Raw genomic sequence first — 72,089 nt, 5'->3', positions numbered from 1 at the left:
GCTCTCCTCTCAAGCTGAGGGAGCATCCACTTCTCAAAATCAAGGTTGTTGAGTCCTAACTCTGTGAAAACCTCTATCATTAGGAGCCTATGTTTTGCGTTTTTTTTTTTTGTTTTGTTTTCTATTTTTAGTTTCATCTTATATTTATTTTCTGAGTCTTGTTCTTAATTCATAATTAATAAAATTTAAAGTTTATGCCTTAAAGCTATGAATGTCCTATGAATCCATCACCTCTCTTAAATGAAAAATGCTTTAATCACAAAAGAACAAGAAGTACAGGATTTCGAATTTATCTCTGAAACTAGTGAATTAGTTTGATGTGGTGACAATACTTTTTGTTTTCTGAATGAATGCTTGAACAGTGCATATGTCTTTTGAATTTGTTGTTTTGAGAATGTTAAAATTGTTGGCTCTTGAAAGAATGAGGAGAAAGAGAACTGTTATTGAGGATCTGAAAAATCATCAAATTGATTCTTGAAGCAAGAAAAAGCAGTGAAAAAAAAAATTTTCGAAAAAAAAAGAGAGAGAAAAGAAAAAGAAAAAAAAAAGAAGAAGAAAGAAATAAAGTTGTGAACCAAGGCAAAAAGAGTGTGCTTAAGAACCTTGGACACCTCTAATTGGGGACTCTAGCAAAGCTGAGTCACAATCTAAAAAGGTTCACCCAATTATGTGTCTGTGGCATGTATGTATCCGGTGGTAATACTGGAAGACAGAGTGCTTTAGGCCACAGCCAAGACTCATACACTAGCTATGTTCAAGAATCATTATACTTAACTAGGAGAATCAATAACACTATCTGAGTTCTGAGTTCTCATAGATGCCAATCATTCTGAACTTCAAAGGATAGAGTGAGATGCCAAAACTGTTCGGAGGCAAAAAGCTACTAGTCCCGCTCATCTAATTGGAACTATGTTTCTTTGATATTTTGGAGTCTATAGTATATTCTCTTCTTTTTATCTTATTTTGATTTTCAGTTGCTTGGGGACAAGCAACAATTTAAGTTTGGTGTTGTGATGAGCGGATAATTTGTACGCTTTTTGGCATTGTTTTTAGTATGTTTTTAGTATCTTTTAGTTAGTTTTTAGTATATTTTTATTAGTTTTTAGCTAAAATTCACTTTTCTGGACTTTACTATGAGTTTGTGTGTTTTTCTGTGATTTCAGGTATTTTCTAACTGAAATTGAAGGTTCTGAGCAAAAATCTGATTCAGAGATTGAAAAGGACTGTAGATGCTGTTGGATTCTGACCTCCCTGCACTCGAAGTGGATTTTCTGGAGCTACAGAAGCCCAATTGGCGCGATCTTAACGGCGTTGGAAAGTAGACATCCTGGGCTTTCCAGCAATATATGATAGTCCATACTTTGCCCAAGATTTGATGGCCCAAACCGGCGTAGCAATTCGGCCTCAGAAATTCCAGCGTTAAACGCCGGAACTGGCATAAAACTTGGAGTTAAACGCCCAAACTGGCATGAAAGCTGGCGTTTAACTCCAGAAAAGGTCTCTACACGAAAATGCTTCATTGCTCAGCCCAAGCACACACCAAGTGGGCCCGGAAGTGGATTTTTATGTCATTTACTCATTTCTGTACACCCTAGGCTACTAGTTTGCTATTAATAGGATCTTTTGACATTGTATCTGTACCTCATGACATTTTTACACGTTTCATTGTATACTTTCCATGGCATGAGTCTCTAAACCCCATGGTTGGGGGTGAGGAGCTCTGCTGTGTCTTGATGGATTAATGCAATTACTACTGTTTCTTATTCAATCATGCTTGCTTCCATTCTAAGATATCACTTGCTCTTAACCCGGATGAATGTGATGATCCGTGACACTCATCATCATTCTCAACTATGAACGTGTGCCTGACAACCACCTCCGTTCTATTTTAGATTAAGTAGATATCTCTTGGATTCCTTAACCAGAATCTTCGTGGTATAAGCTAGAACTGATGGCGGCATTCAAGAGAATCCGGAAGGTCTAAACCTTGTCTGTGGTATTCTGAGTAGGATTCAATGATTGAATGACTGTGACGTGCTTCAAACTCCTAGCAGGCAGAGCGTTAGTGACAGACGCAAAAGGATCGATGGATTCTATTCCGGCCTGACCGAGAACCGACAGCTGATTAGCCATGCTGTGACAGAGCATAGGAACATTTTCACTGAGAGGATGGGAGGTAGTCACTGACAACGGTGAAACCCTACATACAGCTTGCCATGGAAGGAGCCTTGCGTGTTTGATGAAGAAGACAGTAGGAAAGCAGAGATTCAGAAGATGGAGTATCTCCAAAACCTTAACCTATTCTCCATTACTGCTGAACAAGTACTAATTTCATGTTCTTTTGCTTTTCACAATCAATCCTGATAATTTCTGATATCCTGACTAAGACTTACAAGATAACCATAGCTTGCTGCAAGCCGACAATCTCCGTGGGATCGACCCTTGCTCACGCAAGGTATTACTTGGACGACCCAGTGCACTTGCTGGTTAGTTGTGCGGGATTGCAAAAGTGTTATTGCAATTTCGTGCACCAATGGCCAGCCCCCAAAACATGATCAATAGTCTCCTAAGATGAATAATGGAATAAAACCGAGACCAAAGATGTCTAATACACTAGTAAAAAGTTCTATTTATACTAAACTAGCTACTAGGGTTTACAGAAGTAAGTAATTGATGCATAAATCCACTTCCGGGGCCCGCTTGGTGTATGTTTGGGCTGAGCTTGATCTTTACACGAGCTGAGGCTTCTTTTGGAGTTGAACGCCAAGTTGTAATGTATTTTTGGCGTTCAACTCTAGTTCGTGACGTGTTTCTGGCGTTTGACTCCAGAATGCAGCATGGAACTGGCGTTGAGTGCCAGTTTACATCATCTAATCTCAAATAAAGTATAGACTATTATATATTGTTGGAAAGCTCTGGATGTCAATTTTCCAACGCCATTGAGATTGCATAGTTTGGATTTCTGTAGTTCCAGAAAATCCATTTTGAGTTTAGGGAGGTCAGAATCCAACAGCATCAGCGGTCCTTTGTCAGCCTTCTTATCAGAGTTTTGCTCAGGTCCCTTAATTTCAGCCAAAAATTACCTGAAATCATAGAAAAACACACAAACTCATAGTAAAGTCCAGAAATGTGAATTTAGCATAAAAACAAATGAAAACATCCCTAAAAGTAGCTAGATCCTACTAAAAACTACCTAAAAACAATGCCAAAAAGTGTATAAATTATCCGCTCGTCAATCTTCCTCATTGGGATTTGCGTCCTCTCCTTCCTCTCTAGGTTCGGCCATGTTGACTATGTCAATAGCCTTGCACTCTCTTTTTGGATTCTCTTCAGTATTGCTTGGGAGAGTACTAGGAGGAGTTTCAGTGACTTTCTTACTCAACTGGCCCACTTGTGCCTCCAAAATTCTAATGGAGGACCTTGTTTCACTCATGAAACTTAAAGTGGCCTTAGACAGATCAAAGACTATGTTTGCTAAGTTAGAGGTGTGATGAGCGGATAATTTATATGCTTTTTGGCATTGTTTTTAGTATGTTTTTAGTATGTTCTAGTTAGTTTTTATTATATTTTTATTAGTTTTTAGTTAAAATTTACTTTTCTGGACTTTACTATGAGTTTGTGTGTTTTTCTGTGATTTCAGATATTTTCTGGCTGAAATTGAGGGACCTGAGCAAAAATCTTATTCAGAGGCTGAAAAGGACTACAGATGCTGTTGGATTCTGACCTGCCTGCACTCGAAGTGGATTTTCTGGAGCTACAGAATCCCAAATGGCACTCTCTCAATTGTGTTGGAAAGTAGACATCCTGGACTTTCCAGCAATGTATAATAGTCCATACTTTGTCCGAGATTTCATGGCCCAAATAGGCGTTCCATGTCAGCTCAAGAATTCTGGCGTTTAACGCCGGAACTGGCACAAGAATGGGAGTTAAACGCCCAAACTGGCACAAAAGCTGGTGTTTAACTCCAAGAAAAGTCTCTACACATGAAAGCTTCAATGCTTAGCCCAAGCACACACCATGTGGGCCCGGAAGTGGATTTTTATGTCATTTACTCAACTTTGTAAACCCTAAGCTACTAATTCTCTACAAATAGGACCTTTAGCTATTGTATTCTCATCTTGGTTCTTCTGGTTCCCTCTCTGGGGCCGAAGCCAATGATCACCATTATCACTTATGTATTTTCAACGGTGGAGTTTCTACACACCATAGATTAAGGTGTGGAGCTCTGCTGTACCTCGAGTATTAATGCAATTACTATTGTTCTTCTATTCAATTCAGCTTATTCATGTTCTAAGATATTCATTCGCACCCAAGAACATGATGAATGTGATGATTATGTGACGCTCATCATTATTCTCACTTATGAATGCGTGCTTGACAACCACTTCCGTTCTACAAGCAAACAAGGCTTGAATGTTTATCTCTTGGATTCCTTAATCAGAATCTTCATGGTATAAGCTAGAATTGATGGTGGCATTCAAGAGAATCCGGAAGGTCTAAACCTTGTCTGTGGTATTCTGAGTAGGATTCAAGGATTGAGTGACTATGATGAGCTTCAAACTCCTGAAGGCTGGGCGTTAGTGACAGACGCAAAAGAATCACTGGATTCTATTCCAACCTGATTGAGAACCGACAGATGATTAGCCGTGCTGTGACAGAGCGCGTTGAACATTTTCACTGAGAGGACGGGACTGTAGCCATTGACAACGGTGATGCCCAACATACAGCTTGCCATGGAAAGGAGTAAGAAGGATTGGGTGAAGACAGTAGAAAAGCAGAGAGACGGAAGGGACAGAGCATCTCCATACGCTTATCTGAAATTCTCACCAATGAATTACATAAGTATCTCTATCCTTATTTTATGCTTTATTCATAAATCATCCATAACCATTTGAATCTGCCTGACTGAGATTTACAAGATGACCATAGCTTGCTTCATACCAACAATCTCCGTGGGATCGACCCTTACTCACGTAAGGTTTATTACTTGGACGACCCAGTGCACTTGCTGGTTAGTTGTGCGAAGTTGTGATAAAAAGTTGAGATTGCAATTGAGTGTACCATGTTGATGGCGCCATTGATGATCACAATTTCGTGCACCAAGGTGCTCTGCTCAGAATTCTCTGTCTGTTGCTGTGTAGATGATGGAAAAGGTTTGCTATTGCTGAACCTGTTTCTTCCACCATTATTAAGGCCTTGTTGAGGCTTTTGTTGATACTTCCATGAGAAATTTGGATGATTTCTCCATGAGGGGTTATAGGTGTTACCAAAGGCTTCCCCCATGTAATTTACCTCTGCCATTGCAGGGTTTTCAGGATCATAAGCTTCTTCTTCAGAAGATGCCTCTTTAGTGCTGTTGGATGCATTTTGCCATCCATTCAGACTTTGAGAAATCATGTTGACTTGCTGAGTCAACACTTTGTTCTGAGCCAATATGGCATTCAGAGCATCAATTTCAAGAACTCTCTTCCTTTGAGGCGTCCCATTATTAACGGAATTCCTCTCAGAAGTGTACATGAGTTGGTTATTTGTAACTATTTCAATAAGTTCCTGAGCTTCTGCAGGCATTTTCTTTAGGTGAATGGATTCACCTGCAGAATGGTCCAGTGACATCTTAGAGAACTCAGATAGACCATAATAGAATATATCTATCATGGTCCACTCTGAAAACATGTCAGAAGGACACTTTTTGGTCATCTGCTTGTATCTTTCCCAAGCTTCATAGAGGGATTCACCATCTTTTTGCTTGAAGGTCTGAACATCCACTCTAACCTTGCTCAGCTTTTGAGGAGGAAAGAACTTAACCAAGAAGGCCGTGACCAGCTTATCCCAAGAGTCCAGGCTATCTTTAGGTTGTGAGTCCAACCATGTTCTAGCTTTGTCTCTTACAGCAAAAGGGAAAAGCATGAGCCTGTAGACTTCAGGATCTACTCCATTAGTCTTAACAGTCTCACAGATCTGCAAGAACTCAGTTAAAAACTGGTAGGGATCTTCTGATGGAAGTCCATGAAACTTGTAGTTCTGTTGCATTAGAGCAACTAGTTGAGGTTTCAGCTCAAAATTTTTTGCTCCAATGGCAGGAATTGAGATTCTTCTTCCATCAAACTTGGAAGTAGGTGTAGTATAATCACCAAGCATCCTCCTTGCATTATTATTGTTAGGTTCGGCTGCCATATCCTTTTCTTGTTCTGAAATTTCAGTAAGTTTGTCTCTGGATTGTTATAATTTAGCTTCTCTTAGTTTCCTCTTCAGAGTCCTTTCAGGTTCAGGATCAGCTTCAACAAGAATGCCTTTTTCCTTGTTCCTGCTCATATGAGAAAGAAGAGAACAAAAACGGAAGAGAAATCCTCTATGTCACAGTATAGAGATTCCTTTATATTAGTAGAAGAAGAAGGGAATAGAGGAAGGAAAAAGTAAGAATCCAAACACAAGGGTGAGGATAGGTTCAGATTCTTGAGAAGAAGAAAAGTGTTAGTAAATAAATAAATAAATAAATAGAAGAAGATGAGGGGGAGAGAATTTTTCGAAAATTAATTTTTAAAAAAAGTTAGTGATTTTTGAAAATTAAAAGAAGAATTAAAATTAAAATTAAAATTTGAAACAATTAGTTAATTAAAAAGAATTTTTGAAAAAGAGTGAGAAATTTTCAAAAATTAGAGAGGAAAAAGTAGTTAGGTGGTTTTGAAAAAGATAAGAAACAAACAAAAAGTCAATTAGTTAGTTGAGAAAGATTTGAAAATCAATTTTGAAAAGATAAGAAGTTAGAAAAGATATTTTAAAATCAAATTTTTGAAAAAAAAAAGATATAATTTTAAAAGATATGGTAAAAAGATATGATTTTTAAGAAAAAGATATTTTGAAAAAGATTTAATCTTTTAAAATTAAAATTGATTACTTGACTAACAAGAAACTAAAGGATATGATTCTAGAATTTAAAGATTGAACCTTTCTTAACAAGAAAGTAACAAACTTCAAATTTTTGAATCAATCACATGAATTGTTAGTAAAGTTTCAATTTTTTGAAATAAAGATAAGAAAAAAATTTTAAATTTCAAATTAAGAATTTTCGAAAAATGGTAAGAAAAATGAAAAAGATTTGATTTTTGAAAAAGTTTTGAAAAGATAAGATTTTTAAAATTGAAAATTTGACTTGACTTATGAGAAATAGCTAAGTTTTAAAAATTTTTTACTAAGTCAACTCAAATTTTCGAAATTTTGAGAGAAATAAGGAAAAGATATTTTTTATTTTTGAATTTTTAATGAGGAGAGAGAAAAACACAAATATGACCCAAAACCTGAAAATTTTGGATCAAAACACTTAATGCATGCAAGAACACTATGAATGTCAAGATGAACACCAAGAACACTTTGAAGATCATGATGAACATCAAGAATACATTTTTGAAAAAAATTTTATGCAAAGAAAACATGCAAGACACCAGACTTAGAAATCTTTAATGCCTAGACACTATGAATGCAAAAATGCACATGAAAAACAATAAAAGACACAAAACAAGAAAACATCAAGATCAAACAAGAAGACTTACCAAGAACAACTTGAAGATCATGAAGAACAATATGAATGCATGAATTTTCGAAAAATGCATAAAATTTTAGAAATATGCAATTGACACCAAACTTAAAAATTGACTCAAAGCTCAAGCAAGAAACACAAAATATTTTTGATTTTATGATTTTCTAAATTTTTTTGGATTTTTTTTTTCGAAATATATTATTAGAGAAACGAAAAAGAAAGGAAAAAAAAAATTTTTCTTAGAATTTTTGAAAACTTTTTGAAAAGAAAATTACCTAATCTGAGCAACAAGATGAACCGTCAGTTGTCCATACTCGAACAATCCCCGGCAACGGCGCAAAAAACTTGGTACACGAAATTGTGATCTCTAACAATGGCACTCAACTTGGCATGCGCATTTATAACTCCGCACTTTCTTCACAATTTCGCATCACTAACCAGCAAGTGTACTAGGTCGTCCAAGTAATAAACCTTACGTGAGTAAGGGTCGATCCCACAGAGATTTTTGGTATGAAGCAAGCTATGGTCATCTTGTAAATCTCAGTCAGGCGGATAATAAATGGTGATAGAGTTTTCGAATAATAATAATAAATAAACAAAAAATAAAGATAGAAAAACTTATGTAGCTCATTGGTGAGAATTTCAGATAAGTGCATAGAGATGCTTGTTCCTGTTGAATATCTGCTTTCCTGCTGCTTTTTTCAATCCTTCTTATTCCTTTCCATGGAAAGCTGTATGTAGGGCATCACCATTGTCAATGGCTACATCCCATCCTCTCAGTGAAAAAGGTCCAAATGCTCTGTCACGGCACGGCTAATCATCTGTCGGTTCTCGATCATGTCGGAATAGAATCCATTGATTCTTTTGCGTTTGTCATCACGCCCAACAATCGCGAGTTTGAAGCTCGTCACAGTCATTCAATCTCAGAATCCTACTCGGAATACCACAGACAAGGTTTAGACTTTCTGGATTCTCATGAATGCCGCCATCAATTCTAGCTTATACCACGAAGACTCTGATCTCACGGAATGGAAGGCTCGGTTGTCAGGCGAGGGCAACCATGCGTCGTGCATCAGGAATCCAAGAGATACACACTCTAGCTCTCGCTTGTAGAACGGAAGTGATTGTCAGGCACGCGTTCATAAGGATGGATGATGATGAGTGTCACGGATCATCACATCCATCAAGTTGAAGTACGAATGGTATCTTAGAACAGGAATAAATCGAACTGAATAGAAAATAGTAGTAATTGCATTAAAACTTGAGGTACAGCAGAGCTCCACACCCTTAATATATGGTGTGTAGAAACTCCACTGTTGAAAATACATAAGTGATCAAGGTTCAGGCATGGCCGAATTGCCAGCCCCCAAAACGAAAACCAAGACTTAAAAAATCCAGATATGGAACCAAGATGTCTAAAACAATAGTAAAAAGTTCTGTTTATACTAAACTAGCTACTAGGATTTACAAAAATAAGTCTAAGTGCAGAAATCCACTTCCGGGGCCCACTTTGGTGTGTGCTTGGGCTGAGCTTGAGCTTTACACGAGCTGCGGCTTCTTTTGGAGTTGAACGCCAAGTTGTAACGTGTTTTTGGTGTTCAACTCTGGTTTGTGACGTGTTTCTGGCGTTTGACTCCAGATTGTAGCATGGAACTGGCGTTGAGCGCCAGTTTACATCGTCTAATCTCAAATAAAGTATAAACTATTATATATTGCTAGAAAGCTCTGGATGTCTACTTTCCAACACCATTAAGAGCGCGCCATTTGAAGTCTTGTAGCTCCAAAAAATCCATTTCGAGTGCAGAGAGGTCAGAATCTAACAGTATCAGCAGTCCTTTGTCAGCCTTCTTATCAGAGTTTTGCTCAGGTCCCTCAATTTCAGCCAGAAAATACCTGAAATTACAGAAAAACACACAAACTCATAGTAAAGTCCAGAAATGTGAATTTAGCATAAAAACTAATGAAAACATCCCTAAAAGTAGCTAGATCCTACTAAAAACTACCTAAAAACAATGCCGAAAAGCGTATAAATTATCCGCTCATCAACCGCGTGGAAGAGCAATACTCCAGATGACGCGACTGCGTGACCCACGCAGACGCATGACGTGCGCGATCTGCAGAATTTGTAGAAGTTGGCCCCAACAACTTCTGGACCCATTTTGGTCCAGATCTAAGCCCAGAGAACATAGATTAAAGGGTTATAAATGGAGGAATCCATCCATTCATGAGGGGATATGATATCCAACATACATTCATACATAGTTTTAGGATTTAGATGTAGTTTTAGAGAGAGAGGTTCTCTCTTCTCTCTTAGGATTAGGATTTAGGATTTAGAGTTTCTCTTAACTTTATGATTATCTCATCTTCATATCAGGTTCAATATTCCCTTATTCTGACTTCTCTTATTTGTTAATTATATACGTTGCCAAATTGGCTTATGGACCATTCATGTTATGATTTTCTTAATTAATATAATTTGAGGTATTTCAGACTCATGATTGTTTTTCTTTATTTATATAAATAATTTAGACTTTCCCCTTCTTGGCTTTGGTTGATTAATTGGTAACTCTTGAGTTATCAAACTCATCGTGATTGATAATTGTTATTCTTGCTGATTAATTTAGATTCCTATAACTCTAGTCTTTCCCTAAGGAGTTGACTAGGACTTTAGGTGTTAAATTAATTTGTCCACTTAACTGATCTTCATAGTTAGAGGTTGACTTAGTGTGAGCAAAAATATAATTCTCAGCACCATTGATAAGGATAACTAGGATAGAACTTCCAGTTTTCATACCTTACCAAGAGTTTTATTAGTTGTTAATTTATTAATTTCCTGCAATCTATTTCTCCTGTTCAAAACCCTTTCAAAGCCCAAAATACTGTTTTCTATAATCAATAATAAATCGTACTTCCCTGCAATTCCTTGAGAAGACGTCCTGATGTTTGAATACTTCGGTTTATAAATTTTATTGGGTTTGTTACTTGTGACAACCAAATGTTTGTAAGAAAGGATTTTCTGTTGGTTTAGAAGCTATACTTACAACGCGATTATACTTGTGAAATTCTTTACTGACAGGAACTCCGTTCTTCACATGCATAAGCGCCTAGTGCGCACGCGTGCGTCCATGGGCGTGTTCAAATCTTTGGCTTTTCATGATTTCTTCACTTTGTATGCTTTTCTCTTCACTCCTTTGATCCATTCCTAGCCCTTTTCAACCTGAGATCACTAACAAACACATCAAGGCATCTTATGGAATTAAGGGGAGATTAAAATTATCAAATTAAAGGCCTAAAAAGCATGTTTTCACACTTAAGCACAAATAAAGGAGAGATCACAAAATCATGCTAATTCGTTGGATAAATGTGAGAAAAGGTTAACAAAATACTCTAAATTCAACACAAGATAAATCCTAAAAACGGGGTTTATCATTACCTCTTCTCCACTTTACAATCCTGGCCACAGTTAGATAATTCCTCCATGGGTTAATTACTAGACAAAAATTTTGCCCTTTGGAGACCCTTCACTCCCAGATACTCTACCACATCTTGTTATGGCTTTGAGTCTGGTTCATGAGAATCCTGTAAGTATGTTTTATTGTAAAGACCCCTTTTGATTTGGCCTCCAAATCAACATATCATTGCCTTCATCTTTTGATGGGGAAGGAGTGTTCAAAATTTTTGAAAGATGATGATTTGAAAGAAGATGATCCAATTCAGAGATTTTCTAACTTCCATCTCTATTCACATATGCACACATCCTTTTGTTCACCTCCTCACACGACAAAACCGAAGAGGATACATTCACAAGGATAATCCCTTCATCCATCCACTGGCCCTTCCAAAAAAAAGATACTCTCCCCATCACCTATGAAGTGACCTATGTTTGTTGTTACCACATTCTAGATCTCAGCCAGACTTCTCCAAAGGATAGAGTCTCCACCCTTAGCAACAATGGTCTGTTGCAAATTCTGATGCCTGCCGTATTTTCCTATTAAAACTTGTGTCAGAGTTGATTTTGTTGATTGATCAATTGCCACCCTCTTTTGACCAGGAAAGCTTCATTAACTTTGTCTAGCTTCTTTATTCCCAACCCCCCTTCTCTTTTAGTTTTGGTAAGAATCTCCCATCTAATGAGATGGGCTTTTCTGGAGTGCTGTCATGCCTCCAAATGAACGCAGGTTGTGACTTCTCAATAGCCAGACAAGTACTCTTAGGGAGGCGATCGTGTTGCATAGGATAAATAGCTATTGCACCAATGACTGATTGAGCCAAGGTAATCCTCCCAACCATAGATAAACAATTAGTTTTCCAGCCTTGGAGCTTAGCTTTAATCCAATCAATAATGTAACCAAATCTATTCTTTTCTCTTCCAGAGTTGTGGATAAAAGCACCAAGATATCTACCAATCTTTCTGACCTCTGAGTAACCACTTATGTAAGTAATGTTCTGTCTAGTCTCAGAAGGCACATTTCTTGAGGAAAAAATATTGGTTTTTGCTTGGTTAATAAGATGGCCAGATTCTTCACAGAAATCTTTCAAGATACTCATAATGCTTCTCATTTGATCCGATGTAGCCTCTAAGAAAAGGATTAAATCGTCAACAAATATAAGGTGAGACACATTTGAGCTATTTCTACCTACCTTCATCAGCCTCCAGATTTTCTTTTCAATAGCTTCAGAGATGAGGTGCGAAAATTTATCCATACAAATGACGAATATATAAGGGGACAAGGGATCCCCTTGTCTAATACCTCTAGAGTGAACAATCTCATCCGTTTTTTTACCATTCCACAAAGTTGAGAAGATGGTAGAAGTTACATAGTTCATGATGATGGTACACAACTCTGGAGGAATACCGAACTGGGTCAGAAAGGACTTTATGAAACTCCAAGCTAGTCTATCATAAGCCATAGTTAAATCGATTCTAATTGTCATAAAGCCCTTGCTACCTCTCATCTTTCTCATCATATGAACCATTTCTTGAACAATAATGATATTGTCATGAATATTTCTTCCAGGAACAAAGCTGGATTAATGGGGAAAAATTCTATTTTTGAGGAATGATTTAATTTTTCCACTAAGATTTTCGAAAAGCCTTTGTACAAAACATTGCACAACGATATGGGTTGAAATTGGGAAAGGAATTCTGGTTTCTCTACCTTTGGAATGAGCACAAGCAGGGTCTTGTTAATAAGCTTCACTTCCTCTGGTTCCTCCAAAAATTCAACATCACCTCTTTTATATCCCTATAAATGTCATTCCAATTTTTATGATAGAAAGCACCAGAAATGTCATCCTCTCCTGGGGATTTAAAAGTACCAATATTAAAAAAGGCCATTTTAATACTTTCTTCCGAGGAGAGTTCTACTGTGGGGAAAGAATATTAAGGTCCTTAGAGGACCAGTATCTTTGTGCATTTTTTTTATTTTTATTTTAGGACTCATTTGATATTAAATCAATTTATAATTAAAGTATATTTTTTATTCATTTGTACATGTGACACAACCACATTTCACTCCTTTAACTGTCGAAATGACTATTCCACCCTCCACACAAATAAATTTTTATTATATTTAATTTATTTTTCAATTTTTTTGACAAATCCAATTATAAATTAAAATTACATTACATAAGTGAATTATAATTAATAAAATAATCTTTCATGTATTAGTGACATACAATTTTATAATTTAAATAGTATCTTTCATATAATAATGACACATAATTTATATTTAAACACTTGTAGAAAAAATCATATTGATATTTTATAAATTGAATAATCTATTACACTAGTTTTTATTCTTATTTATCCTATTTATATTTAAAATTAATTTTATTCTTATAATTATACCTAAACCAAGTATATTCATTGGATTTTTATATTAAAAATGATAAAATATCATTTTACTTTATTTTAAACAACTAAAAAATCATATTAGATGTAACATTGTTTGATTATGTTAGACATTATAATTTTAATTTGATTATTTTTATTTTTTAGTATTTTTTTGTGTTTGTCTATTTTAATCTGATTATGAGAATGTTAAAATTTTAATTTTATTACAAAAATAATAAAATATCTTTTAAACATTAAAGTAAAAAAAAAACTAAATTATTCAATTTAATAGTCATATTTCTATATACACTATTTATATATGATTTAATAATTAAAATTATCCAATTGTATTTATACAACTTAAACTTTTAGAGGAGATTATTAATGGCACGTTATTGGTAAAAAAAATTAATGACTCCAGATAACTTGAGGTAAATATTTTATTTGATTCTTTATTATTTACATCTACTTTAAATAAGAATTAACTCTGACATATAACTGAAAAATTAAAATACAATCAATTAAGAATTTTATCTATAAAAAGAATTATTCATGAGATCTAATCCAGATGTAAATTATCATAGAAAATAAATCATGTGAATATAGATTTTGGAAGGACTAAAATTATATGAATAAAATTATAAAAAAGAATTATTCATGAGATCTAATTGAGATGTAAATTATCATGGAAAATAAATCATGTGAATATAAATTTTGACTAATAAGTAAGATTGCAATATAGATTTTGAAAGGACTAAAATTATGTGAATAAAATTAAATTATGATCGACATATATAACCTAGTAATTACTATATTAATTTAAAATAAAAAATGTTAAAAAATTTTCATTTTAAATATATTAAAAACAATTAAAGACTTGATTAAATTTACTTAACTAATAGTATTATACAAATAATAATTAGAATAATTAAATAATATTACTGTATTTTTAATATTTATATTACTCATGATATATATAATTACTAAAGTTTATCTAATAATCTGTGTGAATATATATAAATTACATAGTTTGTAAATAAGGGTTTTAAATTGAATATTTACTTTCCTCAATAATTTTGTTGAAAGATTCAAATTAATTATATATTTTTTGGTACCAATAAAATAAAGCAAAGCAAATAAAATTAATATCAATTTTATTTTATTTTTATTAATATAAAAATTAAAGGAGTAACTGATTATTTTGATATTTACTTATATATATATAAATATATTGTTTTTACTAAATTAATTTTACTAAATATATGTTTATTTCAAAAAGTCCATATTTTTCTTTCACTAAATTTATGCCTTAAAATTTTTAGTATAATTGGACCATCTTTTAATTTATTTATTATAATTTTACTAGTTTAGAAGTCATATATGTAATATAAAAAATAGTGTGAAAAATTCTCAAAGCCACAATAAAAATAGCATATTCTCTATAATCCTTAAAGAACCACTTTATACTTTCCTCACCATAGACAAATCCTTCTTCCGATGGGGTATGTAACGTTGATTCCACTATGTCCTTATCAATCGGAGGGAAAGATATAGTGCAAGGAGTATATCTCCTATCAAAATTCTCTTCATGAAACAACTTACTAAAATAGTTAGCTGTCATTCTTTCTAGCTCTTCTTGGTCCTCCACCCATCTACTTTCATCATCTCTCAGACAAATAATTTTATTTTTCCTTCTACTTATCACTGTTTTAACGTGATAATAGCGAATATTACGGTCGCCACTTTGATCTAATTAGCCCTGGACTTTTGCAACCAAAGCCTTTCTTCCTGGTCAAGAGTGGTATTAAGCTGGCTCTGAAGATCTTTTTCTAACACCTCCAATCGTCTACTTCTACCATACAACTCACACTTCTGAATGCCATCAATCATAGCCATGAGTCTGCGCATCCTTTGGAATATATTGCCAAAAACATGTTTCTTCCACACCTATATGTTTTGTTTCAGCTGGAATTCCTCCCTTCTTCTCGTTTGGGTCAGCAATGGAAATAAAATCACCAATCATTAACCAAGGTTTTGTTATCGTTCTCGCAAATTCATTTATTTCCCTCCACGCCTCCTTTCTTTCATTTTCTCTAGGGCTTTCGTAGATAATAGAGAGAAACCAAGGAGTTCTCTGAGTTTCCTTTACCAAAGCATGGATATATTAGTTATTAGAAAGAATGAGCTGAATCACAATATCATCCGTATTCCAAATGATCCAGATGCCCCCACTATACCGCCTGGCTTCCACCATAATAAAATTCTTAAAACCCAAATCTTTAATAACTTTATTAGCATTTTCTCCACCACACTTTGTCTCTTGCAAAGCCATAATATCAGGTTTATTCATCTTAAGATATTCCTTGCACCTACTGAAACCCTTTCCGACAGCACATGTAGCATTCCATGATAATATTATCATTATAAACTTATAAAAGAAAGGCCCAAAAAAGACTTAGACATGCATGTCGTTCTTCAAAATAGGAGAATCCACTATCATTTCTTCTTCTATTCGCATGTATTGAGCTGGGTTGTTTGGATGTTGGCCATTATCAATTGGGCCCTCTGAAACTAGTCTCGTTTCTTGCATGTTGATTTCTGTTGGTTTGGGCTCCTGCTCGCTATTTCCATTATTATTAGCACTCGCTTCCTCATTATCATCATTGTAATTTGGCTTAGTGGGACCCTTTCCCATGATTGGGAGAACCTGCTATTTTTCATTTTTCGCACTCCCACGGTTATCATTAAGAATGTTCCTCCTCATACTTCTGTACACATCAGGTGATGTCTCGGGCACCCTGCTAACCGAATCTTGTGAATCGTGGTTGTCATTGCTACCCACTACCATTTTTCCTTTTTCCTTTCTCCATTGACTTCCCGTGAGAAAATTTCTTTTCTCTCTTTCCACGCGCTTTTCACTCATCCCCATTCTCACCACACAATCCTCTTCCTCAACCCCCTCAACAGGCGTGTTAGATTCACTCCCAGCCAATGCATTGAACCTAGATAGAACGGCATTTTGTGCTTTATTAGTCGTCCTTTCCTTGTTGGAAATTCCTTTTTTGCCCCTCCTTGATTTCTGGACAGTCATCCATTCGCCAAATTGCTCCAGGCTTCTTCTCAGATTCTTCTCCTGACCGTCGTCTCTCTAAACCTCCTTCTCCAAGTTATCTTTTGTCCCAGCTTTATTTTCCATCATATGGGGGAATTGCTCCTTACTCTGTCCATTTATACCACATTGAAAACATATGGTGTGTAGTCCTTCGTATTCCACAAAGGCTACTTTTCCCTTTATCTTTATATTTGGCCTTGATGGTTTTGTGAGGTCGAGTTCAACACAAATGCGGGCGAATTTACCACGCGTCTGCTCCGCTGTGTTGTAGTCGACCTTCAACGTCATCCTAATGGTGTTTCCTATGGTTCTCAGCACATACTTATCATAATATTCTATTGGAAGATCGGAAATCCTAACCCAAGCCACAGTTTTGTTGAGATGTTCAACATTTGGGTTAAAATTCGGTCTCCATCTCTGCACCGCTAAATAGTGATCAAAGATCATCCATGGTCCTCCCTTAAAAGCTCCATCATAGTCTCCAAACGATGTGAACTAACCGAACTAAGAAGAAATCATTTCCAACATCTATCAGACTTATCATCCCTTCTTTGCTCCACATACTCTCAAGTTTCTTCTTAAGAACATTGAAACCGATATGTCTCCCCAGCAATTTCACGATAAGTGTATGCTCCCAATACTTGTTCAGCCTTGCTTGTTTCGCTCAGTTGATAATGAGGTTAGGAGATCCATCTGACTCCCAGACTATTTTCCTTCTTGGCAGCTCTCTACCTGCTCTCCAGTTTTCCGTCCCTGGAACCTCATATTCTCTCTCCGAGTATTCAAACTCTGACTCTTCTTCAGACTCACTCGTTTCCTCCATGGACTCCTCTTCGTCCTTCGAGTCGGTCTCATAGACAAAGTCTGGGCCTTTGACCATGCTCACGTAGGATCTTTTCACTTAGGGTTTCTTAGGGTTCTTCCATTGCTCTGCTCCACGAGAAGCTTTTGGTGTCCTCCTGGGTTGCAAGAAAGTTTCATTGCCATCTTCATTGCGCAGTTTTCTCTTACTCCTTGTCAAGATATTTGCATCTTTGGCAGATGGTGGTTCTTCGACTCTCTCAGTAGCCATAACCATGCTTTGGTGTATTAGTTATATAAAATGTGTTTATATGCATTGAAGTAGCAAAGGGACAATACATTAGTATTCTTAAGTCCATTAACAAAAACATAAGTTATAAGGAAAACAAAGTTTTATTTGACTATTAGATATTTTTGTTAAATATTTAATAGTCCACTTAAGCAAGTGTCTCGAATCCCGTCTTGTGGATGCAGCAACTCATTGGGCAGCGACAAATCTTTAAATGAAGCTCAATAGATTAGTCCTTGGCTTACCGGATTGAAAAATACCATAGAAAACAAAAAAAGAAAAAGACATTTTTGTTAAATATTTATTTTTTAAAAAATTATTTTATTCTTTTAACATCATTTTTCTTAGCACAATAATTTTCTAGGTACTAAAACGTAATTATTTTTTTGAATAATTTGAAAGGAGAAATACAAAAAAGACTATTAGAATTTATTATTTTTAACCATCAATTAACCATCAATGTTCAAAAATATAGAATAAAGTATGTCTGATTACTGAATTAAAAAAATTAAATTGATGACTAAATAAAGACCAAATACAATAAATTCCACCAGCATTTTTCATTTAAAAATATTAAAATTATTTATGTTTTGAATGTTACTATCTCTTTTAGTCTTTTACAAAATCTTGACAAACCAAAAAGATAGAAACTAAAAATAAAACCACAAAGAACTGTATTTCACAACACTTCAGGTAGCTGGTACATAACAATGGGAATGCAGTCAATGAACATTACTGCAGCCTCTTATTATCATCATTTCCCATGTGTGAAGCATGATACCAAACTGGGGGTAATCAGCTCGGATAGAAGGTACAGAATGTTTGAATTCGCTTTGAACTCCAAAACTATATAATTCGGAGAAAATCTGGAAGCGAGAAGTCTTTCTTTTTTTTCGTTTACGTGAAAACAATTCGTGACTCTATCATCTGAACGAGATATTGAAAAATGTGTAATAATATGTTGGTTTCATGTTTTGAAGTCCTAAAATCAATAGAGGAAAAGGGTCACTAGCTCAGAGTTTTAAAGCAAGCAAACAAAACAAAACATCTAGACTAGAAGGAAGGATGAAAAAGGCCATTGGAAATAATTGATTTTCATATTGTGGCCTATGATTCATCCATGGGTGGTTCTAAATATATGGTATTCAAACCAAAAACGGCTTTCCAGATATCATGATCAGTAAATACAACTTTGCTTGCTAACTTCCATCCCATACAGTGGGAACTTAAAAAAACAACTATTCAGGCTATGCCATAAATAAAATCAGTTCTCTCACTAACATCTGAATCCATTCGACAAATTCCAACATCATTTTGATCTAACTAGGTAAATACTGACCACTGACAGAATGTCATGCTCTAACCCCCTATCAATTTTCCGATTGCAAGATGTCCTAATCTGCGATGATTAATGCCTCTTCTTGCTTCCTTTTGTGCTGGACTTTGATGGTGTAGCTACCAGATACACAAACAGAACAATGATGGATATCACCGAGATAAGAGATCCATACTTAGCCAGCAACCTCTGCGGACAGTAAAATTAATGACATTAGATAATGAAGTCAAACTGTAATGCACCAAAAGAGTGGTTGAAAAAGAACAATTCATCAGAATATAAAGAAATATGCATCTGAGAAAGAAAAGTGTAAAAGCATGCATAAACTGATAAACACATCAACTTTGTAGCAGCGCACACAACTTATTAAACTATATGATTCTCAACAAAGTTGCATCAGACAAATATAATCATGGTTGACATATGACATGCATAAAACCAACCAAAATAGGTAGCACTCATGCTAATTCAATGTCATTCGCGTCATAAAACAATGTCTAAGACTTGCTATTAGATAGAGCACAAATAATGTACATACCTTAGCCTGAGAAATCCAGTCCAACCAGATGAGATTACATGCAACCAAAGAGCAAGATGAAAGTCAATAAAAACAACATTTGAGATCGGTGCATGTATCAATCAGGTATACAAGAGACATACCCATTCAAACTTCTGCTCAGGAGGTCTATCAGCAAGAACATCCAAGAGCAATATGGGAGTTGATAATGCCTCCAAATAGCAAGAAATTATTATTCTTGTTATTATCAATTCATCACTATTACAAGAAAAATCTCAACACATGAAAATAGGCATCACTCTAACATATATTAAACCTGTAAAGCAGCCTTTGTGGGAACACGGAATTTTATGTCAGCTGGTTCGCCAGCAAATACTCCCTTTGTATTTGTCTCAAGCTCAAAAGTGTGGAAGAGGATGCCACCACTGAAAAGTGCAAAAAATTTATTTGCTAAACAAAATATAATGAACCAAAATGCAACAAAGCAAACTGCAAGAGATAACCCAGAGTAGCAAAAAAGTTACAGCAAAAAATTCGACACTCACACATCAAGCTTCTCCCATGACTTTGTGGTGCTACCACTGTTTACTGATTACACTAAATTTATCACTTGGCCAGCCATCATCTGTTAGACTTACATCATATGCAGTCCTTTCAAAGAAAAAAGAAAAGTAATTTAAGGGGCAATAATAAGAAAAAGAAAAGTAATGGCAAAAGAGGGATACTAAATAAAATTAGAGACCACAAGATAACTGTAGCTGTCATATATAAAATGAAATCTTCATCAACCTGTCATTCAAACTCATCCCATGATTGTGACACATCTCATTAATTATGCTTTACATGAATGGCTTCATGTACCTAAAAGTTCATTTTATATCACTCCTAATGAAATTTAGAAAGCAATCCTGTAAAGATTAAAATACATTCACGGGTATCATTTTGCGAAAATATATCAGAAAAGTATTGTGTTTGCGTAGAGCTCACACACAGTTTGACTACCGAAATTCCTCATGTTAATGCAATTCCATTATCCAGTAACAGAAAATCCTTTATTACAAGTTTATAACAACTTAAAAAGTCAGTATAAAGTTGCAAGCCTATTACGTTATGTGATAAGCAAAGAGTAAACAGCACTGAAGGTCCTATCTTATTGATTTGGAACCATTGCTACCATAGTCCATTTCGGTAAATGAAACCCCAGACCCATTAAAACAAGGAAGTTTCCTTCGCGTGTTGGTCCTATCTTGCACAAAAAATGCAACAGTTGAAAGCAACAAACCAAGCTCGCACTGTATCTCTCCATATCTTGAATTACAAACATCAACACATCAAATCAAATTTAGGGGTACAATCAGTATATATGCAATTGAAACCCGTATGAAACCACCAAAAGGTTCAAATTTTCTGTTTTCACAATATTAACTTCAACTTCGCTTATTGCCCCCTATCGATCTTTTCCGCAATTAGATGAAAAAATCGAAAGCCGATCATTTTTCTTCCGCTTAATTACAAAAAATTGCCATTTTATATTTAATTTTCCACAGCATCAAAGAAAAGCGAGATCTCGCATAAATCTCTTATCTAATTACACAAGATACATGTACAAAAATCTGACAAATCTCAATAACCTAATTGCACCAATCGATCAGAGCATGGGAATTGAGATCTCAGACACATAAAACAAAATTCAACAAAATGAATAATAGTAAAGGAATAGGAAAATGTTAGGGTTGTAGATCCGAGCATACGAGGTTCCTTGGTTATAGACATCGATGGCGATGGAAACCATCTCAGCACATGAATTGATCCTGTCGAGTGTGGCCTTCTTGTGCCCGACGATAAGAGGGACGTCGGAGGAAGCAAGTGAGGAACACACCAACAGCGATGCTATCAGAGCTACGGCGGTGAGCCGGTGAGTGCCTTCATCATTGGATCTGCCATTAGAGAGAGGATGAGACAGAGATAGAGAAAGAGAGATGGTCAACGATGGAGAAGATGGATCTTTTAGATGCGAAGACTGGTTTATGTGGTTTATATGCAAGGGTCTGTTTGGTGGCCGACTTGGAAATCAGAGATTTTTTTTAAATGAAATAAAAAAATAATTATTTTTTAAAATTTTATTTTTTAATTTTCATTTCTCAAATACGATTATTTTATTTAGGGCAGCGCACTCTATATTTTTTCTATAGAGTTCGCCTATTCATGGCGAATTTTAACCCGGCGAACTTCATTCCATTTTTTTCTAAAACCAACGAAACGCAAATTTTTAAATCATTATCATCGTCTCCAAAAATACATATAGTTGCGTTTGTTTTCGAAGATAGGACACAGAGACATAAACAACGAAAGTTTAAAAAGTATTTGGAGACAGAGACATGGACACTAAACTCTCGGGACTGTTTTTTATATTTTTGTATCCACTCTTTTACAAAGGACAATGATAGACACAGAGTTTAGAAAAGTCAACACATATTTTTTATTATTCCACTATTATTCCTTACACAGGTTTTTTATTATTCCACTATTATCCCTTCTTCTCTATATCGGTCATAGTTTTTTATTCCAGATGGTGACTCATGGCGGTGAGCCAAAAATCCGCCATAAAGTTATAGCAGATGGCGTTGCGGAAAATGGCAGAAATGGCGGATTACCTAAAAAATACACATATATGTACAAAAAAACATGCAGAAAAATTGTAAATATAATAAATTATAAAATCTATCTATATAAGCAACTTTCTAGTCATAAAATATCCAATTAATATAGCAAATAGAGCAGCAAATTTAGCAAATAAACATTAGCAGCACCAACAATAGGACCAGCAGAGGCAGGGGTAGGGGCATTAGAATTAAGGGCTTGTCTAAAAGTGGACATTGTATACTGAATGAAAAAAAATGGAAGAAGAGAAGTTTAACACTGATTATTGATAAAGAAGGGGCAGCAAGGAAGAGAGAAAAGAAAAAAACAGGAGCAGAGAAGATGAAACACGTACGAACCAGCAGTGATGAACAGGTGATGAGCAGCAGTGATGAAAGAACAGAGACGAGCGGCGTGACGGGCAGAGCGACGGGCGGCGCGACGGGCGGCGCGACGGGCGGCTAGATGGGCGGTGGCGATGGATGGCAGCGTGGTGAAGAAATCTGGGTCGCAGGAATGAGAGAACAGAGACGAAGAGAGGGATTTTTTTTGAAGAAGAGGCAAAGGAGGTAGTTTTTGAATGAGGGGCTAAAAATTAGGGTTAGTGGTTAGTGGGATCTGACTTAGATTTATTAAATTACCCAAACCACCCTAAAATTTTTTGAAAAACCTGAGAAACCCCCGCTATTTCCGCCATGCAGATTGCGTCCCGCCATGGCGCCACCGCAATTGCAGCCGCCATAGCGCCCCCCGTTATAACCCATCGCGGCGCCGAGTAAATGGCGCCGAGAAAATTGAGTCTGTGTTACTCTGTTTCAGGGATTTGAGGTTGAATTTGTGATTTGTGATTTCTTGGGTCTTTTGTAATGCTGCTGATTTGAGTTTGGAATTTGTGATTATTGATTAGTGACTTGTTAAGTTGCTTTTGTTGTTATGCACTTATGCTGCTATTTTGTTATGGACTTATGTCACTGAGTGTTTTGAATTTTGAATTTGTGATAAGTGATTTATAATTAGTGATTTTGTTATGCTGCTGTTTTGAATTAATTAGGAGTGATTAATGTTTATTTCTAGTTGTACTGCTATTGTTTGCACCATTGATTATAATTTATTAATTTCAGTTATGGACAGAACTAGTAATCAATAATGCATCTGTTAGTAATAATTCACCTGCCAATCCTAATCCTCCTGGTTCTAACAACAGTCAGTCGCAAGGTTCTTCTAATTTACGGAAAAAAAAAACAGATTTATTAGGATATGACATGTGTATTTTATTATAATGATAACATACGTATTTTATTAGATGATATTGATGCTGATTTATACAGTGATGGTAGTAATGGTCTTTATGCTGCATCTCTTGATTCATCTGCTCAAGAGGGTGAAAATGAAGGTGAAGATGGCCTCACCGAAACAAATATGCAACAAGTTCTTGCGGATCAATTATCAAATCTTCATGATATTTAGATATTTCTTTTCACTGTTTAACTTTTGAGACTGTATTTTGATAAGATCATATGGATTTGATTGACATTTCATGTATTGTTTTAAATTTAAAAAATATTTAAAATTTATATAAAACCAATTTTGTATTAATGAAAGACAAAAATACTATTTTTACTCGTAAAAATTTAAAATATTAAATAAATCTAATATGAAGAAAATTAATAATTGAAATATTTTTGTCACATATAAAAATTATTTTTTGTAGGTATAAAATTAATTTTGTTCATTTATGATTAATATTATCAATGTTTTAAAGTTTTATAATTAGAAATAATAATTCATTATTTGTACTATTTTAAAAAAGTTTAATTTTTATGCTCTGATAATATAAAAATATTTTACAGAGTTATTCAGTTAAATATATTCTTTTAAATGACTATTTATGCAATCAATATAAAAGATATATATTTTTACTAATGTGACGTTACATAATTAGATGTACGTGTAAAATTATTTTACACTATCAGTGTATCAAAATTAAATTCTTTAAAAAAAATGCAAAGTTTTAGTAGAGATTGAAACATTAGAGTAAATTACTAAAATGGTGTTCAAAAAGACACACACAAAAAAATGGTGTTCAAAATATTTTGTTGTTGACAAAAATAATCTTCAAAGACATGAACAACGAAAATGCTTCCTAAAAATATTTATATTTTACAAAAATAAGAGAAAGTATAGGAGAACAATGTATATAGTAAACAACGTGAACAACGAAATAAAAAAAAAGATAAATTAATTAATATTAATTTTTAAAATTTCAAAAATAAGAATTTACGTAACTCAATTGCCACTCATACAGTTAGTCCATTGCCCCACATCCGTCGCTTACCATACACCTTTCATCTCTGTCCACAACCACAACTCGGCGTCATCGCCAAAGACAGCCGTCCAAACACCGCCGTTCTCCCTCACCCCATTCAGACGCAGCGGAATGCCGTTGTCCCCCCTCCCCACAGCTCGTGTAGACGCAGTGCAGCCACATCCGTCCGTTTCCGTCACCTTTCCGTGTTGCCTCTGTCTCCCCCATTCACGTGTATAGGAGCGCCACCGCCGCGATTGTTGTCTTGCTGTTTTCACGCCACTCTTCCTTGGCGGTGTTACTAATGGTGTCGCGCCACCCTCTCGTGGAGTTGTTGCGGTGCCGCTTCTGACTGCTACCGCGAGAGTGATGTCATCGTGCGCGTTCTCCATGTGCCACTAAGACTGTCTCGCGTTCCATGGGGCGCTGCTACTGCTGCCTCGCGATCCTTGGGCGGCATTGCTGCTATCTCGTCGCCGTCCTCCTTCCGCCGCCGTGATTTTTCTCCTCCTCCTCTTCGTCCTCCTTTTTTTCGGATGTGGATGTTCATTTTACTAGGTATGTGGATGGTTATTTTCATTCTAAAATGGATATTCATTTAATTTGGATCAAATTTAAGTAAATACAATGAAATTTTTTGGATGTTCATTTTACTAGATATATGAAATTATGGATGGTTATTTTCATTCTAAATCGATGACTTGATTGAGAAGAAGTTTGGCGGCGTTGAGGCTGGCTGGTGAGGGAGGGACCGACGGAACAATGAGGATTTGGGGAGGGGGTATGCAGCGGTAAAAAGGTTAGAAGGTGAATGGTTAAAGTGTAAAAGGTGAAAGTAGGATTTTTAAGAGAGTAATTTGTGATGGATTTTTTTCACCTTCTGTGGGCCAAAAGTACAACCCATTATTCACGTTATTCACAATCTCCGTTGTCTATCTAGCGAAATTGCAAAAATAATCATCATTAAGTGATTATATTACCGTTAATGGAAAGCACTAAGTTTACTAATTAATTTGAGATGACAAATCTCAATGCACAATTGCGCATAACAATTTCATAACTACAATTAATCCGAATCTTCTACCACCTTTAACACATCTACCACCTTCAACACCACCAATAATCCATTATCTTTGCCATCTCATTTCACGACTCTTGTTATCACTTTAATATCTTACTCCAATTTCAGTCATTGTTAGGTGTCATCACCATCTTTTAGGTCGCATTTGTTTTTGTAGATAGGACAAAGAGACATGGACAATAAATATTTAAAAAAACTGAAAAAAGAGATATGGACACTGAATATAGTATCTTCAGGATAATTTTCTTTACTTTTGTATCCACTTTTTTACGAAGGACACTGATGGATACAGAATTTTACAAGATGGATACGAATTTTTTAATGAAAATTTTCTCCCTTTTTGTCCATAGATATTTTTTATTATTCTACTATTACCCTCTTTTATTTTCTTACGAAGAACCCTAATTTGAACTTTTCTACAACACCGTTTTTAAAAAGGTACTCTCTTCTCCTTACTCTCTCTTCTTCTTCTCTTATGAAGAATCCTAATTTGACATAACACCGTTCTCAAAGAGATACTTTTCTCCTTGCTTTCTGTCTTTATCTTCTTCTTTTTCTTTTTCTTCTTATTTTCATTACCAAAAAAATGAAAATTCGTGGAGACAATCTTGGTTCTTGTGATGACATGGAGACAGATGAAACTATGAAAATCTAGCTAATCATCCTAAGAGCTTGTTTTCTACAAAAGAAGTCTACTACATGATATTAAATCTAATTCCCAAACATAATTTTGGAAGAATATCTCTCTGAAGGCTACACAAAATTAGAAAAATAAATGGTATAAAGACGATGAAGTGAGGTAAAGACAAGGTAGATAGGTCCCTTGAGACTTGCCTAAGCATTCCTATTTTCATAGAAGAGTACAATGAATTGTGCAAATCATGGCAGGTGTATTGATGAGCGGATATTTTATACGCTTTTTGGGGGTAATTTCATGTAGATTTTAGCATGTTTTAATTAGTTTTTAGTAGAATATTATTAGTTTTTAGGCAAAAATCATATTTCTGGACTTTACTATGAGTTTGTGTGTTTTTCTATGATTTCAGGTATTTTCTGGCTGAAATTGAGGCAGCTGAGCAAAAATCTGATTTAGGCTGAAAAAGGACTGCTGATGCTGTTGGATCCTGACCTCCCTGCACTTGAAATGAATTTTCTGGAGCTACAGGAGTCCAATTGGCGCACTCTCAACGGCGTTGGAAAGTAGACATCCAGGGTTTCCAGCAATATATAATAGTCCATACTTTGCGCGAAGATAAACAACGTAAACTGGCGTTCAACACCAGTATCATGCTGCTGTCTGGCGTCCAGCGCCAGAAACAGGTTACAAGTTGGAGTTCAACGCCCAAAACACGTCACAACCTGGCGTTCAACTCCAGAAACAGCCCAAGCACGTGAGAAGCTTTAGTCTCAGCCCCAGTACACACCAAGTGGGCCGCAGAAGTAGATTTCTGCACCAATTATCTTAGTTTACTTATTTTCTGTAAACCTAGGCTACTAGTTTACTATTTAAACAACTTTTAGAGGGATTACTTTGGACCTCATGACATTTTAGATCTGAAATTTGTACCTTTTGGCAGCATGAGTCTCTAAACCCCATTGTTGGGGGTGAGGAGCTCTGCAGCGTCTCGATGAATTAATACAATTACCTTTGTTTTCCATTCAAACACGCCTGTTCCTATCTAAGATGTTCATTCGCGCTTAAACATGAAGAAGGTGATGAGCCATGACACTCATCACCTTCCTCAGATTCATGAACGTGTGCCTGAACCACTCCGTTCTACATCAGATTGAATGAGCTTCTCTTAGATTCCTTAATCAGAATCTTCGTGGTATAAGCTAGAGTTGATGGCGGCCACTCTTGAGGATCCGGAAGGTCTAAACCTTGTCTGTGGTATTCCGAGTAGGATTCAAGGATTGAATAGCTGTGACGAGCTTCAAACTCGCGATTGCTGGGCGTGATGACAAACGCAAAAGGATCAATGGATCCTATTCCAACATGATCGAGAACCAACAGCTGATTAGCCGTGCTGTGACAGAGCATCTGGACCATTTTCACTGAGAGGATGGGAGGTAGCCACTGACAATAGTGACACCCTACATACAGCTTGCCATGGAAGGAGCCTTGCGTGTGGAAAAGGATTTCAAGGAAGAGTTGAAGTTCAGAGGACAAAGCATCTCCAAAACCCCAACATATTCTTCATTAATAAAGTAACAATTACTTATTCCAAACACTTTTACTTCTTACAATTAAATCCAAATAACCTTATTGGCATCCTGACTAAGATTAATAAAATAAACATAGCTTGCTTCAAACCAATAATCTCCGTGGGATCGACCCTTACTCACGTAAGGTATTACTTGGACGACCCAGTGCACTTGCTGGTTAGTGGTACGAGATCATAAGAAATTTTGATTTTGATATTGGGATTAAGATTTCGTGCACCAAGTTTTTGGCGCCGTTGCCGGGGATTATTCGAGTTTGAACAACTAAAGGTTTATTTTGTTGCTTAGATTAGGAATAATTTATTTTTGTTGTTATAGAGTCATTAAATTCTGAGTCCTTTATTCCTTTTTCAAAAATTTTTCAACAAATATTATTTTTCTTTATCAATTTCTAATTTTCGTGAGTTTAGTGTCTTATTCTAAGTTTGGTGTCAATTGCATGTTCTTCCTTGTCTCTTAATTTTTCGAATTGCATGTTCTTGTTCTTCCTTGATCTTTAAATTGTTCTTGTCAATTTTTCTTATTTGATCTTTGGTTTGTCTTGTTCCGTGTCTTTTCTTGTTTTTCTTGTGCTTTTTCAAAACATTAGTTTTCAAACATTTATTTTTATCTATAAAAATAATACATCTTTAAAATACGTTACATTTTTAGCTCAGTTGGTTATAGCGTTGGCTTATGTTCTTGGCAATTGGGCATCTTTTTTTTTTTAGATCTTTTTTTCAAAAATAATTTTTCTTGATTTAATCTTGTGCCAAACTTTAAGTTTGGTGTTTTCTTGTTGATCTTTCTTTAATTTTCGAAAATTTATCTTGGTTTTCTAAAAATTTTAAGTTTGGTGTTCTTTCTTTTGTTCTTGGTGTTCTTGTGAATCTTCAAGGTGTTCTCGAGTCTTTCTTGTGTTTTGATCTTAAAATTTTTAAGTTTGGTGTTCCTTGGTGTTCTCCCTCCAAAATTTTCGAAAATAAGGAGCATTAGATCTAAAAATTTTAAGTCTTGTGTCTTTTGTGTGTTTTTCTCTTTCATCATAAAATTTAAAATTCAAAAAAATATCTTTTCTAACTAATTTTAAACTATATTTTCGAAATTTTTATATAAAAATTCAGATTTCAATTTCAAAATTTTGCAATTCTTATCTTTTTAAGTTTAAAAAAAAAATTATATATATATATATATATATCTTTTTCAAAATATCCTAACCACTTTCTCTCTCCTCAAATTTTCGAAAATATTCATAAAAGTTTTCAAATTTCTAGTAATTTTAATTTTTTATTTTCTTTCTTTATTTATTTTATTTTTATTTCGGTTTTTTTTATTTTATTTTATTATTTCAAAAATCAATTTTTTTTATATAATAAATTAAGTAAATAAACAATATCAACATCCATACCATCTCCCTTGTTCCATCATGGAAACAAGTGGAAATGCCACACTGTCATATGGGAGTAGTATCTGTATACCTCCATTGGAGTAGCTTTGAGTTGAATCCTCAGCTCATATCATGCAGCAAAGCTGCCAGTATTCCGGTCTTCCACATGAAGAACCTATAGAGTTTCTGGCACAATTTTTAAAAATTGCTGACATAGTCATGATAAGAAGAGTGGCTGTCTACAGATTAAAGGTGTTCCAACTAAGAACAGCATAAAAATGGAAAAAACAGCTGTCAGAAAATTCCTAAATCACTATTTTCCTCCAAAACGGATGACACAGCTAAGGCTAAGCATCCAAGGCTTCAAACAAGGAGATAATGAATCCCTTTATGATGCCTGGGAGAGATACAGAGAGATGCTAAGAAAATGCCCCTCTGAGATATTTTCAGAGTAGGTGCAATTAGACATCTTCTACTATGGGCTTACAGAAAAAGCTCAGATTTCTCTAGATCACTCAGCTGGTGGATCTATACATATGAGAAAAACAATTGAAGAAGCTCAAGAGCTTATTGATACAGTTGCCAGAAATCAGCATCTGTACCTAAGCAGTGAATCTTCCATGAAAGAAGGAGCTAAAACAGTAAATGCTGAACTCAGTCCTGTAGATCAGGCTAATGAATTCAATCATCAATTAGACTTTCTAACTCAGCAGCTAGCCGAATTCAAGGAAATACTATAGGAAACAAGAATGGCTAACAGGAATATGCAAGTACAGTTAAAGCAAACAGAAAAGCAATTGTCAAAACAAATAATAGAAGAATGCCAAGCAGTTCAATTAAGAAGTGGGAAAATATTAAATACCTCACTTCAAAGCAGCAGGAAGCCAAGAAACAAACAAATGGCTACTCAAAATCCCTCTGAGGACAATCAGAACACAGAGAGGAATAAGGCTGGCGCTGAACGCCCAGACCATGCTCATTCCTGGCGTTCAACGCCAGAAACAAGCATGAATCCGGCGTTGAACGCCCAAAGGGAGCACAATTCTGGCGTTCAGACGCCAGAAACAGGCAAGGAGCTGGCGCCTAACGCTACTCCAGCTTCCACCCCTGGCATTCAAATACCAATGGGGGATCAGACACATACAAGTGCTGATAACAACCCTTCTAAAAAGGCTTCCCAACTCACTTCTACAGGTAATAAACCTGCAGCAATTAAGGTTGAGGAATACAAAGCCAAAATGCCTTATCCTCAAAAACTCCGCCAAGCAGAACAGGATAAGCAATTTGCCCGCTTTGCAGACTATCTCAGGACTCTTCTTGAAATAAAGATTCCGTTTGCAGAAGCACTTGAGCAAATACCCTCTTATGCTAAGTTCATGAAAGAGATCTTAAGTCATAAGAAGGATTGGAGGGAAACTGAAAAAGTTTACCTCACCGAAGAATGCAGTGCAGTCATTCTGAAAAGCTTACCTGAGAAGCTTAAAGATCCCGGGAGCTTTATGATACCATGCACATTGGAGGGTACTTGTACCAAGCAAGCTCTATGTGATCTTGGGGCAAGTATCAACCTAATACCTGCATCTCTATTATCACAAAGCTTGGTTTGACTGAAGAAGTCAAACCAACCTGGATATGTCTTCAACTTGCTGATGGCTCCATTAAATACCCATCAGGCGTAATTGAAGACATGATTGTCAAGGTTGGGCCATTTGCCTTTCCTACTGACTTTGTGGTGCTGGAAATGGAGGAGTACAAGAGTGCAACTCTCATTCTAGGAAGACCTTTCCTAGCAACTGGCCGAACCCTCATTGACGTCCAAAAAGGGGAAGTAACCCTGAGAGTCAATGAAGAGGAGTTCAAGTTGAATGTTGTCAAAGCTATGCAACATCCAGACACCCCAAATGACTGCATGAGTGTTGATATCATTGACTCTCTGGTAAGAGAGGTCAATATGGCTGAGAGTCTCGAATCAGAGCTAGAGGACATCTTTAAAGATGTTCAGCCTGATATGGAGGAATCAGAGAGAATAATAGAACCTCTGAAAATCCCTCAGGAAGAGGAAAAACCTCCTAAACCCGAGCTCAAACCATTACCACCATCCCTGAAATATGCATTTTTGGGAGAAGGTGATACCTTTCCTGTAATCATAAGCTCTACTTTAGAGCCACAGGAAGAGGAAGCACTAATTCAAGTGCTAAGGACACACAAGACAGCTCTTGGGTGGTCCATCAGTGATCTTAAGGGCATTAGCCCAGCTAGATGCATGCACAAGATCCTATTGGAGGGTGACACCAAGCCGGTGGTCCAACCACAAAGGCGGCTGAATCCAGCCATGAAGGAAGTGGTGCAGAAGGAGGTCACTAAATTACTAGAGGCTGGAATTATTTATCCTATTTCTGACAGCCCCTGGGTAAGTCCTGTCCAAGTCGTCCCTAAGAAGGGAGGCATGACAGTGGTTCATAATGAAAAAAATGAACTGGTTCCTACAAGAACAGTTACAGGGTGGCGTATGTGTATTGATTATAGAAGGCTCAATACAGCCACCAGAAAGGATCATTTTCCTTTACCATTCATAGACCAGATGCTAGAAAGACTAGCAGGTCATGAATACTACTGCTTCCTGGATGAATATTCAGGTTATAATCAAATTGCAGTAGATCCCCAGGATCAAGAGAAAATGGCATTCACATGTCCATCTGGAGTATTTGCATACAGAAGGATGCCATTTGGCTTGTGCAATGCACCTGCAACCTTTCAGAGGTGCATGCTCTCAATTTTCTCTGATATGGTGGAAAAATTTCTGGAAGTCTTGGAGACTCATTCAGCTCCTGTCTTAACCATCTAGCACTTGTTCTAAAGAGATGCCAAGAGACTAACCTGGTTTTAAACTGGGAGAAGTGTCACTTTATGGTGACTGAAGGAATTGTCCTTGGGCACAAAATTTCGAACAAGGGAATAGAGGTGGATCAAGCTAAGGTAGAGGTAATTAAAAAATTACCACCACATGCCAATGTTAAGGCAATCAGAAGCTTTCTGGGGCATGCAAGATTCTATAGGAGGTTTATAAAGAATTTTTCAAAAATCGCCAAACCTCTGAGCAACCTGCTAGCTGCTGACACGCCATTTGTCTTTGATAAGGAGTGTCTGCAGGCATTTGAGACTCTGAAAGCTAAATTGGTCACAGCACCAATATCTCTGCACCAAACTGGACATTACCATTTGTGTGTGATTGGTGCAGTGTTGGGACAAAGGCATGACAAGCTTCTGCACGTCATTTACTATGCTAGTCGTGTTCTAAATGATGCACAGAAGAACTACACAACCACAGAAAAAGAGTTACTTACAGTGGTTTACGCCATTGACAAGTTTAGATCCTATTAGTAGGATCAAAAGTGATTGTACACTGACCATGCTCTTAGGTATCTACTCACAAAGCAGGATTCAAAACCCAGACTCATAAGATGGGTGTTGTTTCTGCAAGAGTTTGATATAGAAATAAGAGACAGAAAAGGGACAGAGAATCAGGTAGCAGAGCACCTGTCCCGAATAGAACCAGTAGAAGGGGCGTCCCTCCCTCTTACTGAAATCTCTGAAAACTTTCCAGATGAGCAACTCTTTGCCATCCAGAAAGTGCCATGGTTTGCAGACATTGCAGACATTGTTAATGGACAGAGAGTTAAACATTATCTTGAAGGCAATTTTGAGCAAGAATGCTCAAAATTGAGACTTGATTAGAGCTCAGTAATAGTCCAGCTAAAGACAATAAAGAAGCGCTTGCTGGGAGGCAACCCAGCCATTCACAAAATTTAATTTTATTTGTTTTTGTTAATTAATTTTTACAAGTATAGGTCAAAGTATCTTTAAAAGGTAAAATAGCAATTGATTGAATTCACAGAGTTACAGGGGAATTTGGAAGCTCACTGGCGTGAAAAAGCCAGTAAGAAACGTTTTGGGCGTTGAACGCCCAAAAGAAGCATCCACTGGGCGTTCAACGCCAGTAAGGATAGCCTTCTGGGCGTTAAACGCCAGAAAGAAGCTCCTTCTGGGCGTTTAACGCCAGAATTACAACATCCTAGGCGTTTAGAAAAATGCCCAGTGACAAAAGACTTCCTGGCGTTCAACGCCAGAAAGAAGCAACAGTTGGGCATTGAACGCCCAGGAGAAGCAGCAATTGGGCGTTAAACGCCCAAAACAAGCAGCATTTGGGCGTTTAACGCCAGAATGGCGGGGAGGAGGTAAAATTCGTTTTTCTTCACAAATTTTCTAATTTTTATGTTTCAAATCATGATTTCTTGCATAAACATGTTTCAAAATACCATCCTTCAATTCCAAAAATTTTAATCCTAATTTCTAAAAATCCTAATTTCTAAAATCCCTTTTTCAAAAATATCAAATGTATCTTAATTCATAAACACAAATCTTTTTCAACTCATCATATCTTTTGGATTTCGAAATTGCCTCTCCTTCTATTCCTCTCCTTTCCTTTCTTTTGCTTGAGGACAAGCATACCTCTAAGTTTGGTGTGATTTGCCATGATCACTGAGCTAAAACTCATCAAGATCATGACACCTAAGGGAACAGGAAGAGCAAGGATGTGAACTGAAGGAACTAAAGCGTCAGAAGCTATTCCTTGAAGGACCAAGCACCCCATCGACTAGAGGAACATCCACTTCCCAAAATACAGGTTGTTAAGTTCTAATTTTAAGCTTTAACTCTGTGATAGTATTATTATAGAAATTTACCTTAGAAGTTATATAGGAGTAGTAGTAATTAGCATGTCTATTTTGGTTTTATTTCCAATTAAGTTATAATTTATTTTTCTCATCATCATCAAACATGAATAAAATAGTAGATTTTTAGAATAAAGAGGCAATTTAATTTTTTTCAAGTTCTTAATAAGGAAAATTCTAATTATTTATATGTGGTGGCAATACTTTTTGTCTTCTGAATGAATGCTTGAACAGTGCATATTTTTGATATTGAATTTTATGAATGTTAAAATTGTTGGCTCCTGAAAGAATGATGAACAAGAGAAATGTTATTGATGATCTGAAAAAATCATGAAATTGATTCTTGAAGCAAGAAAAAGTAGTGAAAAAAAAGGAAAAAAAAGAGAGAAAAAAAAGTAAGCAGAAAATGCCAATAGCCCTTAAAACCAAAAGGCAAGGGTAAAAAGGATCCAAGGCTTTGAGCATTAATGGATAGGAGGGCCCAAGAAAATAAATCCAGGCCTAAGCGGCTAAATCAAGCTGTCCCTAACCATGTGCTTGTGGCATGCAGGTCCAAGTAAAAAGCTTGAGACTGAGTGGTTAAAGTCGTGATCCAAAGCAAAAAGAGTGTGCTTAAGAGTTCTGGACACCTCTAACTGGGGACTTTAGCAAAGTTGAGTCACAATCTGAAAAGGTTCACCCAGTCATGTGTCTGTGGCATTTATGTATCCGGTGGTAATACTGGAAACAAAGTGCTTAGGGCCACGGCCAAGACTCATAAAGTAACTGTGTTCAAGAATCAACATACTACACTAGGAGAATCAATAATACTATCTGAATTATGAGTTCCTATGGATGCCAATCATTATGAATTTCAAAGGATAAAGGGAGATGCCAAAACTGTTCAGAAACAAAAAGCTACTAGCCCCACTCATCTAAATTAGAATCTGAGCTTCACTTAAAACTCAGAGATTTTATTACTCCTTAAATTCTTTTTATCCTATTTTTTTCATCTAGTTACTTGGGGACAAACAACAGTTTAAGTTTGGTGTTGTGATGAGCGGATATTTTATACGCTTTTTGAGGGTAATTTCATGTAGATTTTAGCATGTTTTAATTAGTTTTTAGTAGAATATTATTAGTTTTTAGGCAAAAATCATATTTTTGGACTTTACTATGAGTTTGTGTGTTTTTCTGTGATTTCAAGTATTTTCTGGCTGAAATTGAGGGAGCTGAGCAAAAATCTGATTTAGGCTGAAAAAGGACTGCTGATGCTGTTGGATCCTGACCTCCCTGCATTCGAAATGGATTTTCTGGAGCTACAGAAGTTCAATTGGCGCGCTCTCAACGGAGTTGGAAAGTAGACATCCAGGGCTTTCCAACAATATATAATAGTCCATACTTTGCGCGAAGATAGACGACGTAAACTGGCGTTTAACACCAGTATCATGCTGCTGTCTGGCGTCCAGCGCCAGAAACAGGTTACAAGTTGGAGTTCAACGCCCAAAACACGTCACAACCTGGCGTTCAACTCCAGAAACAGCCCAAGCACGTGAGAAGCTTTAGTCTCCACCCCAGTACACACCAAGTGGGCCCCAGAAGTGGATTTCTGCACCAATTATCTTAGTTTACTTATTTTCTGTAAACCTAGGCTACTAGTTTACTATTTAAACAACTTTTAGAGGATTATTTTGGACCTCATGACATTTTAGATCTGAAATTTGTACCTTTTGGCAGCATGAGTCTCTAAACCCCATTGTTGGGGGGTGAGGAGCTCTGCAGCGTCTCGATGAATTAATACAATTACCTTTGTTTTCCATTCAAACACGCCTGTTCCTATCTAAGATGTTCATTCGCGCTTAAACATGAAGAAGGTGATGAGCCATGACACTCATCACCTTCCTCAGATCCATGAACGTGTGCCTGACAACCACCTCCGTTCTACATCAGATTGAATGAGCTTCTCTTAGATTCCTTAATCAGAATCTTCGTGGTATAAGCTAGAGTTGATGGCGGCCACTCTTGAGGATCCGGAAGGTCTAAACCTTGTCTGTGGTATTCCGAGTAGGATTCAAGGATTGAATGGCTGTGACGAGCTTCAAACTCGCGATTGCTGGGTGTGATGACAAACGCAAAAGGATCAATGGATCCTATTCCAACATGATCGAGAACCAACAGCTGATTAGTCGTGCTGTGACAGAGCATCTGGACCATTTTCACTGAGAGGATGGGAGGTAGCCACTGACAATAGTGACACCCTACATACAGCTTGCCATGGAAGGAGCCTTGCGTGTGGAAAAGGATTTCAAGGAAGAGTTGAAGTTTAGAGGACAAAGCATCTCCAAAACCCCAACATATTCTTCATTAATAAAGTAACAATTACTTATTCCAAACACTTTTACTTCTTATAATTAAATCCAAATAACCTTATTGGCATCCTGACTAAGATTAATAAAATAAACATAGCTTGCTTCAAACCAATAATCTCCGTGGGATCGACCCTTACTCACGTAAGGTATTACTTGGACGATCCAGTGCACTTGCTGGTTAGTGGTACGAGATCATAAGAAATTTTGATTTTGATATTGGGATTAAGATTTCGTGCACCATGTATCATAGTGAAAATATTTGAAAAACAAGTGGCTAAGGATATTCTAGAGAATAAACTGAAACACGACTGATTCAAGTTTTACTTATAAATCGTTTTAGACTATTGTGATTCAACTTTTGATCGTAAATTGTCAGACTTTAGGATGATTTACTTGTGTTTTTAACACACAATAGCACGATGTACCTCTATTTTTAGTTGGAACTTTAACTCTTAAATCGTCTCAAGGTAGAACGATTTATGTTCTAACTAAAGCTACGTATCAAAGGACAATTTATATAAATAATGAAAGTTTTATGAAACCACTTCTCCTAAAAGGTTAAAATCATAGAAAAAGGTACATAAATTATTATATCTTTAATATGCCTCTTAAACATGAGCTTGCACTGAGTCACCGTCGTTGCACGGCCAAACCCCTCACCGAGTCGCTGCCGTTGCGCTATTGAGCCCATCGCGGAGTCGTCGTTGTTGTCGAGCCCCTTTCCTCTAACCGTTGCAACTTCCTGTGTTGCCGTCTTCCTCTTCTGTCTCTTTGCCTATGGTAACTGGTAAGTTTTTCCTATCTCTCTCATATTATGAATGTGTGAAAAAATCTACATGTTTGAATCTAAATGTTGGAATCTGAATATTTTGGGAGGTGAGTTACTTTTCATCTCAATTATGCTCTGTGTGTGTTTTTTTGGAAGTTTTTGATTGATTATTTGATTTGTTCTTCGATTCACTTCTATACCAATATTCAATATTCTTGTTGGGTTGGATTTGTCTTGTGACTTGTACTTGGTGACAGTACCCACAAAATATTGTGATCACTAAAGATCTATCGGTTCCGCTACGTTACCAACAACATATCTGCTAACTTCTGCCAACTCTTATTTATAATTGTGTTTCATGGAAGTGTGTTCGTGGATGTGTCTAATAAAATTGTCTTTTTTATAACTGTGTTTAATAGAAGTGTCTTTATAGATATATTTTCTGGATGTGTCTCTTTATATATGTATTTAAAATATATTAATTACTAGACACATCTACGAACATACTTCTATGAAACACAAATATAAATAAAAATTCAGAAGTTGGCGGATAATATGTTGGTATCCTATACTTTTCCATCTATGGAGATAATGGGGTTTTTGGTCATTGGATTGATTTGGACACTTGTGGTTTTGATTAGAAAAGATATGAAACTTAATGGACTTTTGGGAGTGGGACTTTTGATAATTTACTTTGTTTCTCTGTTTTTGGGGCCGATTCAGATTAAAGGGTCTCTAGACCAATTCTAATAGAACTTGATAATTGATAATTCATAATTATTAAGCCTGCCATTATTGTAAAATTGGTATATTGATACAAGTTTAATAACTTAGGTTTAGAAACATTAATGAATGAGTTTTTATTACAAGAGTTCTTAAGTTTATGATGCTATTAAAATTGTGTTCACGATGTAAGAATTATTTATTAGTAAGAATTTACCATAAGTGTTCTGTAGCTATTATTATTAGTATTGCTAAAATGGCTTTGTATTCTGTAAAGGAAACTACAATCTCAACCATGATAGAAAAGTCCGAAGTATAATTTTCATTGCTGCATAGATATTAATATAGAAATTTTGTTTATAGCTTTTATAGATGGTTGGTTAAAAGCTTTTTATTAAAAAAAAGAAAAGTGGTTTTGATTTATCTTAAACTAAACCCTTTATGTTGTTTTCATTCTGTTTATTTTATTTGCTCTAATAAATGAATACATGTAGAAGAATTTCTGTTGTGTTGTGTTATGTTAACTTTTTATTGAAATCTATTGATTGACTAGTTTTTCAACTTTTTAAATATGGGTTTTTTAAAATAATTTTATAACTAATAATGTTAGAAAAGACACCTAAAACAATAATGTTGCTTTTAATGTTAATGAAATTGAAGTTTAAACTTTAAAGTAATACTAGACTTCTAATTCTGAATGAAACTTGCTATTGTTTAACTGAAAGAGACTTAGATTTTAGATTTATAATAGCCAAAGGGCATGTTGCAGTTATTAGCGTGTTATTTTGATTTGGTTTGTAAGGTTCATATTCGTTGAAGATGATGATGTTTGATGGGAGTAAGAATATTAAAGTGACTTGCATTGAATTTGGTTTCTATATATTGGGTTTGTTTCCACCTACCATTGCTGATATATAGCTGATGAGTGAACTTTGCTACATGTCATGAAATCTATTATGAACAGAACCACATAATATTTATTCCTTGCATATGCTTAGCTTGCAGATACAAATATTCATAAATATATTTCTAATGCTTAAATTAAACTTGGTGTTTCATTCATATAGATATATATCATATGGTATTGCATAGACACGTTATACATACATGTAAAAAATCTCTGACATATATGATATATAGCATTATTCAATTTCCTTCTTATTTTTCAGAACTATATGTAATATAAAAGGTTACATCCATTATGAAGCATTTAAGCTTATCATTAAATTCTAAAGATAAAAAATGGTCTAAGATGTCTAAAGATATATATGTTATTCGAGTGTCTACAATTATTTTTAAATTTCCTTTTAGTATAAGTGGTCGTGTAATTTTTCTGTATTACGAAAAGTTTAAAAAATATATAATTAAAATTTTGATGTGTAACAAAATTAGTTGTGAATAACTTTCGAAAATAAAATGATATATTATTTAATATTTATTTATATTAATTTTTTACATAATACTAATTAATTATTATCTCTTTTAGTTTTTAGGTTTAAATCTTAACTTTTAAAATTTCAATGATGATAAAGATGTGAAAAGTGATCAAGAATAAAGATTGAAGATTTGAAGACTCTTATATATTTAATGATATAATTTCTTTATTATAGTGTTAAATTTATAGTGATCAAATATTAATTTTTTTTAATTTCAAATTATTTGATGTTGTATGAATCTTATGTTTGTATTTTAATTTAGGTATGACTTTTAAGTTTTTATCTTAATTTTGAATATGTAAAAATTAAAATATTATTTAATTTTTATAGGAGCAGTATCCGCCCGAGCAGGTTAAGGTAGAACAGCCTACTACCCGCAAGTAAGGATGGGGCCGGTAGCAGTGAGTGTAAGGAAGGCGGGGTGGAGTCGGGTAGGGCAAAAATCCACTTCTACCCGCTCCACTGCCATCCCTACTCCCACCAAGGTGTCAGAAATTTTTATTATACCACCAAGCTTCTGAGGTGCTTGACAAACCGCTATAATAACGAGCACTTAATATACAACTCACGGGATATGATCATCACTTGTATATTAAGTCACTCCATTTAGAGACACCTTCTCTAAAAATTTTCTTGAGTGCTCAATATACCTTTTTGATATCCTCAATGAATACAGTGTATAAACAAGTCTCACAAACTTTGGAAAATTACATTCCAAATCACTTAACAAGAAGAGTTACAAAACTCTCATTTCGTAACTTAAGAAAACAGAAATTGAAGGCTCTCAAAAAGAATAAATAAATACAAATCAAACTCTAATGAACACAAATTTATATATCTTTCAAATTGTGTATAAAACACTTTAAAATTGTATGAAAATTGATATATGAACTTACGAAATCTTCAAAAAAGCGTTATGTATGAAATAATGACTTCAATAGACCTATTTATAGCATTTTCAAAACATTAGAACATTGTAGGTACGGAATTCGGTGGTCCAGGAACCTTTGGACCACTTAGTGGTCCAAGTAGAAAACATGTTTTTAGAGTTTTTTTATCAATTGCTATGTAGTTCTTGAACTAATTTTAATTACAAATTAACCCCATATATTTTATTTAATTATAAAAATAGTTTTTTATTTTATAAATTATTATTTTATCAATTATCTATTATATTTATTAACAATCAAATACAAAAATAACAACCAATTATATCCTCCATTCATCCTAATAATTCCAATTGATTAAAAAATTAACTTTGATCTCGTTACGTTCGTCCATGGCTTCCAAATCGTGTTTTCTTGAAATTCAATCGATTGGTTTTTCAAAACAATCGATTGAATGATAACTCAATCGATTGGTTTACACTATATCACAAAACAATAGATTGAAAGTTGTAAGGTAGAATGGTAAAAAACTTAAACCAATCGATTGTTTATACTTTCCAATCGAATGAATGCCTCAAAACAATCGATTGTTGTTGTTACTCAATCGATTGAGTTCACAAAAACAACATGGATTTGCCAAATACAATCGATTGGAAAGTGATGACATTGAAGTTTTAGCCAAATTCAATCGATTGGTAATGTAATCCAATCGATTGGAAGGTGATGAAGTTGAATGTTTTGCCAATTTCAATCGATTGGTAATGGTACCCAATCGATTGAAATGTGATCTGCGACTATTTCAATCTTGTTATCTTTTTAGAAATTATCTTTAAAATTCTATCTTCAATTTTTTCTGTTTTATTTTTATGTAGATAAACTAATCTTATCTTTTCCTTAATATTAACATTATAAATTGGTGAATAATCCATCACTAATTATTCAATCCCACCATTGAAATCGTGTATCATTTTCTTTGATTATAAAAAATTTAATTGTTTTTCTTTGGAACATCCATCTACTCAATATCCAATTTTTTTTTTAATTTTCATCCGTCTATTTAATATCCACTATTTTTTCATCGTTAATCACCGTTGCAGCATCAGCAAAGGTCCAATCAAGTTTTTCATTGTAGTGTTCAAAAAATAAACCATCGTTTTGATTACAAAATCGAGGTCAGTGAATAGAATCTCTAATTTTGCAATTATTCTGTTCGATACTTTATTCGTGAAATTGATTGTGTAAGAAAAATAATTTAAAAATATCTTTTATTAATGCATAGAAATTGAGAAATACTAAAAAGTAAATAGATGTTATTATTTTTTATTATTAATTAATTAGTTAGCAATCAGCGACGGACCTAGAGGGGGTGAGTAGTGGCCGGGACACCCCAAAATTTTAAGAAACTATACTTATCTATAACAATTTATATTAGGAATACAGAGAGTTAGGTGTCGATTATTTTTTTCCTATTTTACCCCTATTTTAACCCATGACAGAATGATGTAACTGCTCGTTAAGATATTCTTATTGGATGTAAATTATTGTTACAAATATTTTTATTAAGATATGTTTAGAAGGAATAAAAATAGAATAGTTCAATAAGGATTAATTTTAAAAAAAAAATAAATTTACACTAATAATTTTTCTCTTCAAATTATTAACGTACTTTTCTAATATACTCTAAGTACCTACACAATATATAATATCAATTAGCGATCAAATTTAGGTTCCAATATTATTATTAATGAGAGAGGTTTATTAATTTAAAAAAAAATACATACAATAAGTTTTGTATCAATATATCATGATTCATTTTAAAAATAATATTTATTCATCTAGGTTATAGAGTGTCTTGAAAAATCATATTTAAATAAGTATTCTATTTTTTAACTATTTTATATTTTTAGATTAAAAACTTTGTATTTTTTTTATTCAAGCTTTATTTTTAAGTTTTATTTTAATTATCTTATTCAAAACTATTAATATGAAATTTTATTTTGTAGGATAAATAAAAAAATTAGATTTTTTTAATAAATTAAATTATTGACAGACTTACTTATTATAAAAGAAGTTAAGTATATTTCTTGATTATAAGAATACATATAATTCACTTTTGATTGTAATCACAAGAAATATAAATTTATCCAATTTTTTAAAATTTACATTAATTATTAAAATTATAACATAATGAATGTACTCCTATACACATTTTTTCTTATTTTTGTACTTTATTTTAATTTTGTTAAACAAAAAAGTTTAAATATTATTTACTTTTAATTTTTAACTTTTACCACAAATAGAAATATATGACTTTGTGTGTATTAAATAATTTTTTTCATTGAACATTTTTAAGATGTCAGGTATATTTACAGACACTGAGATGAATGAGCAATACCAGGAGGACGATGACTTTAACCAACAAGAAGAGCTAGTAAGTGACCAAGATATGATGGATGAACAGAATGAATTCGAACAAGATTTCAGAGATGAATTTACCGAGGGAGCATTTTTTTCTGAATCTGATATGTCAGATTATATCCTTGAAGCCGCTTATGCGGTTGACTCCGTGCAAGACATTACATCTTTGAAATTTAGTGAGAATGTTGCGGAGAAAATTGGCAAATACCACTTTTCTACTTTGCATCTTGCATTTGATTTTTATATGAAGTACTTAAAGTCGAAGGGCTTTAGTGCAAGGAAGAGCAAGACCTTCAAGAATAGTAGTGGCGAGATTTACAGACAAATGTTTGTATGCCATAGGCAAGGATTCAGGATGGAGAAATATTACACGATGGAAAAAAGGAAGAAGGAGCCTAGATTGGAAACAAGAACTGGATGTGAACCCCGAATGGATGTTAAATTTGTACCAGAAAGTGGAAGGTGGCATATCTTTTATTTCTCTGACGAACACAACCATGATCTATTGGATACACAATTCAGTGCTATGTTGCCTGCCCACAGAAAAATGTCAGAGGAAGATATTATGCAAATGATGAACATGCTAAAGTCAGGGATCAACACCTCACAGATATTTGGTCTTCTAGCTAGTCAAGTAGGCGGGTACGAATTTGTTGGCTATGGTCCCAGAGATATGTACAATGAGATTGTTCGGCAAAGGCATCAAATTCCTGGTGATGCAGCACGAGTGTTGAAGAAGTTGGAGGATATGCGGTTGAAGGATCCACAATTATATTTCAAGGCATGTCACGATTCAAGAGGTTTGTTACGTAATTTGTTCTGGTCTAATGGGATTAGCCAACTAGACTACCGACTCTTCGGGGATGTTATTGCTTTTGATGCTACGTACAAGAAGAACAAGTATAATTGTCCATTAGTAATATTCAGCGGGGTTAACCACCACAACCAAACAATTGTTTTTGCTGCTGCGTTAATTGCGAACGAAACTATTAATACATATATTTGGCTCCTGCGTCAGCTCATGTTTGCAATGAGGGGCAAGACCCCGACCTCAATCATAACTGATGGGGCCATGGCGATTAGGAATGCAGTGAGAGATGTATTTCCCGAAGTCAAACACAGATTATGCGCTTGGCACCTTATTCGAAATGCAACTAGCAATGTTGGAAATCCATCGTTTACATCTAAATTTAGAAAAATCATGACAGGAGACTACGAGATTCCTGTGTTTAAGCGTAAGTGGGTTCAGCTTATTGAAGAATTTGGCATTGAGGATAAGCCGTGGGTGATCAACATGTACAAAGAGAAGCATATGTGGGCTATTGCATATCTAAGAGAAAAATTCTTTGCTGGCTTTAGAACTACATCAAGATGTGAAGGTTTACACTCAGTAGTGGGAAGGTATGTGGGATTGCGGTATGATTTGACAAGTTTTGTAGAGCATTTTCAAAGGTGTGTAGCACACATGCGCTTTAACGAATTTAATGCTGATTATGAATCTACACGTGGGGTGCCCGTCATGCAAACTTGTATAGAGCTGCTAGAGAGATATGCTGCTGAGTTATACACTCATGAGATATTTCTTTTCTTTCGGCCATTTCTCTCCAGAGCTGGATCAATGCGGGTTCTTAACATAGATAATACCGATGATTGCATAAAGTACATTGTGTGTAAGCATGGGAGGCCCGATTTTACGTGGACCGTTGATTTTCGTCAAGAAGAAATGATCTTCATGTGTACCAATTTACGAATGGAGTCATTTGGTATTCCCTGCGAACATATTGTGAAAGTAATGGTTGACAGAGACATCCGTGAGATTCCCCGGTCATTGGTATTGGATAGATGGACAAAAAAGGTTAAATCAGCACTCAATGATCCAAGTGGGTTCACCAGGGATGCTGTTGTTATTAGTCGTCAAAGTGCTTTGGTGGAATTTTCTAAACAACTGGCTGCTGTTGCTGCTAAAGTACCAGAGAGATATGAAGAGACACGTGATTTAATTATGGGATTGTACTCATCTTACAAGGCTGCAGATGAAGGAGATAATCAACCTCACTCAGGTGTAGCTAGAAGTAGCAATCCGTATGTGCATCCAACCACTGGAGGCTCAGGACAACCATCTAAGAAGAAGAAGCGGCAACGTTGTAGTGTTTGTCAAATGGAAGGACATAAGAAGACAACATGTCCTTGGCAAAAGGACATTGACAACAACGTTATAGAAAATGAAGCTATCGGTTCGGACGATGGCGACATGTGTACCGAAGCGACGGCTGAGTTAGATAGTGATAGTTAGCAACCTCCATAAACTTTAATGTTTTTGGGTAGAAAATCAGTTCCGTATTTGTATCTTTTCTTTTTCACTATATTAATGAGATTTTATACATTCTTCCAATAGTCGTGCTTATGCTTTCTAGGTGTAATAATTGTCAAATAAAAACCGGTTAGCGATAACGGGTAAACTGCCCCTCTCCCTTTTCGCTCACTCTCACTGGCAAAATCCCTAATTTTCATCGTTCTGACAATCGGCCTGAACAGACTGGTCGAACAGGTTTAACTGCGAACCGGTTAAGCATGCGGTCCGATCCTCCTGTAATAACCGTTGGAGATAAAACCGGTGGATAACCGTTAATTCGGATGAGAACCGGTTGGTTGGGTCGAACCGGTTGAACTGTGAGCCGCTATAAAAACGATCCGGACAAATGTTAAAACCGTTAATTTAAAAAACCGGTCGAACCGGTGGTTAACCGGTGAACCGGATGAACCGCCCGGTTTAGTAGCGGTTTTTGGTTTGAAAGTAAAAGAGCAAAACGGCATCGTTTTATCTCTTATAAAAAAAAAAAGAAAAGAAAGGCTAGCTATACTAAATGCCACGGCAACCCACCAGACCCAATTCCCTTCCTCCCAATTCCCTCACTACCTAACCCTAGCACAACAAACACTGTCGCCATCGTCAGCCCCCATCCCGTCGGCTCGTCGTGAAACCCCACCAGCCACCGTGAGCCCCGAGATGCAGCCACTCTTTTCTTCCTCCCCTCCTCTGTGCTCGTCGCGAAGCCCCACCAACCGCCGTGAATCTCTTCTCCTTCTCACCGTCTCTGTGCTCGTCGTGAAGCCCGCCTATGTGATCATCGTCGTCGGCAGCGACAGAGGGTGCCATCATTGGCCTTGATCTCGTCACCGTCCTGGACGTCTCTGCTTGGTTTCTATATCTTCAAGCTCGCTCTCTCTCCCTCTCCGGTCTCACCCTGTCTCACGCGAAATGCGAACGTCTCTGCTCGCGTGTCCTCCTCGCCGTCACCTCCGTTTAACTGCTCGGGCATCACCTCCTCTTGGACGTCTCTGTTGCTCGGTTGTCTTGTCTTATCCAGTGAGCTCTCCTCCGGTGCTTCTTTAGTACTTTTTTTATTTGAAATTAATTATGATTAATATATACTTCTGAGTTAATTATTCTTGTTAATTTGTATGGTTTTTGATAATCCTTTTTTAGTTAAATTTTTAAAATAATTTTGTTGATTGTTGATGATAATTGTTAATTCTGGTTTAATTAGTTGTTTTCTGAGTTAATTTTTTTCGTTGTTCATTGTTGTTAACAGAGCTGGATTATTGTTGTTGTTCTGTTCTGACCTCTAGTTAATTATTGTTGATTGCTGGTAATTTCCTGAGTTATTTTTGTGTTATTTTTTCTAATTCCGAGTTAATTTACTAGTTGTTGGCTTGTTGCCTTGTTGCCAAGTGAAATTAGTTAAACTTAAAAAAACTTGGCTTGTTAGATTGATTCTGATTTCTGAGCTTTGTTTTGTTATACTGATTCTGATTTTTGATGTTGTTGGTTCCGGATTTTTTCTAATTCTTCTAACTCTAAGTTGTTGATGATACTTTGCTGGGAATAAATGTGTCAATATGCAATTGAGATATTTGTGCTCTTCAACTGGATTTATCTCTGATTTGATATTGGAAGAAGAGTTTTCAATGGATGATCTTGTTATGAATGAATGATCTTGTTTTCAATTGAAGATAAGTGTGTGTTCAATTGTTCAAGCCCATTGTTGGTCCAAACCCTGTAACATAACTTTGCTAGGAACAAATGATCTTATTTTCAATGGATGCTGATTGCCTCTGTGGTTTGTTTGTTACAGACAGTACAAAAGGCTCTTCCACAATTTGATGTCCACTCAAAATTTGCTTTTCAGTTTTTATTTTTTATTTTTAATGCTAAATATAATATTCTGGATTCTGAATTTCTGAATGTTACACCAAATTTCGTAATATGGATTATCTTTATGATGGGAATAATGGAATACTTAATGATGATTATGATTATTAATGAGTAGTGTCTTTATTTAGTTGAAAACCTGTTTAATTTTTTAATGTTATATTCAATTTTTGATTGTATATTGAATTTTTTTTAATTTTACTGTATATTTAATTAAACCGGTTGGATCCCGGTTGGACTATTGACCCAGCTACTTGACCGGTTCAATGACCGGTTCGGTTCTCGCAACCTTGAAAAAATATGAAACAAAAAAAAGGGACGAAGCAAAATCAAAAAGCAAGATGTCTAAATGAAGCATTTTTTATGGTATGCACACACAAACTCTATTATTACGGATAATTTAAGGTTTGAGTAGAACAAAAATTTGTTTTCATTTTTCTACTTTAGTTTCTTTTCATAATTTTAGAAACAAGAAGTAACAAAATAATATTATTTTCTTAATAAGTAAGAGAAAATCGTCATTGTTTTATTTTGCTTTATTTATTTACAAATTTATCACTTATAGTGTTGTACCTTGTACGTGTAATAAAAATCTATTGCATATAACTACTTCAGAACCACTTATTAAAACAGTTTGAAATAATGTTTGTATGGGATGGTTGTTGAAATAATAAACGGAAATGACATTACTTCATTATAAAAATATGTGTTTTTAAAATAAATTAAACTAAATATCCATACGGTGCATAGAAATAGAGCAAAAGTAGTAGTAGCATCAAACATACCTAGGACTCTCAAAAGTGAAATGACACAATGAACAATAATACCTGGGACTCTCAAAAGTGAAATGACACATTTCATCATACAGTGAAGATAACACCTAGATTTTGTCCTACATTTTTTTAACTCAACAATATTAACTCCCATTCAATCATCAATGGAGATCATAGGATGATGTGGAGTTCTAGATAACAATTTCTTTATGGTCCAGGCCTTGGGATGATGCCCCTTGGGTTTGTGATGCCTAGATTAGTGCATAGACTATCAATTGCTTCTCCTTGATGATTGATAGCTTCCGTTTGCCTATCTTGACGCTGCCTCATATCAGCAAATTGCTCCTCCATATATACTCTCATGCTTCGCAATTCATCCATCAAATCTTGCATTGTTGGCGAAGGAGGGGGTGGTGGTGGGGGTGTCTGTGTTTGTGCTTGCACCTGGTCTTGTGGTTGTCCTTGAGCCTGAGGTTGTTGGGCATCCGGATCTCTTCCCATCTGTCTTAGAGTGCTGTCATCAATCTTGGCTACATTAGTCAAGACAACACTTTTCTCTTCAGTCAAGTCAATTTCAAGCCATTTGAAAATCTTGGTCCAATGGCAAGCATATCCTAAACCAACACTTGATTTTCCTTTCTTCATCTCAAGCATATGATGAACCATAAAATAAGGCCAGTTTATCTCCTTTCCAGTCACCATAGCCCAAAGCACTAAAATATCTTCGTTAAACAAGATTCCATGATTATGTTTTCTTGGAATCAACATGTATGAAAACAAATACATCAATATACGCTGCTCAATCCCCAACTCACTGCAACTTATATTACCTCTAGCATCCATGTGTGGATTCTCATATTGTAAACTCTGCAAACCAACTAATCTGTTGTATTCTCCCCATTCCTCATCTGCCACAATACCTCTAGTAAATTTTGCCCCATGATAACCTAGACTCCATTGTTCAGCTAGTTCTTGCAAAGTAACTCTATAATGTTGTTTCCCTAAATCAAACTCAATCAGCGGCATTACCTCACCCTCTTCATCAGGTTCAGGAACAACATAATTTAAAGCACTATAAACAGCCCTAACCAAGTGCGGGTAATAATCATCCCTAGTTTGTACAAAATCAATTAAGTGCTGTGTTTGCAATGCATTCAATACCAAATTAAAACGTCTATCCTGAAGGAACTCGGCTGTTATGTACCTGGGAGGAATAATTGCCCTGGACTCGAACTTCTCCACATAGTTGTTCAATGCCCTGCGAGACGGCAGCCACCTTGCCATGTAATGGGATGAAGCAATTAGTCTGGCGGGGGGCAGAGCTTTCTCCCTCAACCCTGGCTCTTTTGGCGTTCTTAGTTCTGGCCATTATGGGGATACTGGTTTTGTAGGGATTTTGATGAGGGTTGGAATTATGTATGTGGTTGGGAGTGGATGTGGGTGAGAATGGAGAAGAAGAAGACACAAGCTTTCTGGATTTTAGATAGAGGAGAGAGGTGCAGAAATGGGGTTCGAACGTTTAAAAGGGGGAGTGGGTGTGAATACTGAGGGTTATCTGCTTTAATACATAGCACGTTTCAAATTTCAATCGATTGGATTTGGCAAAAAGTTCAATGTCATCACTTTTTAGTCGATTGGATTGCATTACCAATCGATTGAATTTGGAAAAAATTCAAAGTCATCATATTTCAATCGATTGGGTACCATTACCAATCGATTGAAATTGGCAAAACATTCAACTTCATCACCTTCCAATCGATTGGATTACATTACCAATCGATTGAATTTGGCTAAAACTCCAATGTCATCACTTTCCAATCGATTGTATTTGGCAAATCCATGTTGTTTTCGTGAACTCAATCGATTGAGTAATAACAACAATCGATTGTTTTGAGGCATTCATTCGATTGGAAAGTATAAACAATCGATTGGTTTAAGCTTTTTACTATTCTACCTTACAACTTTCAATCGATTGTTTTGAAAAACCAATCGATTGAATTTCAAGGAAACACGATTTGGAAGTCATGGACGAATGTAACGAGATCAAAGTTAATTTTTTAATCAATTGAAATTATTAGGATGAATGGAGGATATAATTGGTTGTTATTTTTGTATTTGATTGTTAATAAATATAATAGATAATTAATAAAATAATAATTTATAAAATAAAAAACTATTTTTATAATTAAATAAAATATATGGGGTTAATTTGTAATTAAAATTAGCTCAAAGACTACATAGCAATTGATAAAAAAACTCTAAAAACATATTTTTTTACTTGGACCACTGTGTGGTCCAAAGGTTCTTAGACCACCGAATCCTGAGGCAACATTGTAGGTTAGGTAAAAAAAACTTTTTTGTCAAAACTATCCATTTTAAGTTTTGTGTCAACTAGAGAATCGATTCTTTTATAAGAAAATCGATTTTTACTAGTCATTGTATGAAAAATTTTGAAATTCAAATAAAAGAATCAATTCTTTGGCTACAAAATCGATTCCAGAGATTTACAAAATTAAATTTTAATTTTGTAATGTCGGAGAATCTACTTTTTTGTTGGAAAATCAAGTTCTCGTTGAATGATGGTCTCCTAACTCAAAGAATTGCGCACAAGCACACAATTATAAAAAAAACAATGCTATATCACCAACATTTATTATTTTAGATTAGCATTTAGTCAATAATAATATAAATTTATACTTATATTTATAAAAATTATATATAAGAGACACATAATTTGTATTTTTATTTATCAAAATTTATACAAACAAACTAATAAAATTTATGAACAAATTATTATTTGTATTTATAAAAATTTTAAATGCTGATAAATATATCTAAAAAATAATAAAATTAAAGTTATCTACTACTTGTATAATGACCGTGGCTCCTGAAGCCACGCGTCATTTTCTCAATTAACCAGAATAAAAAATCTCTCCTATTATCTATCTATCTATCTTTCACTTCAATTTCTCTCTCTCCCTTTTGAAACTCTAAATGCCCCCTTCTGCTTCGTTCTCTCCTCCATAGCCCACAAACTCATTCTGGTCCATATAATCGCTGCCCATCCACGCTCTCTTTATGGCTCTCCCTGGTTCTCAAAACCTCATTTCAGTAAGCCATATATCTCCATTTGAAAAGCCATCTCTTAAACACCATTTTCAACAACCCCCATCTGAAAACCCTAACTCACCGAGCTGAGCGGAATCTTCGTCTCAGATCACAATCACGGCGATGGCGCTGTTAGTTTCAGCTGGTGAAATGCCGGCGATGCTGGGCGACTAAGATATCTGTTGCGTGGTTGATGCGCTCTCGAACGTCAACAGCCTTGGTGATACATGTTGGGTCGAGATCTCAACCAGCGCTCCCCCGTGAAGGTATTCTCTTGATTTATTTCTTTGTCTGGGACTGGGTCTTTAATCTATTTGATTTAGGATTTTCCTGTCTGTTTTCGTTGTCTTTGATTTGAGGTTTGGTATGTTTTCTGTTTCTGGATGGCTTCAGATGTTCTGGAGGTTTAATTTTAGCAAGATTAAGAAGATTGGTTTCCGTATGTGCTGTCGCGGTAAAAAAACCTCTACCTTTATGATCTTTGGAAGAAATCTGACCATTCTGGTAGTTGGTATAGGTGATTTGCAGCATTGCCTTTGTGCCTTGAATCTTCCCCATTTCGTTGGGTAAGTCACGCTGATTTCGCATTATCCAACAACATCAAGCTGTATCATTTTTATTCATTGCAAAATATAGTCTCCAAATTAATCTTCATGTCTCTTCAAGAAATGGTTTTGGTATTATGTAGGCCGGTAATGATAATAATACAACACCAACTCTCTATCTTTTTGATCCGTATATACGTTTTTGTTTCACATGAAAATATGGCTGGGGTGTTGATCTGATTTGAGAAAAGTGGGAGAAAAGATAATTGCAGGAAGAAGATAGAAAATATTTGTGCTTTCAGCAAGTGCAGTGATATGATAGGATCTCAAGAGTGGTTTGAAATTATATATTGGTATTTGTACCTTTTTAGTGGTTGGTGTTCATATCCATTGTTTTCTTTTGCATTGTTAGTGTCTATAGAAAATGAGTTATTTGGGTGTAGGTTTTAGTCCTGGAACAGTTCTAGCGTACCATAGCACAAACCTGAAATTGTTCGATAAGAGGATCAAGATAGCTGAGTTGGTGTTAAGGTTTATGATTCTTGGTCTTGGAGTTGTTGCAGCTGTTCTTATTAGAACTGATTCACAAGTGAAGGTGTTTTTCTCCTTTGAGAAGGAAGCTAAATTCACTGATGTTAAGGCTTTGGTGTAAGTATCTATTAATCTATGTTCTATGTTAATTTCTAGCAATAAAAGTGTTGCATGTTTTGTTGTCCTAATTCATTAGTTTTTGATGGATTAAAAAACTTTGCAGATTCTTGGTTGTTGCGAATGGTTTGGCTGCTGGATACTCTTTGATTCAAGGACTCCGTTGTGTTGTGAGTTTGGTTAGGGGAAGTGTTCTCTTCAACAAGCCCTTAGCTTGGGCCATTTTCTCTGCTGATCAGGTATTCTTTTATATTTGAAAGATCACATCTTACTTTTTTTTTGTTTTATACATTGTGGTCAAAACACAAGATTATCAAGATTCTTGCATCAACATCTTGCTTTTTCCTCGAGCATTTTGTTGCCATGTTGATTCATATCACTTATTTTTTTTTATAAATTCATGCAAAGACATAATAAAAAAAGTAATTTGTCATTATGTCCATAGTGATATAACATGAGTGACAATATATATTTTTTTATTTTATAATTTTAAGTTTTCTAGGTTCCACAAGTTTAGGTAAACTTTCAAGTTTGATAGGCTTAATTTAAAAAAAAAAATTATTTGTTTGTTTTCACAATTAGTACTTAATATTAGTTTATTTGGGGCCAACTTTTAACATTTATCCATGAACCTTGCAATTCTGGTCCCTACTTTGAATAGGTCTGGTGTTGATGAAGAGCTTCAGGTGGTGCTTATTAAAGGTCATGTAAAAGCTACTTGATTGGTAAGTTGTGTTTTAGTCCCAATTTGATAGTGCTAAATATTGTGGCTAAATTTATTGAAGGTTATAAAAATTCACGAATCTATAAATTCTAAAACTTTAAATGTTTCAGATTTTATAACTTTTGTGTTTATTTAGGATTGTTTTAAATCAATTTTGGGTGACTTCATTGTATATCATTATTTAAATAGGTTCTTTTTATATCATTGGTCACTCTAAAAAGGTTTTATATATGTTTCTTATACTGTGTTCATTGCTGCGTGTCCTGAATGTTCAATTTCAAATTCCCATTTTGTTGTGAGAGTCACAGTTTTCTCACCTCTTTCTAGCTCATTGTGTTGTTTTTTTTATAAAATTTGTTTTAGTATTTGGCCTCTATTTTTTCTTTCAAGCTTTTCATCCCATTTCAATATGAAAATTGCCATGGATATGATAAATAAGATTAATCCTGAAGTTACCTATCTTTTGCTGGGAATTTCACATTTTGGAGTTCATTACAGGAGAGTAAAAATAGGAGATAGATAAGTAAATACTGTACCATAAGCTTTTGACATTAAAGGATAGTCAAAATCCTTTATGGCTAGCTCTCTTTTTAAAAGGAACCAATTATATGCATTATCAGCTATTCCTCTCACTTTAGATCTCATATTTTTTACTTACCAAGTCTTGCATTATCATTTGATAATAATATGAACTCATCAGTTCTAAGAAGTATTTAAATTTTGAAGTATGCATTTAAGTTTATATTTCTATTATCATGATAAAAATTGGGTTTCATGTTAACTGTATGACTAAGCAATAAATAATTCAATTAAGGAGCATCATTGATATGTTTGTTGCTTTTATGCAATGAACAGAAGGATCAAAATAGTAAAAAATATGCTTCTAAAGTTGTTTGTGATATGTTTTGCGAATTTCAGTGGATGATATTCTAACTCATGAAACTGAAGTTGCTTCACGGCTAATGAACACGCTCCAAAAAAAGGACCAATTGTTCTCTGATTTCGAGGTCAGTTCCTTAACCAAATAAATGAAAAGTAACTTTTAACATTCAAGTGCATTGTTACTTATACTTTGGTAGCTGCTTTCATTGTCCTATTCACATATTTTACCTTTTTCTCTCACATTTGGTTAAGTTATACGTAGGCCAATCTTGTGCATATCTTGCTATTTCAACTCGCTATGATTTTCAATTGATGCCTTTTACATTCTATGTTAATGCACTCTTTAACGAAAAGAAACAAAAGATTGGACAATGTTATTAATTGTAAGTGGCCAATGTACAATTTTGGAATTGATATCTGAATTGTAAATCATTTGTTATTTGTTGGAAATTCAGAAAATTATGTGCACAATTGTACAACTGTTAAAATTTACTTTAGATTTCAAATGCGAGTTTGACTATAATTTTACTTTGCTTAAAGATTTTGTCTTTATGATAAAGATATTTTGCTTCTTGATTTAAAAAAAAAATAGAAGATGAAGAATACTTTAAAATTTTAAACTTAGTCTATGAAAGTGTAGTTTTTTTTAAAAAAAAAATTTTAGCTTCTTTCTTTATAATAATACCATTTTGTGTAAGAAAATTGGAAATAACTACGCATTGAATTTCAATGCTAAAGTACCAGAGGCTATATTAATATAGGAGCCTTTTATATTTATAAACTAATCATAATCACAATAGGATTACCTATTGTAGGACCTTGATAAATATTTATTGTGGATAGAAGCACCATAAATTTGGGTTTGTGGGCCACTGCTGGTGAGTTAGTTCACTATTTATCAAGTTTTGTTTTTGGAAGGTCTTGATTTTTCTCAATTTTATTTTTAAATATGACAAGAAGATTACAATATATTAAGATTTTTAAGCTATTGTGGAGCTAATGAAAATTAAATGTGATTATTATGCTCAATTATGCCTTTTAAATATTCTTTGGTTTAGAGAATTTATCCAATTATTTTAAATTTAGATGAATGAAGAAAGCAATAAAAGTGACGGTAAATTTATTTGATTTTTTCTTTAGAGTTTCAATTTTTGTTGTGTTATGGATTCTCTTAATTGGTCATTTTTGTTATGGATAAGTGTTCTTATACTTGATAATTGATGAGGATAACATTTGATATAATCAATAACAATTGATTAAAATTGCATCTTAGGAGTTCTACCAGAGCTGTTAACTAAAAGTTAACCCCTAAAAGCTGTGAAGTACAATTGCATAAAGCAGTTTAGTTACAAATGATCTTAATTAGTTTATTGTTTGCTCTTGTTAGTTGTCTATCACTATGTTATTGGTGCGCGAAATTGTGAACAATACTTTTTTTACAACTCTCATAATCCCTGGTCATGAACTCCAAAAACTTGGTGGTTCAATTCCATGGCATTACACAACTTCGCACAACTAACCAGCAAGTGCACTGGGTCGTCCAAGTAATACCTTACGTGAGTAAGGGTCGATCCCACGGAGATTGTTAGCATTGAAGCAAGCTATGGTCATCTTGTAAATCTTAGTCAGGCAAACTCAAATGTATATGATGATGAACGAAAATAACATAGAAGATAAAGATAGTGATACTTATGTATATCATTGGTGTAAGAGCTTCAGACAAGTGTATGAAGATGCCTTCCCTTCCGTCTCTCTGCTTTTCTACTGCCTTCATCCAATCCTTTCTTACTCCTTTCCATGGCAAGCTCGTGTAGGGTTTCACTGTTGTCAGCAGCTACCTCCCATCCTCTCAGTGAAAGCGATTGCATATGTCCTGTCACGGCATAGCGGAATTCAGCTGTCGGTTCTCGGTCAGGCCGGAATAATATCCATCGATACTTTTGCGTCTGTCACTAACGCCCTAGCCTGCTAGGAGTTTGAAGCACGTCACAGTCATTCAGTCATTGAATCCTACTCAGAATACCACAGACAAGGTTAGACCTTCCGGATTCTCTTGAATGCCGCCATCAGTTCTTGCCTATACCACGAAGACTCTGATCTCACGGAATGGTTGGCTCGTTTGTCAGGCGAGCACTCGGTTGTCAGGCGATCAACCATGCATCGTGCAATCAGGAATCCAAGAGATATTCACTAAGCCTCAGATGCTTGTAGAACAAGAATGGTTGTCAGTCACCTTGTTCATGGGTGAGAATGGTGATGGGCGTCAATCATCACCTTCATCATGTTGAAGAACAAGTGATATCTTGGTAAAAGAACAAGCGGAATTGAATGGAAGAACAATAGTAATTGCATTAATACTCGAGGTACAGCAGAGCTCCACACCCTTAATCTATGGTGTGTAGAAACTCCACCGTTGAAAATACATAAGAACAAGGTCTAGGCATGGCCGAATGGCCAGCCTCCCAAATGATCTAAGAACAAAATGTCCAAAGATGATCCAAGGATCTAAAAATAATCCAAAGATGTAAATACAATAGTAAAAGGTCCTACTTATAGAAAACTAGTAGCCTAAGGTGTACAAAGATGAGTAAATGACATAAAAATCCACTTCCGGGCCCACTTGGTGTGTGCTTGGGCTGAGCAATGAAGAAATTTCGTGTAGAGACTCTCCTTGGAGTTAAACGCCAGCTTTAGTGCCAGTTTGGGCGTTTAACTCCCAATTAGGTGCCAGTTCCGGCGTTTAACGCTGGAATTTCTTGAGGTGACTTTGAACGCCGGTTTGGGCCATCAAATCTTGAGCAAAGTATGAACTATTATATATTGCTGGAAAGCCCAGGATGTCTACTTTCCAACGCCATTGAGAGCACGCCAATTGGGCTTCTGTAGCTCCAGAAAATCCACTTTGAGTGCAGGGAGGTCAGAATCCAACAGCATCTGCAGTCCTTTTGAGTCTCTGGATCAGATTTTTGCTCAGGTCCCTCAATTTCAGCCAGAAAATACCTGAAGTCACAGAAAAACACACAAACTCATAGTAAAGTCCAGAAAAGTGAATTTTAACTAAAAACTAATAAAAATATACTAAAAACTAACTAGATCATACTAAAAATATACTAAAAACAATGCCAAAAAGTGTATAAATTATCCGCTCATCACAACACCAAACTTAAATTGTTGCTTGTCCTCAAGCAACTGAAAATCAAATAAGATAAAAAGAAGAGAATATGCAATGAACTCCAAAAACATCTATGAAGATCAGTATTAATTAGATGAGCGGGGCTTTTATCTTTTTGCCTCTGAATAGTTTTGGCATCTCACTCTATCCCTTGTAATTCAGAATGATTGGCTTCTTTAGGAACTCAGAATCCAGATAGTGTTATTGATTCTCCTAGTTAAGTATGATGATTCTTGAACACAGCTACTTATTGAGTCTTGGCTGTGGCCCAAAGCACTCTGTCTTCCAGTATTACCACCGGATACATACATGCCACAGACACATAATTGGGTGAACCTTTTCAGATTGTGACTCAGCTTTGCTAAAGTCCCCAATTAGAGGTGTCCAGGGTTCTTAAGCACACTCTTATTTGCCTTGGATCACAACTTTATTTCTTTCTTTTTCTCTTTTTTTTTTCGAATTTTTTTTTTCGTTTGCTTTTTCTTTTTTTTTTTTGTATTCACTGCTTTTTCTTGCTTCAAGAATCATTTTTTTATGATTTTTCAGATCCTCAGTAACATGTCTCCTTTTTCATCATTCTTTCAAGAGCCAACATTCATGAACCACAAGTTCAAAAGACATATGCACTGTTCAAGCATACATTCAAAGAACAAAAAGTGTTGCCACCACATCAAAATAATTAAACTATTATAAAATTCAAAATTCATGCAATTCTTTTCTTTTCAATTAAGAACAATTTTTATTCAAGAAAGGTGATGGATTCATAGGACATTCATAACTTTAAGGCATAGACACTAATGATCACAAGACATAAACATGGATAAACATAAAGCATAAAAATCGAAAAACAGAAGAATAAAGAACAAGGAAATCAAGGAACGGGTCCACCTTAGTGATGGCGGCTCTTTCTTGCTCTTGAAGATCCTATGGAGTGCTTGAGCTCCTCAATGTCTCTTCCTTGTCTTTGTTGCTCCTCCCTCATGATTCTTTGATCTTCTCTAATTTCATGGAGGAGAATGGAGTGTTCTTGGTGCTCCACCCTTAGTTGTCCCATGTTGGAACTCAATTCTCCTAGGGAGGTGTTTAGTTGCTCCCAATAGTTTTGTGGAGGAAAGTGCATCCCTTGAGGAATCTCAGGGGTCTCATGGTGAAAGGGGTCTCTTGTGTACTCCATCCTTTTCTTAGTGATGGGCTTGTCCTCATCAATGGGGATATCTCCCTCTATGTCAACTCCAACTGAATAACAGAGGTGACAGATGAGATGAGGAAAGGCTAACCTTGCCAAAGTGGAGGTCTTGTCCGCCACCTTGTAGAGTTCTTGGGCTATAACCTCATGAACTTCTATTTCTTCTCCAATCATGATGCTATGGATCATGATGGCCCGGTCTATGGTAACTTCGGACCGGTTGCTAGTGGGAATGATTGAGCGTTGTATGAACTCTAACCATCCTCTAGCCACGGGCTTGAGGTCATGCCTTCTCAATTGGACCGGCTTGCCTCTTGAATCTTGCTTCCATTGTGCGCCCTCTTCACATATGGTTGTGAGGACTTGGTCCAACCTTTGATCAAAGTTGACCCTTCTAGTGTAAGGATGCTCATCTCCTTGCGTCATAGGCAAGTTGAACGCCACCCTCACACTCTCCGGACTAAAATCCAAGTATTTCCCCCGAACCATAGTGAGATAATTCTTTGGATTCGGGTTCACACTTTGGTCATGGTTCTTTGTGATCCATACATTGGCATAGAACTCTTGAACCATCAAGATTCCGACTTGTTGAATGGGGTTGGTAAGTACTTCCCAACCTCTTCTTCGGATCTCATGGCGGATCTCCGGATATTCACCCTTTTTGAGTGAAAAGGGGACTTCGGGGATCACCTTCTTCAAGGCCACAACTTCATAGAAGTGGACTTGATGCACCCTTGAGAGGAATCTATCCATCTCCCATGACTCGGAGGTGGAAGCCTTTGCCTTCCCTTTCCTCTTTCTAGAGGTTTCTCCGGCCTTGGATGCCATAAATGGTTATGGAAAAACGAAAAAGCAATGCTTTTACCACACCAAACTTAAAATGTTTGCTCGTCCTCGAGCAAAAGAAGAAAGAAGAGAGTAGAAGAAGAAGAAATGAGGAAGAGGGGGAAGGTGGTGTGTTCGGCCAAGAAGGGTAAGAAAGGGTGTTTAGGTTGTGTGAAAATGAAGGGTTGAAGAAGGGTATATATAGGAGAGAGGGGGGTAATGGTTCGGCCATGATGGGTGGGTTTGGGAGGGGAAGTGGTTTGAATTTGAAGGGTGAGGTTGGTGGGGTTTTATGAAGGATGGATGTGAGTGGTGAAGATAAAGATGGGATTTGATAGGTGAAGGGTTTTTGGGGAAGAGGTATTGAGGTGATTGGTGAATGGGGGAAGAAGAGAGAGAGTGATGGTGGGGTCCTGTGGGGTCCACAGATCCTGTGGTGTCAAGGAAAAGTCATCCCTGCACCAAATGGCATCAAAATCCACGTTTTGAGCCATTTCTGGCGTTAAACGCCGGGCTGGTGCCCATTCCTGGCGTTTAATGCCAGGTTGTTGCCCTTTACTGGCGTTTAACGCCAGTCTGGTGCCCCTTTCTGGCGTTAAATGCCCAGAATGGTGCCAGACTGGGCGTTAAACGCCCAACAGCTAGCATTACTGGCGTTTGAACGCCAGCTTCTTCTCCTCCAGGGTGTGCTGTTTTTCTTCCTGTTTTTCATTCTGTTTTTGCTTTTTTTCATTGTTTTTGTGACTTCTTATGATCATCAACCTACAAAAAAGATAAAATAACAAAAGAAAATAGTTAACTATAAAACATTGGGTTGCCTCCCAACAAGCGCTTCTTTAATGTCATTAGCTTGACAGAGGACTCTCATGGAGCCTCAGAAATACTCAGAACCGTGTTGGAACCTCCCAACACCAAACTTAGAGTTTGAATGTGGGGGTTCAACACCAAACTTAGAGTTTGGTTGTGGCCTCCCAACACCAAACTTAGAGTTTGACTGTGGGGGCTCTACTTGGCTCTGTTTTGAGAGAAGCTCTTCATGCTTCCTCTCCATGATGATAGAGGGATGTCCTTGGGCCTTAAACACCAAGGATTCTTCATTCACTTGAATGATCAACTCTCCTCTATCAACATCAATCACAGCCTTTGCTGTGGCTAGGAAGGGTCTGCCAAGGATGATGGATTCATCCATGCACTTCCCAGTCTCTAGGACTATGAAATCAGTAGGGATGTAATGGTCTTCAATCTTCACCAAAACATTCTCTACAAGTCCATGAGCTTGTTTTCTTGAATTGTCTGCCATCTCTAATGAGATTCTTGCAGCTTGCACCTCAAAGATCCCTAATTTCTCCATTACAGAGAGGGGCATGAGGTTTACACTTGACCCTAAGTCACACAAGGCCTTCTTGAAGGTCATGGTGCCTATGGTACAAGGTATAGAAAACTTCCCAGGATCCTGCCTCTTTTGAGGCAGTTTCTGCCTAGACAAGTCATCCAGTTCTTTGGTGAGCAAGGGAGGTTCATCCTCCCAAGTCTCATTTCCAAATAACTTGTCATTTAGCTTCATGATTGCTCCAAGGTATTTAGCAACTTGCTCTTCAGTGACATACTCATCCTCTTCAGAGGAAGAATACTCATCAGAGCTCATGAATGGCAGAAGTAAGTCCAATGGAATCTCTATGGTCTCATTTTGAGCCTCAGATTCCCATTGGAACTCAGAGGAGATTGGTACACGCCCACTGAGGTCTTCCTCAGTGGCGTCCTCCTCCTCTCTTTCCTCTCCACATTCGGCCATGGTTATGGCTTTGCACTTTCCTTTTGGATTTTCTTCTGTATTACTTGGGAGAGTGCTAGGAGGGAGTTCAGTAACTTTCTTGCTCAGCTGACCCACTTGTCCTTCCAAATTTCTGATGGAAGACCTTGTTTCATTCATGAAACTTTGAGTGGTCTTTATTAGATCAGAGACCATTGTTGCTAAGTCAGAAGTATTCTGCTTAGAGCTCTCTGTCTGTTGCTGAGAAGATGATGGAAAAGGCTTGCCATTGCTAAGCCTGTTTCTTCCACCATTATTGTTATTGAAACCTTGTTGAGGTCTCTCTTGATTCTTCCATGAGAGATTTGGGTGATTTCTCCATGAAGAATTATAGGTGTTTCCATAGGGTTCTCCTAGGTAATTCACCTCTTCCATGGAAGGGTTCTCAGGATCATAAGCTTCTTCCTCAGATGAAGCATCCTTAGTACTGTTTGGTGCATTTTGCATTCCAGACAGACTTTGAGAAATCAAATTGACTTGTTGAGTCAATATCTTGTTCTGAGCCAATATGGCATTCAGAGTGTCAATCTCAAGAACTCCTTTCTTCTGACTAGTCCCATTGTTCACAGGATTCCTTTCAGAAGTGTACATGAATTGGTTATTTGCAACCATTTCAATCAATTCTTGAGCTTCTGCAGGCGTCTTCTTCAAATGAAGAGATCCTCCAGCAGAGCTATCTAAGGACATCTTAGATAGTTCAGAGAGACCATCATAGAAAATACCTATGATGCTCCATTCAGAAAGCATGTCTGAAGGACATCTTCTGATTAATTGTTTGTATCTTTCCCAAGCTTCATAGAGGGATTCTCCATCCTTCTGTCTGAAGGTTTGGACTTCCACTCTAAGCTTACTCCATCTTTGTGGTGGAAAGAACTTTGCCAAGAAGGCGTTGACTAGCTTTTCCCAAGAGTCCAGGCTTTCTTTAGGTTGAGAATCCAACCATATTCTAGCTCTGTCTCTTACAGCAAAAGGGAATAGCATCAGTCTATAGACCTCAGGGTTAACCCCATTAGTCTTGACTGTGTCACAGATTTGCAAGAATTCAGCTAAAAACTGATGAGGATCTTCCATTGGAAGTCCATGGAACTTGCAATTCTGTTGCATTAGAGAAACTAATTGAGGCTTAAGCTCAAAGTTGTTTGCTCCAATGGCAGGGATAGAGATGCTTCTCCCATAAAAATCAGGAGTAGGTGCAGTAAAGTCACCCAGCACCTTCCTTGCATTGTTTGCATTATTGTTGTTTTCGGCTGCCATGTGTTCTTCTTCCTTGAAGAATTCGGTCAGGTCCTCTAAAGAGAGTTGTGCTTTGGCTTCTCTTAGTTTTCTCTTCAAGGTCCTTTCGGGTTCAGGGTCAGCTTCAACAAGAATGCCTTTGTCTCTGCTCCTGCTCATATGAAAGAGAAGAGAAAAAGAAAATATGGAATCCTCTATGTCACAGTATAGAGATTCCTTAAAGTGTCAGAGGAAAAGAGAAATAGTAAGAAGAAGGAGAAGAAGAATTCGAACTTTAATTAGATAAGGTTCGAATTGTGCATTTAGAAGGAGTGGTACTCCATAAATAGAAGGATGTGAGAAGGAGGGAAGAGGATTTTCGAAAATTCAATCAAAAAAGATGTTGATAATTTTTCGAAAATTGAAAGTGAAAGAGAAATCAAGTGATTTTTGAAAAAGATTTTTAAGATTAGAAGTCAAAAAGATTTGATTGAAAACTATTTTGAAAAAGATGAGGTTAAAAAGATTTAATTGAAAAGTTATGGTTTTAAAAAGATGTGATTGAGAAGATATGATTTGAAAACAATTCTAAAAGATATGTTTTGAAAACAATTTGAAAAGATATGATCTTAAAAGAAATTGATGACTTGCCTAACAAGAAAAGATATGATTCAAACATAAAACCTTCCTCAACAGAAAAGGCAACATACTTGAAATGTTGAATCAAATCATTAATTGATAGTAAGTATCTTTGAAAAAGGAAAGAAATTGATTTTGAAAACATTTGATTGAAAAGATATGATTTGAAAAAGATTTGGTTTTGAAAAACTTTGAAAACTTGAAAAAAATTGATTTTGAAAACAAAATCTTCCCCCTAGCACCATCCTGGCGTTAAACGCCCAGAATGGTATACATTCTGGCGTTTAACGCCCAAAATGCTACCTTTTTGGGCGTTAAACGCCCAACCAGGTACCCTGGCTGGCGTTTAAACGCCAGTCTGCCTTCTTCACTGGGCATTTTTGAATGCTCAGCTTTTTCTGTATAATTCCTCTGCAGCATGTTCTGAATCTTCAATTCTTTGTATCATTGACTTGAAAAGACACAAATTAAAAATATTTTTGGATTTTTAATAATCAAAATGCAACAAGAATCAAATAACAATGCATGCAAGACACCAAACTTAGCAGTTTGTATACTACTGACACTAACAATATGAGAATGCATATGAGACACACAAAATACTTCAAGTCAATAGAGTTCAAAGATTAGAACACAAAAATCATCAAGAATTACTTGAGGATCCTTAAGACACATGAATGAGTGCATGCAATTGACACCAAACTTAAGATGAGACACTAGACTTAAGCATGAAGCATCAAATATTTTTGGTTTTTATGATTTTGTAAATTTTTTTTGTGTTTTTCGAAAATTAAGTGGAAAAAGGTATCAAAATTCTCAATGAGAATTCCAGGAATCAGTGCAATGTTAGTCTAAGACTCCGGTCCAGGAATTAGACATGGCTTCACAGCCAGCCAAGCTTTCAAAGAAAGCTTCGGTCCAAAACACTAGACATGGCCAAAGGCCAGCCAAGCCTTAGCAGATCACTGCTCCAAAAGCAAAATTGATGAAAATCAACAAGCTCTTGTGGTGATAAGTTGAAACCTCGGTCCAATCAGATTAGACATGGCTTCTCGGCCAGCCAGATTTCAACAAATCATCATGAAACTCTAGAATTCATCTTCAAGAATTTCGAAAAAAATAAATACCTAATCTAAGCAACAAGATGAACCGTCAGTTGTCCAAACTAGAACAATCCCAGGCGTTGTTACCAAAAGCTTGCTCAAAACTTGAACAATCCCCGGCAACGGCGCCAAAAACTTGGTGCGCGAAATTGTGAACAATACTTTTTTTACAACTCTCATAATCCCTGGTCATGAACTCCAAAAACTTGGTGGTTCAATTCCATGGCATTACACAACTTCGCACAACTAACCAGCAAGTGCACTGGGTCGTCCAAGTAATACCTTACGTGAGTAAGGGTCGATCCCACGGAGATTGTTAGCATTGAAGCAAGCTATGGTCATCTTGTAAATCTTAGTCAAGCAAACTCAAATGTATATGATGATGAACGAAAATAACATAGAAGATAAAGATAGTGATACTTATGTATATCATTGGTGTAAGAGCTTCAGACAAGTGTATGAAGATGCCTTCCCTTCCGTCTCTCTACTTTCCTACTGCCTTCATCCAATCCTTTCTTACTCCTTTCCATGGCAAGCTCGTGTAGGGTTTCACTGTTGTCAGCAGCTACCTCCCATCCTCTCAGTGAAAGCGATTGCATATGTCCTGTCACGGCATAGCGGAATTCAGCTGTCGGTTCTCGGTCAGGCCGGAATAATATCCATCGATACTTTTGCGTCTGTCACTAACGCCCTAGCCTGCTAGGAGTTTGAAGCACGTCACAGTCATTCAGTCATTGAATCCTACTCAGAATACCACAGACAAGGTTAGACCTTCCGGATTCTCTTGAATGCCGCCATCAGTTCTTGCCTATACCACGAAGACTCTGATCTCACGGAATGGTTGGCTCGTTTGTCAGGCGAGCACTCGGTTGTCAGGCGATCAACCATGCATCGTGCAATCAGAAATCCAAGAGATATTCACTAAGCCTCAGATGCTTGTAGAACAAGAATGGTTGTCAGTCACCTTGTTCATGGGTGAGAATGGTGATGGGCGTCAATCATCACCTTCATCATGTTGAAGAATAAGTGATATCTTGGTAAAAGAACAAGCGGAATTGAATGGAAGAACAATAGTAATTGCATTAATACTCGAGGTACAGCAGAGCTCCACACCCTTAATCTATGGTGTGTAGAAACTCCACCGTTGAAAATACATAAGAACAAGGTCTAGGCATGGCCGAATGGCCAGCCTCCCAAATGATCTAAGAACAAAATGTCCAAAGATGATCCAAGGATCTAAAAATAATCCAAAGATGTAAATACAATAGTAAAAGGTCCTACTTATAGAAAACTAGTAGCCTAAGGTGTACAAAGATGAGTAAATGACATAAAAATCCACTTCCGGGCTCACTTGGTGTGTGCTTGGGCTGAGCAATGAAGAAATTTCGTGTAGAGACTCTCCTTGGAGTTAAACGCCAGCTTTAGTGCCAGTTTGGGCGTTTAACTCCCAATTAGGTGCCAGTTCCGGCGTTTAACGCTGGAATTTCTTGAGGTGACTTTGAACGCCGGTTTGGGCCATCAAATCTTGGGCAAAGTATGGACTATTATATATTGCTGGAAAGCCCAGGATGTCTACTTTCCAACGCCGTTGAGAGCGCGCCAATTGGGCTTCTGTAGCTCCAGAAAATCCACTTCGAGTGCAGGGAGGTCAGAATCCAACAGCATCTGCAGTCCTTTTGAGTCTCTGGATCAGATTTTTGCTCAGGTCCCTCAATTTCAGCCAAAAAATACCTGAAATCACAGAAAAATACACAAACTCATAGTAAAGTCCAGAAAAGTGAATTTTAACTAAAAACTAATAAAAATATACTAAAAACTAACTAGATCATACTAAAAATATACTAAAAACAATGCCAAAAAGTGTATAAATTATCCGCTCATCAGTTATCATGCTATAACTTTATTGCAATTTACTTCTGTTTTAAGACAGAGTGTTGATTGGACAAAAGTGAAATTTGAGGATAATCAAGTTTGTTTGGATTTCTTTGAGATGATTTTTTCTACTTATACATTTAACCTATTTAATATTTTTTAGTTTCTCCTCTGGAAAAATGGGACATTGACTATTATATTTTATTCTGAACTTATTGCTCTTATAAAAAGCCGAGTACTTTTCTTTCTTTTTTCTTTTTTATTAAAAAATGTATTTAGATCCTAATATCAGGCGTTCTTCAGAATAATACAATTATATGAGTAGTGATGCTAAATTAAAATACTTAAAATAATGAGACTTTTTGAATAAAAAATTTTCTTTTTGTGTTTGGGATCTTCTAATGAGTTAAAATCATGACAAGCTCTGAATATTAGGAAAAAAATAATTGAATACGATTTTTGTTTAGAGACATATAATTTATGAATTTGGTAGAGATATATAAATCATTACTTTTATTTCATCTTTTTGTACAAGTAGTACTTGATATAGATCTTTTTTCCCTTCAGTCCTTCACAAAATTGAGAAAGTATAAATAAGCTTTAGTAAAAGAGCGTAGGTTAGTTAAGGAGAGTAGGTGAATCAATGAGAGTAGGTAATATACATTTCTAAAATAATCATATCTCTTGATTATATTGTTGAATATTAATATTCAAGCAAATAACTACTCTATTTTATACCAAATATAGTCATCAATAGTTACTAAGTTGCTATATAAAAATTGATTTCATTTTTTGTTATTTTCAAACTTTATTTTTTGCTGTAGTAGAGTATTAGACTTCACTTTTTTTGTTTAGTTGTTGATTTTCTACTTTGAATCTATTTGCAGCCTTTTTTTTTTAAATAATTCAATACATTGTTAAGTTAGAACTGGATCTCTTACTTATTCAGTGAAATAACTTCTTTTGATTCAAAAGTTTGTTTTTATTTCTCCTTATTTTTGAGAATTCTTTGATGGATTTGCACTTTGATTTCGTTGCATGTTTAATGAGGTTCAATAACCAATATATTTATGTGTTTGCCACAAAACACTCAATTTTATTTTGTAATGTCATAGATTCTAATGACCTTTTTGATTTCGAAGTATTTCTTTGTTCATTCATTACTTTCGAAATATTTCTTTGTTCATTCATTACTTGCAGATGTTGGTTTGATTTTATGAATTTCAGAGGGATAGAGGTAAGATGCTGTAAGTACATTATAAAGATATGGCAAGTGAGGTGTCGAACAATTTCAGGTTCATGAAGAAATAATGGGATGGTTTAGCATCAAGCATGTTGAGCTATTAAACTGGTTTGTTTTAATGAAAAAATTGTAACACTAGAGACAACTTATGTAGCTGTGAGATTTTGCCAGCCTCTATGAATGTCCAATGTGTGGTAAAGAGCCAGAGAATGTACGCCATCTTTTCTTTAGTTGTGATGTAGCATTGAGTCTTTGGGGCGATGTACTATATAATATAGGTCTGCATTGTAGATGAGCTAAAGAATGCTTAAAGTCATGGATTGCGGCACCGATTCCAGCGAGGTATAAGCAGCAGTGGGAGATAAATACACAGGTTTTGAAATGGGAGATAAAGTATTGGAGCCAATCTTGGGTGTCGAATAAAGAAGAGCGCAAGAGAGGAGAATTTAAAATTCAATAATATAATGATTTGAGGAGTGGATGAAATATGTACATATGCTTTGTCTTATTGTGGTCTTGATTATTATTATAGGATGGTTTTTATCTTCTTTGCTTGATTTAGAATAGTAGTTTCTTTAAGTTGTTGGTCTATTTAGCAAGATAGTAGTGGGTTTATGTTCTGCTTTAAGCCTTTGTAACTGCTACTGGTCTCATGTCTCCGATAGGTTTAGTGCGTGATTTCTTATTTAAAAAAAAAAGATGCAGACAAGACAAGCTATTAGCTCTAAGGTTACAGCAATAGGGGGTAGAAGGTAATTTTATTCGGGGGTTAAATTTCTATTTTTATTTTTTTATTGAACAGTTTTATTGTTTTAACTGCCATTACTAATGTTATTGTCATTGATGATTATTATTAGTTTGGGAAAAATTATGTGTGATTTTTTTATTATGGAGGATAGGATATGACTTTAAAGGTTATTGTTATTACTTCTAATCAGGTACAAAAGTTGCACCAAGGACTCTGTGGAGCTGCTGCTACTATTGCCTAAGGTTTTCAAAAATTGTTTTCAAAAATTTGTTTTTTTACTCAATTTATAGGATTGCAGGAATTTTATATATTAAGGCAAAATTCATTGAGATATTACTTATCAATTTGAGTTCTTTTATAATTTTTTAACAAAGACTTTGTTTTATATCAATGAGCGTTTTTGACATATATATTTTTGCTCATTATGTTAGCCAATTCTGTTATATTAAGATTTGTAATTATCTAAATTGTGGTGTCTTGTGTTGATTTTTCTGTTTTGAAGAAAAATTGATTTGATCAGACTTGGACAATATTCATGAAAGGCAAGAGAGTTAGTTAATTAGTACAGAAATTATACTATACAAAATAAAATAAAAAGTTCTCTCTTTTCAGGTGAAGTATCTTTTTCTTTTTTATTTATGTTCTCTCTTAACAAATATTTTTTTAAGCATTTATAATAATCAAACATAGAGAAAACATTCACACCCTAATTTATTAATCTTCTATTCAATTTTAACGAGTTAAAATCTTCCTTTTTCATAAAATTTTAGAGCATTGCCTAGAAGAGCAAGTAACTGAATTTAACGCCATGTGTGATGTGTTTAATAAGTAACAAATTTTAGAGAGATATTTGTAACACCCTACCATACAGAGTCTTATGCTTAAGTCATAAGTCAGAGATGGCAAGGTATTACGACCTCTAAAGTAAAAATTTAGTACATATAGTAGTATGAATGATTGATTATAACTAGGAGCCTTTGTAGAAAAAGGGGTAAACAAAAACCGCAACTCGAAAGCGCAACACTCCGATAGATAACGTAACGAACAAGGATAAACCAACGCGAGATTATATATATATACAAAGAGTGTCAAAAACAGGAATATCAAGGCTCAAAATCCGGCTGCGAAGAAAACCGGCCCGAGCATAACAATATATACATATGATAAAATAAGGAAAACCCCAAAGGAAAGCCCAAAGGGACACGAATACATAAAACCTATTCTCCAAAATCTCCCATAAGAGGAGTCATCACAGTTTGTATTATATAATGGAGATAAAAGTATCTAAACGAAACATATAAACCAAAATAGCCCCGAGAACAAAGGATCTTCGCAAGTATAGAAGTCTCCAGCATGCCTCAGCGGGAAACCTCACGTCCTGCATCTGAAAACCACAAAATCCGCATGGGTGAGAACCAGAGGTCCCCAGCATGGTAACAGCTTCCACATATATAATATATAATAATAGAGGAAAGCCAAAGGCAATCTTATAACTCCCCCCAGATAATATCGAAGCTTATAAACAAGCTAAACCATATAAGGACATCTGACTAAAGATTCTTCAGTCTAACTAATACTTCCCTTTCCAATTCCTTCAAACCTCCCAACCACCAGCAGGAGTATATTATAGCAAACACAGATATATCAAACAAAGAATATACAAATAGTAGCAATTAAGACATTTAGACAATTAGCAAGTAATATGCAGTCAAATAGGCAATCTCAAACAATTCACATAGTATGCATATGATGAATGCCTGTCCCTAGTGGCCGATGATATCATCTTGTCGGTTATAGAGCCAACCCGACAAGTCCTGGTCGCTAACCATTGGACTGTCCCTCTGTCGTGCATCCCCAAACTCGAGTTATACTCGTTATAAACGTGATCATAAACATGATCCGTATCCTTCACCCTCACTGGTGAATATTTACGGGGGTTCGAGCTCATCCGGGCCTTTCACAGTGCCCGGCCACACTTACAACATAGGGTTAACAGAGCTTCGAGTCTCAACCTGGAGCACGTGGTGGCTAGCCACTGCTACTACCCAAGGAAACTCGTACTCAGATAGTGGAAGTGCAAATTTCACAATTATCAATAATTCAGCATCAACATGCATGAATTCTCATCCATGGATCAACATCCATACCAGCCATTCCGGCTCACGGTTCAATCCAGAACCAGCCAATATTCATAGCATACACAGCTATTCCGGCTCATGGTTAAATCCATAACCAGCCATTTCATAAACAATTACAGCCTTTCGGCCCATGGCATCACAAACACTTCCACCACCATCCTCCGCATCTCACATAATCATCTTGATCCTTATTGATCATGCCTTTTTCCCTTGCTTCACTCGCAAGTTATCACATTCACTAGCCCCTTTCTAATAGCTAGGCATATTATGATGATTTAAGACATGAATGGTGAGATCGGAGGCTTAGAAGTATGAGATTTGGCTTTTAAAACTCAAAAATCAACTTTGGGATGAAAACAGGGCCACGCGTACGCGCACTCCACGCGCACGCGTGGATGGCCTCAAAAACTCATCGGCGCGCAAGCGTCGTGCACGCTAACGCGTGGATTCCAAACTTGCCCATCGGCGCGCACGCGTCAACCACGCGTACGCGCGGGTGTTCTCGTGCCCCAGGCACAACACCGGCACAGTTCTGGCATAACTCTCGGGAAAATGGCTAGGCATAGGGTGCAGCACAATCGGCGCGCCCGCGCACATCACGCGTACGCGTGGATGGCACCTTACGGAAGATCGGCGCGTACGCGCCAGGTGCGCCCACGCGCAAGGGGTCATTCTGCTAAAAATTTTCTAAGTTAAAAGCTGCAGAATTTCACAGATTTTGACCCCAATCTTCCAACGGACATAACTTCCTCATTTTAAATCGTTTTTCGCCCGTTCTTCGAACGGCACGGACATCCCGGATCCAATTTCATTTCTAAAAAGATTTGGTACAAAACAGAGATCCGTAGTCCAAGTTATGTCCCGCCAAAGTATGCCCAAAAACCATGTTTTTCATAAAAACCACAAAGTGCCATTTTTAAAAACAAGCCATTTCCATTTCTTTCCAAAATCAATCAAAACATGCCAATTTCATCCCTTTTTTTTGAAATCAATCAAAATACATCAAATTCAACATCAAGCCTCCTCAACTCACACATTGACACATAACTCACAATTTACCAAGATCACTATTTCACCATTATATCCCACTTCACCCAAGTGGCTCAAACTCAAACATATTGACATATCACATACTATTCCTCATACCAATCCTCAACAACACCAATTCCAATAAATCATCATGGTACACAAACAACATCATACTCACCATCAACATGGTTCAACCCACAATTCAACCATAACCAATAATCAAGCATATATCACAACATGCATATTTCTCATACATCATACTATCAAGGCATCAATACTCATCATCACATATATGACCACATCATATATCTCAATCATTCAACAACATCAACCATTCAATGCCTATCTTAGGGCCTCTAGCCTAAGTATTTCCTACCACATTACATATTAGATACGGGAAACCGAAACCATACCTTAGCCGAATTTCCCAAGCTCCACCGGAGCACTTCTAAACCACTTATCCTCAAGCTCACAAGGCCTCAACACCTCCAAGAGCAGATTTTTCACCACCAAGCCCTTTCCAAGCTTGTTCAAAATCACCAATCAAGCTCCAATATCCACTCACACACAACCTAAGCCACAACCATCATACCCATACACAACATCTCAAAACCCAACATCATAAAACAACAAAATACACTAGGGTTGAGAATCTTACCACACCCAAGGTCCAAGGAGACAAGATTAACCTTCTCCTTCAAGAGAGTTGGGTCCTATAACATCAAAGAACCCAAAATCTCAACATTTAACCCATGAAACTCGAAAATAGGGCTGAGATTTCGAACAGCAAGGTGTGGCTTACCTCAAGATTGATTATATGGGTTTTGTAGAGCTCTCCGTGGTGAACGCGTGGCCGCAAACGGGGCGGCAATCGGAGCTCTAGATCAAAAGTTATGGTGATTTGAAGATCAAGTGAGAGAGAGAAGTTGAGAGAATGTTCTTCCCTTCCTCTCCACCATTTCAGCTTGTGTGTGTAACAAATGAGGAGAGAGAGTGCTGAAAACTAGGGTTTTGGTTAAGTTATGTTGGGCCAAGGGCCCACTTTGGGTCCAATTGGCCCGGTTTGGCCCGTTTGGTCCCATCTTGGTCCGAATTCTATAAAATTGGTACCAAAATTCTCGTCTCAGTCTCCTCTATCACATTTAGCCATAAAAATCACATTTTAGGCTTTCTAGAATAAATTCTCATTTATGGGTTAATTAGCCGTTAATTAACCGGGTTTTACATCCTACCCACCTAATTGGGAATTTTGCCCACAAAATTCAAATACAATTACCTGAGAATAAATGCGGATAATCCGATCGCATCTCTGACTCAAGTTCCCAAGTGTGTTCCTCCACACTGCCTCGACTCCATGCCACTTTGACTAGTGAAACATCTTTTCCACGCAACCGTTTGATACTAGTATCATCAATTCTGACCGGAGCCACTGGAAGCGTCAAATCTTCCCTTAACTGAACTGATTCAGGTTCCAAAACATGGCTAGCATCAGGGGTGTACTTCCGAAGCTACGACACGTGGAACACGTCGTGCAGGTTCGAAAGATGAGGTGGTAGAGCCATCCGATACGCCACCGGTCCAATCCTCTCTAGGATCTGAAATGGACCAATGTATCGAGGATTCAACTTCTTTGCCTTAATCGCCCTACCTACTCCAGTAGTCGGAGTAACCTTAAGGAAAACATGGTCTCCTTCCTCAAATCTTAAGGGCTTTCGCCTTTGATCGGCGTAACTCTTTTGACGACTCTGCGCCGCAAGCATCCTGTCACGGATTTTCTTGACTTGTTCAGTAGTCTCAGCTATCATTTCCGGCCCCAACAAGCCTTTCTCTCCAGCTTCATACCAACATAGCGGAGATTGACATTTCCT

At 36.0% G+C, this 72,089-nt stretch overlaps 2 protein-coding genes, 1 long non-coding RNA gene, 1 other non-coding gene and 1 pseudogene across 7 annotated transcripts; 4 read left to right on the top strand and 1 right to left on the bottom strand.

Annotated features, from left to right (window-relative positions):
* Positions 1-16,514: 16,514 nt before the first annotated feature.
* On the top strand, positions 16,515-17,910 carry LOC130976896 (uncharacterized). The gene is made up of 2 exons (XR_009084786.1): positions 16,515-17,108; positions 17,207-17,910. It is a non-coding gene; the product is annotated as an uncharacterized LOC130976896 (long non-coding RNA).
* Positions 17,911-18,650: 740 nt separating this feature from the next.
* LOC130974209 (uncharacterized) lies at positions 18,651-21,439 on the bottom strand (annotated as a pseudogene).
* Positions 21,440-42,286: 20,847 nt separating this feature from the next.
* Positions 42,287-44,644, top strand: LOC130974786 (protein FAR1-RELATED SEQUENCE 5-like). The gene has a single exon (XM_057899638.1). The coding sequence runs from the start codon at positions 42,287-42,289 to the stop codon at positions 44,642-44,644; it is 2,358 nt and encodes a 785-aa protein (XP_057755621.1).
* Positions 44,645-50,286: 5,642 nt separating this feature from the next.
* Positions 50,287-66,849, top strand: LOC130976265 (CASP-like protein 2B1). 4 transcript variants are annotated; one of them, XM_057901081.1, is made up of 7 exons: positions 50,288-50,711; positions 50,839-51,638; positions 51,745-51,877; positions 52,300-52,363; positions 53,281-53,369; positions 66,264-66,517; positions 66,598-66,849. In XM_057901081.1, the coding sequence occupies exons 2-4, from the start codon at positions 51,415-51,417 to the stop codon at positions 52,309-52,311; spliced, it is 369 nt and encodes a 122-aa protein (XP_057757064.1). In that variant the 5' UTR covers positions 50,288-50,711; positions 50,839-51,414; the 3' UTR covers positions 52,312-52,363; positions 53,281-53,369; positions 66,264-66,517; positions 66,598-66,849. The 4 variants fall into 4 exon arrangements, with proteins under 4 accessions (XP_057757066.1, XP_057757064.1, XP_057757065.1 ...); XM_057901083.1 differs by lacking the exons at positions 66,264-66,517; positions 66,598-66,849 and adding an exon at positions 54,060-54,300 and having other exon boundaries at positions 50,287-50,711; XM_057901082.1 differs by having other exon boundaries at positions 66,291-66,849.
* Positions 60,979-61,086, top strand: LOC130978021 (small nucleolar RNA R71). The gene has a single exon (XR_009085685.1). It is a non-coding gene; the product is annotated as a small nucleolar RNA R71 (small nucleolar RNA).
* Positions 66,850-72,089: the final 5,240 nt, after the last annotated feature.

This window comes from Arachis stenosperma, chromosome 4, assembly GCF_014773155.1.
Source record: "Arachis stenosperma cultivar V10309 chromosome 4, arast.V10309.gnm1.PFL2, whole genome shotgun sequence".
NCBI classification, from domain to species: Eukaryota; Viridiplantae; Streptophyta; class Magnoliopsida; order Fabales; family Fabaceae; genus Arachis; species Arachis stenosperma.
Note: the sequence above shows the minus strand (reverse complement) of the source record. Positions and strands in the feature narration are given on the sequence as shown.

Bases quoted from the DNA above. Each gene is read 5' to 3' on its own strand.
- LOC130974786 (XM_057899638.1), top strand. From the start codon at position 42,287: ATGTCAGGTATATTTACAGACACTGAGATGAATGAGCAATACCAGGAG.
- LOC130976265 (XM_057901082.1), top strand. From the start codon at position 51,415: ATGAGTTATTTGGGTGTAGGTTTTAGTCCTGGAACAGTTCTAGCGTAC. The intron at 51,639-51,744 runs GTAAGTATCTAT...AAAACTTTGCAG, and splicing joins ACTGATGTTAAGGCTTTGGT to ATTCTTGGTTGTTGCGAATG.